At 37.8% G+C, this 72,089-nt stretch overlaps 3 protein-coding genes and 1 long non-coding RNA gene across 4 annotated transcripts; 2 read left to right on the forward strand and 2 right to left on the reverse strand.

Moving 5' to 3' along the window:
* The first annotated feature begins 7,353 nt into the window (after nt 1-7,353).
* On the forward strand, nt 7,354-9,631 carry LOC121253935 (pentatricopeptide repeat-containing protein At3g49240, mitochondrial). Its single transcript, XM_041153863.1, has one exon. It carries the CDS (start codon nt 7,452-7,454, stop codon nt 9,429-9,431), a length of 1,980 nt encoding a protein of 659 aa, XP_041009797.1. The 5' UTR covers nt 7,354-7,451; the 3' UTR covers nt 9,432-9,631.
* A 368-nt stretch (nt 9,632-9,999) lies between these two features.
* Nucleotides 10,000-16,753, reverse strand: LOC121253936 (E3 ubiquitin-protein ligase SINAT5-like). Its single transcript, XM_041153865.1, has 3 exons — nt 16,089-16,753; nt 12,134-12,520; nt 10,000-10,681 (listed from the first exon to the last, which is right to left on the reverse strand). Exons 1-3 carry the CDS (start codon nt 16,353-16,355, stop codon nt 10,319-10,321), a joined length of 1,017 nt encoding a protein of 338 aa, XP_041009799.1. The 5' UTR covers nt 16,356-16,753; the 3' UTR covers nt 10,000-10,318.
* Nucleotides 16,754-17,757: 1,004 nt separating this feature from the next.
* On the reverse strand, nt 17,758-42,094 carry LOC121253937. The gene is given in 14 exon segments (XM_041153866.1): nt 17,758-18,055; nt 22,799-22,869; nt 26,172-26,291; nt 29,193-29,278; nt 29,360-29,432; nt 29,518-30,842; nt 30,845-30,890; nt 32,013-32,339; nt 33,816-34,584; nt 36,983-37,046; nt 37,156-37,294; nt 37,399-37,498; nt 37,741-37,865; nt 39,396-42,094. Coding segments are annotated over 14 exon segments (5,355 nt in total). The 5' UTR covers nt 41,463-42,094; the 3' UTR covers nt 17,758-18,012.
* On the forward strand, nt 27,784-37,608 carry LOC121253938. Its single transcript, XR_005938536.1, has 3 exons — nt 27,784-27,915; nt 35,595-35,597; nt 37,597-37,608. It is a non-coding gene; the product is annotated as an uncharacterized LOC121253938 (long non-coding RNA).
* Nucleotides 42,095-72,089: the final 29,995 nt, after the last annotated feature.

The following is a 72,089-nucleotide window of genomic DNA, read 5'->3' on the forward strand; positions in this document are numbered from 1 at the left end:
TATATATATATATATATATATATAAGTTATGGTGTAACGTGCAAGGCACGTTTTCCTAATTGAGGAAAAAATATTACGAAAATATTATCTTTAAGGGATTAGTAAAGATGCATAATAATTACATTTTATTTGTGAAGTACTAAGCAAAAGACTAATAGTTTAGCAAAAGAAGCAATACATAAGTACTAAGCAACGTATAGTTGGACTATTATAGTTGTTGCGTAGTTTGGAGGATGTATCCATTTAAGAGCTATGCTCTTGTTTCTTCTACGGTATGAATAGAAATGATGTTGAATTTTTTGTGACATTGTTGTTTCGATTGATCCATATTTACAGTAAGTTGAATGACTATATTTGATTCATCTATCTTTTTGAAAAAATAATTTCTTTAAATAGAATCAAGAATTGAAGGACTATATATATAAATTCGATTTTGCATATTTTCTATCTTTTTATCTTATTCACAACCTAACTTTCTAGTTTACAAAATTTTCACAAGTAGATATATTATTTTTTATTAAAATTCTTTGATCTAATCACCTATGTTTTTTAAAAATTAATTTCTTTGAACAGAATAGACCATTGAAGGACCATATATATATATATATATATATATATATATATATATATAAATTCGATCATGCATATTTTCTATGTTTTTATTTTATTAATAATTCACTTCTCTAATTTACAGAATTTTCACAAGTAGATATATTATTTTTTATTAAAATTCTTTGATCTGATTCAGCTATTTTTTTTCAAAAAGTTATTTCTTTAAAGATAATAAACCTATAGTGAATATACGTTAATCACTTAGTAAGGAAAAAACACCATGAAAAATGAAAAACCCAAATATAAGTGAATTTATGTGCTTTTCTTTAAATAAGGTAAAACCTAAACATGTTGATTAAATGGGTTTCATTTTGCAGCCGTTTGGGACATTCAGCTAGCCCTTATATGTGAATCCATGATTCTAATTTTACATAATCTGAAAATAGCATCTATATTTTTAGGCCTCATTTGATTACGCAGTTAAGATAAGATGAGATGAAATATTTTGAATAGTAATAAAATTTTTGAATTAAGATGGTTTGTAATAAAGTGTGTGTTTGAATAATGATATAATATGAGATAATTTTTACTTTTTAGGATTTAATAAAAGCGTGGATCCCACCAATGATTGAAAATTATTTAATAATTATTGGGTAAAAATTATAAATATATTAATAAAAAGTAATATTTATGAGTAATTAACAAATCTACCATAAATAAATTTAAATCCCAAAATATATTTTTTTGTTATTAGCCGAAATTACTTATATTCTCAAAAGTTAAAATTTCTTTGTTAAAAGATATTTTTCTATATACAAGAAATTTTTTATTCTAATTATAAATTAGAATAATTTTGATTAGTGCATTAAAATGGTATTGGGTCTGATTTTGCTACAGTATGCATTTTTGGTAGATTATATATAAAAGAATACAACTCAATTCAATTAATGATATAGCTTTTATTTTGGTAGTTTATAGTATATACAAAGAGGAGTTGGACATTTTGGCATTCATGATATGTTGAATGTACACGCAACTTATTATACAATTTATATGAATATACTATATAAACTCAAAATTGATTTATCCAAGTTTGTAGACGGTCTATTGAATATTTTTTATTAGATAAAGTCTTAAGATATAATATAAATAATTTATTTTACAAGAAATGTTATATACAGCTTATTAGAAATTCGAGATTTGTCAATTTAACTTTTACAAATTCTCATATATTTTATTTTGCATAAATTACATAAATTTGATAGTTTTAACATATATAAATAAGCAACTAATTGATATATATATATATATATATATAAAGCAACTAATTATTAAAAAAAAACTTATGAAAATGTAAAATTTCAATAATGAAATGACTCAAACTGTCTCAATTACACCCCTAATAATCCAAGGAAGAAGACAACCAAAATAAAATAGGTCATGACTAGATAATTAAGGACAATATACCTGAATTCAAGCCAAGACATGAATTGTTTCAATGGCTGCTTCCCTTGTGGAGAGAGGGGGGAGTGAATAGAATAAATAAAAGGATTAAGTACAAAATAATCGTTTTTGCATTTTATATGTTTATTTTTTTTTCTAAACTTTTAGTTTTTGCATTATATATGTCTATTTTTGGAAATTTTATCATTAAAACAAATGGCGTTTATCAACAAGGATCACATTTCTAATAAAATAATAAAAATATGAAACAATTTAAATTTTACCATTTAAAAAATATTTTTTGAAATAGAAAACTAAAATGATACGAGTTTATTAGAATTTCTGTAATATTCTACCACATCCGTATTTCTAAAGGGAGATGTTACTCTGCCCCAAAGTGATCGCTCACTTTGACTGTTGGTGTATTGTTTTTTCTAAATATTAAAATATTAAAAAAATATTTTTATACTAACTATCAAAATGAGCTATCACTTTGGAGGAGGAAAGGTAATATTTCCATTTAAATCTTTCTAAATTCAACAGTATAGATCTTGTATAATCATGATTTGCCACTTTTAGAAAGAGTTAAACTATGTAAACACTAGAGCATTGGCAGTGATCTAACCATTGTTAAATCTAAAGTTTGATTAAAAGTTGAGGCTTTGGCTAAAGTCAAAATCATTAGAGAGGTTAATTCACATTGAACTATCAATCTAAAAGTTAAAATAATAATATAATATTAAATATTTTAATAATAGTTTTTTTAATATTTTACAAATATACTCCATATGTTAATTAATAATTTAATTTTTACTTAAAATTATTATTTCTCAACTATTGTTTTCCTCAACCTAATTATCCAATAGTAGGTATTGAGAATATTTTTAGAGTAAAATATTGTTATATAGATGAATAGTGACTAATCAAATGTGTATGAATGATGAGTAGAAAAATTCAATTAATTTAAAAAGAATGAAAAATAAAAAAAATAAAAAAAAGTGTGGTGTACTGTGTGTGAGGCTAATGAATAGCAAAAGAAAAATATACTCATCATACTCAAACCACACATCACACATAATTTTTTAATTTTTTCTTACCAAATGTATAGTGCATGAATGATGAGTAGAAAAATTCAATTAGTTTAGGAAGAATTCAATGAGTAGAAAAACACAATTATTTAAAAAAAAAAAAAAAAAAATCCATCTACCCGTTTAAAATCGGGGTGAAAAACCCGGCCGTTACCCTTACAGATGGATTGAGTATTCGACACTCCATTGTTCAATCTTGCCACTCTTAACGACGAAGATATCCAAGAATAAAATAAGTGATCGGACAAGGACAAAGTACCTAAATAAATACAAGATAAGAAAGGGCCAATACATCTGTTTTAATGGCAGCTGGATTACTTGGAAAAAAGGGATGCATTTCAAAGAAGTTTTCAAAGGGAAATAGAATAATCAAATTGAGAGTCAAATGAAATTTGGTAATGGTCCGAGTCAAGCATGAGCATTTCTACTCAAATTGAACAATATAAGGAGTCTTCATTTATAAATTCAATGGTTAACATCTTGAAAATAAGCCTTTATCACTTTTAAAACTTGAAAATAAGCCTTTATCACTTTTAAAAATGTGATAAAATATAAAGATACAAAGATGATGAATTTATGATTGGTAGCAATATTTAGTATTGTTGTGAAAATATATCATTATAAATGATCACATTCAATTTGTATCATAATTAAATAAGCATGAAATCTAGGAGATCTTGATTGGCCGGATATACCTTATGTTTTGGGCACTCAACAAAAATAGTTTAGTGTGATCAAGCCACATCTCTTGCCTAGAAGTGCAGTCGAGCATCTCTTCCAACAAAAGCTAAGTTATTGGACTCACTGCGAACCTATAGACAAGACAAGTCACTTGACTGCCCGACCTCTCTTGCACACATAAAGCCGAGTCATTGAATTCGCCGCAAACCAACAGGCGGGAAAATTCACTTGATTGCCCGGCCTCTTTCGCACACATGAAGACAAGTCGCTGGACTCACCGCAAACTAATAGGCAGGGACAAGTGACTTGACTGCCCGACCTCTCTTGTACACATAAAGTTAAGTCTCTAGACTCGCCGCAAACCAACAGGCGGGAAAATTCACTTGATTGCCCGACCTCTCTTGTGCACATAAAAGTTGAGCCATTGGACTCGCACTTGGACATCAACACCAACACAATATCTTCTCCAACAACTGCCGAGTGTTTACACTCACGCCACAACCGCTGTCAACGGGTTATCTTCAGGAATGAGCCTTCGTGCTCCACCAACCGCATGGGTTACCTTCAGAAACGAGTCGACAGACTCGGCAATTACTTGAGATGGACCTTAGGGGTCGATGGGCTTCTTGACCACTTAGACCACTTAATGGGAACACCAACAACAATTCACATCAAGGGGTGGCAATTTACTAATGCCATTGAAAACAAAAACAATCGAAAGAATATACACTCTTTGCTAACAGTAAACTATCTCATGCAACCTATCAGGCAAATGTTCATACAAGCAAACTCAAAGCCGAGTCTCTTGACTCGCGGCGAAAAATGGGGATGATAGTCCCTTGAATGCTTCGGCCCTCGCCTATAGGTTTGGCAAAGCTGAGTCTCTTGATTGGTGGAAAATAACAGCGAAAACAATCCCTTGACTGCTTTGACCCTCGCCCACATGTTCAGCAAAACCGTGTCTCTTGACTTGCGGCAAACAATGGTGATGAAAATCTCTTAACTGCTTCGACCCTCACCCACAGGTTCAGCAAAGCCGAGTCCTTGGACTCACATCAAACTACGGGCCGTGACAGTCCATTGATTGCCTAACCCTTGCGTACAAAGCCGAATCCCTAGACTCACCACAAACATAGGCAGTGCAAGTCCCTTAACTGCCTGACTCTTGCATACAAGCCAGGGCCCTATACTCGCTGCAAGCTATGGGCGATGATAGTCTCTTGACTGCTTGACCCTTGCACTGAAAGCCACGTCCATACAAACAAACTCTAAGCCGAGCTCTGTGCTAGCTAGGAGTGAAAACTGAATCATTTGGTGCGGTTTTTGGACAAAACCGCAACTCAACCAAAATCGTGAAAATGTGTAAATCTCGATCGAAATTGGCCAGTAAAGAGGGAGAAAACCGTCAACATCAGTCTCACCCTAACTCAGGGCGGTCCGTTGACGTCTTCTGTGGCGACCGAGGTGGCCCTGCATGTGATGACACTGCCGTGAGAGACAGAGAACTTTGCATTGCGTGTGATGACGCCGCAATGAGAGAGAGAGAGATGCGAGGTGCGATTTGAGAGAGAGATGGCAACGGAGGTGGCCCTGCATGTGATGATGCCGCCGTGAGAGACAGAGAACTTCGTGTTGCTTGCAATGATGCCGCGATGAGAGAGAGAAAGATGCGAGGTGCGATTTGAGAGAGAGAGATAGAGATATGGCGACGGAGGTGGCCCTGCGTGCGTTGTGAGAGAGAGAGAGGGGGCGGTGTTTCCATCTTGAGGAGAAATGAGAACTTAGAAGCGAAATGAAGAAGAAGGAAGAAAAATACGAGTGTTTAAACCTTAGGGTGAAACTGCGCCGTTTGGCTCGTTATTTCCTTTATATTTTTTTCAAACACTAAGTCCCAAAACAATGTCGTTTCACTTACTTAAGTGAAACAACATCGTTTCATATATGTATAATTTTAAAAAAAAAAAATTAAACTATCGGTCGGTTTAGTAGCACGGTCCAACCTCAAACTGGGATCGAACTGCTGGATGTCGGTTTTGACAAAAAATGGTTTCGGTCGGTTCCGAGCTCTGGCGGCCGGTTTGAGTTGGTCTCGGTCGATTTACCGGTTCTTGTACAGCCCTAGCACTCGCAACTAGCGAGATCTAGCACATCTTCCGCCTAGCTCTCCAAACTAAGTTTTGCATTTGCACCTAGCGCGATCAAGTACATCTCCCTTCCAAGCCAAGCTCCCCGTTCACGCCCAGCATGGTCGAGTACATCTCCCGCCTGAAGCTCCAAGCCGAGCTTCGCGTTTGGAAATCTCTCTTAACAAAGAAATGGAAAACCAGGGACCTGCTTTCAAAATTTATTTTTCTACAGTTTTCCCCAGACTATCTCTATCGCAATCTAACTTAAAGATTTTCAAAATCTTCTTTTTAAGCAAATTGACTTTAAGAATCACAGACAATAGAATAGGGTAAAAATAATAGGCTCATACTAGGCCCAGCCCGTTAAAAGGACATCATTAGAAGGCAAGTGAGAGGAGACAAGAAGGAAACAAAGAAAAATAAATATCAAATGAGAAGAGGAAGAGAAAGAGAAAGAGGAGCAGAAAGGGAGAGAAAAGATAGATACACATGGGAGACAAGAGAAAAGGGGAAAGGCAGGTGTTAGGAAAAAAGGGAGAAATATGAGAAATTAGAGAAAACAAGTTTGACACACAAGGAGCTAGAATAAAAAGGACTTCTAGAAAGCTGAGCGAGGGGGAGGGGGAGAGAGAGAGAACACATGGATCATCTTCAACCTCAGAAGAAGAGCTCCAAAATATCATCTTTTCCATTGTACAGAGAGATAGGAGAGACTATGAGAGATTGTAAAATACTCATATTATAGTGAATTTACCCTCCAAACGACCCGTGGACGTAGACCATGTGTCAAACCACGTAAATCTGTGTGTCTCTATCTCTATTTATAGTTCTTGTATTTATTTTCTATTCACTATTATGGATGTATGTACGGGTATCGTACCGTTGCTCCGGACCGCCATCGTGAGTTTCCAACCACCTCATCTAGTCTTTGGACTACCTCAATGGGCCGAAAATGACTCTTTCTCCAGTTCTGGCATATTTTGCGATTTTTTTGGCATTAACAGTACTTATAATTTCATTCATATTAGTTGAACATAACCATACATGCTGACATGTTAGCGAAAACTCGATTTAAAAAAATCTAATATTGTGAGTGAAGTTGTGCATACGGGTCCGTTTGGATTAAGAGATGAGATGTGATGATTTTAGATGAATTGAATAAAATATTATTAGAATATTATTTTTTAATATTATTATTGTTTTAAGATTTGAAAAACTTAATTATTTATTATATCTTATGTAAAAATTTAAAAAAATTATAATAATAAGATGAGATCACTTCTCAATCCATATAATTTCACTCGAAGTGAAAACATCAACTTGAAAGAAATAACCAATTTGTCTTACTCGTATTTTTGGGAAATTTGAAAATGGGATTCAGAAGTTAGGATGATAAGGCCCAGGCCAAAAAGCCCAGAAAATAAATGAGATAGAAAAATGTTGGAAAGAGGCCCTATCTATCTATATCAACTTCCCTATTCCCTTCCCCTTCTGATACTTTAAACCCTCTCAGAACCCTATCTGTCTCCATTCCTTTCTTCTCTTTCCAAAACCCACAAAAATGGCGCTCTCCAAACCCGTCTTCCTCACCCATCTCAAAACCTTAGCAGCCAAACCCAATCACCCTTCACCCTCCGCCTCCGCCGCCGCCTCCTTCATCTCCTTCCGCCGCTCCCTGTCCTTCTCCTCCCCTGAAGAGGCCGCCGCAGAACGCCGCCGCCGCAAGCGCCGTCTCCGCATCGAACCCCCTCTTTCCTCCCTCAACCGCGCCCAGTCCCAAGCTCAGCAATCCACTAAACCCCAACAATCCCAAATCCCACAAAACCCAAACTCCCCCAAGCTTCCCGAGACCGTGTCTGCGCTCTCCGGCAACCGCCTCAACCTGCACAACCGCATTCTCTCCCTTATCCGGGAGAACGACCTCGACGAGGCCTCTCTCTACACCCGCCACTCCGTCTACTCTAACTGCCGCCCCACCATCTTCACCGTCAATTCCGTGCTAAACGCCCTCTTACGCCAGTCCAAGTATTCCGATCTCCTCTCCCTCCACCGTTTCATCACCCAGGCCGGTATTGCCCCTAACGTCATCACCTACAACCTCATCTTCCAGACCTACCTCGATTGCCGCAAGCCCGACACCGCCTTGGAACACTACCGCCAGTTCATCAACGACGCCCCAATCAATCCCTCTCCCACCACCTACCGCATTCTCATCAAAGGGTTGGTCGATAATGGGAGGCTCCCCAAGGCCATGGAGTTGAAAGAGGAAATTGGGGTCAAAGGGTTCGCGCCCGATCCCATTGTGTACCACTATTTGATGACTGGGTGTGTGAGGAGCGGGGATTCAGATGGCGTCTTTAGGCTTTTTGAGGAACTGAAGGAGAAGGTGGGAGGGTTTGTGGAGGATGGGGTGGTATATGGGGGCTTGATGAAGGGGTATTTCATGAGGGGGATGGAGAAGGAGGCCATGGAGTGTTATGAGGAGGCGCTCGGGGAGGGCTCGAAGGTGAAGATGAGCGCGATTGCGAATAACTCTGTGTTGGATGCGTTGAGCAAGAATGGGAAGTTTGACGAGGCCTTAAAGTTGTTCGATAGGATGATTGGTGAGCACAACCCACCAAGACGTTTGGCAGTGAATTTGGGGAGTTTTAATGTGATGGTGGATGGCTATTGTGCCGAAGGGAGGTTTAAGGACGCCATTGATGTTTTCAGGAAGATGGGGGAGTATAGGTGTAGTCCGGATACTTTGTCATTCAATAATTTGATCGAGCAATTGTGTAATAATGGAATGTTGGGTGAAGCCGAGGAGATATATAGGGAGATGGGTGAGAAGGGGGTGAATCCGGATGAGTTTACATATGTGTTATTGATGGATACTTGTTTCAAGGAAGACAGAGCGGATGATGCAGCTGGATACTTTAGAAAGATGGTTGAGACAGGTTTGAGGCCGAACTTGGCGGTTTATAATAATTTGGTTGATGGATTGGTTAAAGTTGGGAAGATAGACGAGGCAAAGTCATTTTTTGATCTTATGGTGAAGAAACTCAAGATGGATGTGGCAAGCTATGAGTTTATAATGAAGGCATTGAGCGAGGCTGGGAAATTGGATGAAGTGCTTAATGTGGTTGATACAATGTTGGATGACGATGGGGTTGAGTGTAATGAGGAGTTGCAGGAATTCGTGAAAGCAGAGTTGAGGAAGGAAGGGAGGGAGGATGATTTGGGGAAGCTTATTGAGGAAAAGGAAAGGCAGGAGGCTGAGGCTAAGGCCAAGGAGATTGAAGCAGCAGAAGCAGCCAAGAGAAGTGCAAGAGCTGCCGTATCATCTTTACTTCCATCTAAGTTGTTCGGGAATAAGGATAGTGAGACAGAGTCTGCTGAGGCCAATGGAAATGTTGTTGAGGTTGCTTCTGTAAATGAAGCAGCGCAAGGTGGCCAAGAAGAGATTTTTGGTGGAACTCCTTCTGTAGATGCTGATGGAAAATCAGCAGTGGAAGCAGTTACTGAAGGGGTGGGTTCAGCTGGTATAGAAACAAATTAGTGAGTGATGGTGCAAACTGAGCAGGTAACAAATTTACTGTGAAACTTTATTGGCGATGACTTTAAAGGAGAAATGATCGTCTTTTGTGTTCCTTGTCTTCATCAACATACTTATGAAATATGAACCTCATGTCATCTGCTACTATGGTCAAATTCTGTACAATTATAATTATTGGGAAATGATATGGTTTATTTGCTTCATTTGTTTTAAATCCTCTCTTAGTGTCGGTGGATTTTGCTTATTTTTTATGGTCATTAATTTAATGGATGGCACGCTGATGAGTGTCTGGCTACTTTGTGACTTTATCTACACCACCATTGAATCTCTGTGTTTCATAATTCATTCCACGCTGCTTGGCACAATCTCATTCATCAGTCTCAACATTGGTTTCCTTTTGCAGAATCCGTGTTAGGGAGTGCTGCTTTTGTTCATTTAAAGCCGAACACTTGCATTAGTCATGGTCTTTGATTTTTAAAATCCCTTTCTATTTTATCATCCTTTTATTCATCATCCTCCACTTATAGAAAAAAGTCTTCGGGGTGCTAAGTTTCTCGAGGCAAAATGAAAATGACCGAATTTATTCACTCCGGCTTTTATTTTCAAATTACAAAATATAGAAATAGAAGCAGTGAGAGTCAGAATCAATATGCTCACATAGCATCCTTCACGAGCAGGCTTATTAGTAATTAGACACAAATTAGACATCACCCGGAGGCTTGCTAATTGCCAGACACTGCAGTAGACACAAAGCAGGTCCAACATTCAAAACTCGCCTCTCACAGCTCCTTAATACATACTTCCATCCATGCAACATACCAGACAAATGGAATCAGTTACAATAAAATACATAACATAAAAACTTTTAGATGCCTTCAAAACCATCTTTTTCAGCTACAGAGGTTTGGAATGCACACGCCAACGTCTGAATTTTGTTGTTCCTTCCATATCCTTCCAGTAACCCTCAGCTTCAGCTCTTTTCTATCCCCACCAGAGAAAAAGAGAGCCATGTTTCTTTGGATAATGAGACCATCATGGCTGTCCCTGACCTTCCGATGGCTATCTCGGATACTTCTTGGTGTACCCTCCCATATGAGTTTCCTGCCATTTGCACCGACCTCAAGGCTGTAAGTATAGTTCCGAGCGTCATTCTCATCGCCCATGAAACGGAGAAATGCCATGTAAACAGGGGCCATGGAAAGCTGGAAGGCTTCAAAGTGAAGGCAGAAGTATTGACCGAAACAATGAAAGACCTGACAAAATAGAGCAGCCAAGACCGTAAGATTCAGGTAATTGGAGTACATTGGAACTGGTACACAGGCTACAGGTGAAATGTAAACCAGAATCTGCAGGTCAGGGGATTATTTTAAAAATTAATGTCTAGTAAATAAAATTTCATCAATGAATGGACTTCTAGATTTTGGTCGATCCAATATGGTAATAGAAATACATGAAAATGAAAGACTCTAGACAGAAACAATAGAATACATGTTTAGTTATATAAACTGTCAAAAAATATATATAAATTTCTAGAAGATTGGATAAAATAATAAAGGGGAGCTAAAAGATCCTTGATTTAAGATTCACTCTCTGTTTGCTTCTTTGTTCAGTACTTCAACAATTGCTGATGTAATTGACATTCTTTATTGATAAGCGCAAGAGACATAACTCAAGTACATAGGGGAATACAAGAGAGACACCTTGTCTAGAAGGAGAAAAATATACTAAACATTCATGCAAACAGCACATTAAAATCTATAGATACATTCCAGAGGAATAGAGTGTTGATAAAGACGTTCTTGGGTTCCTCCATGGGATACTCGAAGGTTCTATTGTTGCTCTCATTCCAAATACACCAAATGGGACCAACAGATAAAGTCAGAATATACTTATTTTAACTTTAAATGGAAAAAGCATGGTCATTTAATGCAAGAGTGGATGACATGGCTCAACAGGAACTTTGCTTTAAAGATAATATATTATTTAAATGAATAAATGATAAAATTAATCAAGACAACGGCTAATATGGTGCAACAAAAACAAAAAATACAACTTCGAAAATTATAAATGTAAAAGATAGCAACACAAAACATTTTGGTCCCTAGCATATTTCTCTTTACCGTCAATAGTACTAATGTTTTTTTAGTGTTATTTTCCTCCATATTTTTCTGTGTACAAACAAAAGCACTATACTAGTTACTGTTCATATAGTGACACTCGAGTAATATTGACGCGTTTCCAAAACAATTGATATATTCTACAATTCAGGGACAGTTAAAATATTACATAGTACAAGGATTAAAATCCTTATTTGACTTATATCTTGCAGTCAAGTTAGCTGAACTGCGCATTTTCTGAAAAAAATCTAAAGATTGCCACCTAAAGCAAATAATAAAAACAAATCATACAAGGCATTTCAATACGGCCTGAAAATGTCCTTCTAAAGAATGATGATCATAAAAATTAGTCTATATCATTTGTTTTTTATAAATTTTTTTTATTAATCCTCATAACCCACCCAAGTGCACGGGTAGTTAGTCTATATCATCAGTACATCACTTTATTACATTTACTGTAGAATATAAGTCCCCTAGCTATTTCTACAAAAGCTTGATTCGTACAACATCTTTGAAAAACAATTATGGGAACAAGTAAATTATTATGAAAATCCAACCAAAGAATATATATGCAATTATAACACTTACAGTGAGCATCCAAGTGGCATTCTCCACTTCCCGGGGATTGGACTTCACATAGCGATGGTTGAATGTGCATCCTGTATGCATGTCCACCTTGTGATCGTCCCTCAAATGAGCAACAACAAAAGGAATATCCCCAACAACAGAGCACTCTGATCCGGCATACGGACAATTATATGGTCTGAAGTTACACATTCCCTCATGTTTAAGTTTGCTGTAGTAAGGGAATATTTCTGGACATCCCAAGGAGTAAAACTTGCAGGGCAGTTCAAGTGACTCAGCCACCTTCTCCAAGGCTAAACACCTAATATCTCCAAGCTCTTGTCTACAAGTGGGGCACCGGTTGTGCACCCTAGTTTTACATGTAGAACAAAGTGTGTGTCCATTGTGGCACTACAAAAGGCACATTGTTATTTAAAAAGGAGTTCATCCTAAGACATACAAGCAATAAATCTCTCAGAAACATATACTCTAACGTATACTTTAATTTGTGCCAGCATCAGTTAGTACATTCCCAAACAACACTGTGAACATTATATAAAGGCCATCTTGGAAGAAAACACTGATAAGCTTTTCATCATGGAATAACTTATTAAAAAAATCTAGCTACCATTATTTTTCCCTCCATAAAAATTGTGAACTCTATTAACTTCAGCATACTCATGGGATGGTTTCCAATGGCTCCCCATAAATAGTATCTTTTCCAGCAAATTGTTCTATAAAACTCTTCAATGGTAAATTTTTTTTATAGGTAATATAAAATTTTATTAATGGAAGAGGGAAGGCATAATCCAAATAGACAGGAGGTATACAAAGAGAACCCCTCTCTATGATTTAGGAACTAAAAATGGATATAAGAAAATCATGAAAACTAATCCTATTGAAGTCAATAACATTAGCCCAGAAAAATAGTGTTGTAGGAGGATCTTTTGAGCGCGTCCAAAGAACGCTCCCAATCTTCAAAGTACCGCCCATTTCTCTCCATGGTCAACTTATCAAACCTACATGGAAAAGCGCAATTCCAAAAAGACTGCTGATAACTTCATTAAAAAGCACAAAGGGATGCAGCCTATGTACATATATAGGGTGTATGAAAAAGAAAGCATCCATAGTTGGGGAAACAAAGAGACATCAAACCAGGATAGCTAGAAGGGCCAATACTATTTTGAGCCAACACCCAGGCAAAAAGAATTTTTAGCATTATGTATCTAAGATCATCTACTGTCTTCTCACAATCTCAAAATTCCGAGCATTACATTCATTCCAACCACGAGGCGTAATAGAACCATAATCCAAACTTCCATGCTTGCCAATATTACGGCTTCTCCACCATGCCAACAACCACCATGCCAACAACTCTACATCTACATCCCTGTAAGGCATCACCCAATCAACATCAAAACAAGAAGTCGCAAAACTAAGTGTTTATTATTTCCTAGCAACTTCTCAGTGCAGCAACAAATGATCTATTCATTCCCCACTCTTCTTTATGCATGCAGGACCAAGCTATTATTAAACTTTTCTGCATTCTCAACTTGTCCATAGTGGGAGTCTTTGCTGATGTTGCAGTCCACACAAAGAATGCCACCCTTGATATATATTTACAAGAAAAAGGTATGCCTATAAGGTGCAAGGTATGATAAAACGTTCTGACCTCAAACTTTCTTCTTTTGGATGAGGCCCGCCACATCTTATCCTGTCCCCACCTCTTAACCTAGTACCGTACAAATAATTGAAGAATGAAGAAAACAGCTTTAATTCCCTAGTCATGGCCTGACTAAATAAAAGTGATTCCATATTCTAATGTTGTTGAAAAGCTTCCAGGAATATGCCATCAAAGCCTCCTTATTGAGGGAAAGTCTGAACAACTTTGAAAAAACAACCTTCAATGCCTGATCACCACACCAAATATCATGTCAAAAACTTATCATCTCCCTGTCTCCCACATTGAATGAGAAAGTTCGAGAAAATCTCTAACCCTAATGTTTTTCCATATGTTCCATAAGACATGTTCACTTCATCAGGGCTCCAACCTCCCCATGTAATACTTAATTCTACCATTGATCGCCATAATGCCTCCCTTTTTGTTAGCAAAGCACCACAGCCACTATCCCAAAAAAGGCATGGTTAAACACCATAAAATTTTTAATCCCAACCCTCCTGGTGGTACCAGCAGAGAAACCTTGGGCCAACAAATTAGATGAAGCTTGAGCTCATTGCCAATTCCGTTCCATAAAAAATCCTTCTAAGGCCTTTCCGTATAATTGGCCACACTAGCTGGTAAATTGAATAGGGACATATAGTAGGTGGACAAATTGGATATAGGGATTTTGACCGGAGTTAGTCAGCCTCCTTTTGATAAAGAGAGTAGACTCCATCTTGCTAAACTACATTTGGCAGCTCTGAAGACGGGTCATGTTTCAGTGACTTAGAGTGAGGGGAACTGTGAAAGTGGCCTGCAGATCACACAAGCTTAGAATCAGCTTGTTGTGATGCACAATACAAGGAGATGGAAACCTAGCTTGTCGAGATGAAAGCAGCTTTCGCTTTCTCATCTACGAAAATAGACTTGCTTTCTACTGGAGGCAACAAGGTCATAAGAAACAAGCCTAAGATAGGCTCGAATCCTTTAAACTCAGATAAAGGAAAACGGAAAATAGGATTCAGCCCTATCCTTATAACCAGATCCAGGAAAGTGTGGTGGGTCAAAAGGAAAACCGGGTTATTTGAAGGGGGTTCTACGTCGGGTATCGGCGTAGAGACATCCATAATGGAATGCCTTTTGCCACAGGTGACACATGAAAGACCGATAGTCGGTGTTACACCCTTATGGGCTAGGTGTTCTCTCTTGAATACACTTAGTGTACTTGGTTATGCCTATTGATATTAATAAAGTTTTACTTATAAAAAAAAAAAAACATTCCACTTCTCGAGCATGTCATCTCAGATAGCTCTTGCTCTGAATGGCAACCCCAACGAAAGTCCTAAGTACATCGATGAAGTTGTCACCCTGCATCCTGGAATTCTAGCCAACCAATATTCACAACACCCCTAGGCACTAGTTTGATACAGGCAGATTAATCCAACCATTGACTTCAGATCAACTTTATGGCTACCAACTAAAACTATTTTAATAATTAAGACAAATTATTACAAGCAACAGACTTCGAATTTCATTTTCTCAACATGAACAAACAAGGCCCACAAACTTCTAGGAACTAGGAATGCACTTGTTAAGACAATGTGATCAGCTACTCTTGGGAGCCAAGAACTTCTCCAACCATTTAGATATATGTTTCAATCCTCATCATTTTGTGATTTATTTGTCATCCAATGACAAAGAGAATTGAAAGAAAGCCTTAAGGTCTTCTCTGGACCTTGTGTTATTTTCCATATGGTCTCACTATGATGATAATGAAACCTCCTTTCCCAGCACGCTAATAGGGAAACCACAACGGAATAAAAGATGATCCATGGTTTTCCCATTTCTCTTTCATGCAGCACCACTCTATCACCATAACATGTTTCTTCCTTAAATAATCCAAAGTAAGGATAGGGCAACTGTCCAAACAAAGAAAGCCGCCCTGAAGGGAGCTTTTGCTCCTCTAAATCGCCTTAGAAAAAGTTGCATATAGATACGTGCTTCAATGCGTATTGTCTTCACCACTTTATCTCAAGTCTTTCAAAACTCAGGTCCACATAAATCCACTAAAACCCATCCCAAGCTCATCAATGTCCATCACGAATTCCCTGAACAACAAATTACTAAATTATGAAATATCCCAATCACAAACTCAATTCTACAAGCGCAATCGATCCGACCCAAGATCGATCCCCGCCAAATCCTACAATTAAAACGCAGCGAACAATCTGCCAATAACAAAAGCAAAACCCATGTGCAAAGAGCACGAACAAAACCACATTAGACTTGAGAGCCATTAGATAGAGAGAAGACAGAGACCTGGTGGATGGGTGGGTACATAGAATTAGTGCAGACAGGACATTCCAACAACTCGTGGACGCTGGTGGCCGGTGCAATCGCCGTGGGACCCACAATGTTAGCGTTATTGATGTTGATGCCATTTCGTGGCTTGGAGGGTGAAAACTCGGAGTGGCGGTGAGGATGTGGATGAAGACCACGGTGCTGTTGATGTTGTTGTTGGTTGTGGTGGATCTCATCCTCGTCAAAATCCGAGGAAGAAACGCACTCAATGCTGTCCAAGTCCATCTTGACCCAGCAAACCCACAAACCCAAACATACCCACTAATCAGAGAAATCAAAGTCTCATCCCCCAACAAAAGAGGGGAGAGAGATGGAGATATCCAATAGGTTTTTGAGTATTTCCTATTCTCCTTCCGATTTCCTTCTCTTTCTTTTATTTTCCTTTGTTTTGTTGATAAAATTCAAAGGAAGAAGGAAAAGAGGAAGAGAGTGGGATAATTGGGAGGGAGATGGAATGGAATGACAGGTTGGATAGATGAATTGATGAATGGGAGGGAACCGAACGATCTCTCTCCCTCCCTCCCAAAGTAGAAGTTCCTTTCTTTTCTTTTGGGTTTTTGTTTTTTTTGTTTTCCCCAGAGAGAGAGAGAGAGAGAGAGAGAGATTAGGAATATCAATCTATTTTTGTTTTCCTTTCCCTCTTATGGCTTTCATTAAGATTAGGAATAAGGAATTAATTAGGTCAGTAACAGAAAACATCTCCAATAATAAATATGTAGTTACGTATTCTTCCTCTAGAAAGACAACAGTAATAAAATAGATTTTTGGACAGTGCTACCTCTCCGAGAGAAGTCACCGAGAAAGGCTATTTATCCCTTTTTTTCATGCATTTTTTTAATACATTTGTTTTTTTCAAATTTACAATATCATTTTCCTAAAAATGATTTTAGGAAAATAATATATATTATTTTCCTAAAATTTTTAAATATTATATATATATAAAAAAGTTTAATTATAAGCCGGTGTAAACAACACATACTAAAGACTTTCGTATCACAATTTGATTTGAAAAAAAAATAATTTAAAATTTAATTTTTACAAATCAAATTTTATCATTTAAGTAATATGGATGACATGTTTTATATACCGACTTGAAAATAGAACTATATTATATATATTCATGACTTGATTTGAGCTCGGTTCTATAATTTTTTATTTTTTCGACAAAAGAGAGTAATGAGCAAGCTATTGGTAATACAGATGGTACTAATGATTGAGTGGATAATACCTGATTAACACCACCATAGGCATCAACGATGCCATATGATTCTGTTCACTTTATTGCTTTTATTCATAAAAATATTGTTCATATCACATTATATATATACACACACATGTACATATATAATGGTTATGCATGTAACATGTAAGTACATTTGCAAGTGGCGCAAATGATGATGATGATTTTTTATTGTTGGTCCGATTAACATATTTTTAATTAGTACACGTTGCTTGCCATGAAGACAATCTCAATCTTCAGTGATAATGGGAATCAAAGCTAACAAAATAGAGGCATGGCCCTCGTGATTCTCACTAGGAAGAATTCACATCACATGCTGCACTGTCCTTGATGTCATGTCCGTATCAAATTCATCATAGAAATTGACAGCCTTATATGACATACATATACATACAAGTCAGTCATTAAATATCACTGACAAAATGTTTAGAGTACTGCGGAGAAAGTATAGTTTACATGCAAAGTCTTGTATAACACATATTTCCTGTGTACAGTAGAGGGCAAACTCATGCAGGTCTGTAACCTTTTAGACAAAAACAAGTAGTCATTTATGAGTTTGGTTAGGAAAACATCATTGATGACCACTGACGAACGATTCTAAAACAGAATGTCTCAGAGATATGCAACTTCCTTTCTTTAATGTTAAAATGCCTGCTCCTGAGCTTTCTTGTCTCCATTTGAGGAACTGCAAGGTCACCCAGAGCCATTACAAGGCAATAAAAGAGTATAGTATACGTACATCACAACAATCGACGAACATCATTCAAAAGCTATTTTTTTTTTATAGCAAATTTCTATTAAAAAGGGAAAGGATAATACATCAGGAGGCGTGGGATTCCACAATAAACGCCCCAGTACAAAAAATTACAATTTAAAGGAGGTGAAAAAAAAGAAAAAAAGAAAAAAAAAAAAGATTCTAGGACCAATTTCTTAGTCCCTATCCATGCCTTACAAAGAGGACGCCGTCTTAAAAGACAGAAATAAACAGTTAACAAAGTTATGTGAACTATGGAACCACCATTGGTGGTGGTGAAGCCTCCGCTGGAAGTAGTAATGGTGTTGGGTGCACTGCAATTTGTTATCCTGAAATGTTTTTTGGAGAGATCCATAGTCCATTTCCCAAGATCATTGGTTCGAGAAAGCGATAACATAGCAGAAAGTATGACATTGGATGGGTTGATATGTGGCCGGTCGTCTGCCTTCCCGCGCATCTGTGGTGGCGCATGGCAACCACGCGCCGGAGGCCAGATCTGAAAGATTTCGGTGAGAGGAATCTTTTGGTACGACGGGTGTTGCCATCGTGTCAAGACCCCATCCAAAACTACCCTAGGACATGGTCCTAGGCATGCATGGATTAGCCAAGACCACCAAGAGCCAATGCCGTGGGGCCCTACGGGTTCCACACAATTATTATTTGTTTACTGATTTATTTATTTATTTTTTTTATTTTTATTTATCAAGGGACCTATTAGGGTTTCCACTTTGTATTCTTTATAAATAGGACTTTTAGGCATTTAGTTTACATCTTTTGAACCTTTGGCAAATTCCCTAAGTGGGTAGACTTGTTCTTAAGATCATCATTCGGTGCTTAGCACTTGGGCTCTTTGGGGTGCAATACGTGAATCCCCTAAAAGAGGATCACACCTTGCAATTTGTGAATATGTGTGATTCAACTTATCATGTTTTTGCAACTTGGTGCAATTCGTGAATCCAATTTATGTTATCTTTGTTATTTTCATATTATCAATCTATGAGATTTATTTCAACTATTGTGCAATCCGTGAATCAATAGTTGAAGTGTTATCTTGTTCATCAATTGTTCATCTATTATCTTCATTGTTCTTATTTTCCATCTTGTTCATCTACACTTTCTCGCATATCTAAATATTCATATAAACCAAAAATAGTCTTCATATTCTTTTGTTGAGTCCATTCATCTTTGTACATTATTGACTTTGTGGTGAAGTTGTTCATCATTGAATTCTTGAATGTTCATACGTGTTCATCCATATTATTCATCACTCCATTTCTCATTCAATCCATTTCATACCACATACTCGATCACCATATTGTTTGTCATCTTTTCCATAAGTTTGCCAACTTCCCTTATTTTGTTTTGCCCTAGCCGCTACTCACTCTTACCATATTAGTGTTCCTCAACTTTAGGAACCCTAATTCCCTCCATATCAATCCATATAGCCCATATACTCCACTTACATATTCGGCCACACCAAAGTCTTCCTCCATAAAACCCTAGCCATATTTCCCACATACACTACGACCAACCTCAGTGTTGCCCTACTTTCCATAATAGTTCACTTCCCATAATTGCCCTTCATCCCTCAAACACATAGCCCTAGCCGTGAGTCATACTTACCATACTTGGCTTGCCCATAAATCTTCCTAACCATAAAACCCTAGCCGTCCACCTCAAGTCCCTTATAAGGGTAATCCATTCCTTTTAGGAGTCTTGTCTCCATTTACTCCCACAAACCCTAGCCATCCCTCAAGAGTCCAATTTGGCAACAAGGAAAGTTGACTCAATCCAATCACTCATCCAATTCTTTAAATCTCTCAACTCCTTCTATAGACCTAGTCAACCAAAGACTCCATCCTCTTACCATATTCAAATCCAAATTCTATTTTCCGTATCTTATCCTAGCCAATCCCTAAAGTGAATGAGCAACCCTTGACTCATTCAAACTCCATCTCATCTACCATATCCAATCCCTCAAATCTCTCATTCCCTACAATCACTCAAGTCAACCAAAGATCTCAATCCTATCTTGCTATATTCAAATCATATCTTCCATCTCCTAATCCCTAAAGTCAAGGAGCAACCCTAGACTTATTCAAACACTTTGCAAACCCTAGCATCTCATTCAAGACTCCAACCCTAGTTCATTTCTTCCCAATCCACCCTTAGCCACCACACAAAACCCTAGCTACACTTCACCATACCAACCCTAATCATCATCCAAGAGGCTCCAACATCAAGGACAACCCTCAAGCCATCCACATTACATCAAACACTCATAATCCTAAGTCAATCTTCAAAGACCACATCAACCCTAGTTCATTCCCATAGTCCACAGCAACCCTAGTTGCCTCCAACCCGTAATCCTAGCCTCATCTCATCCACTCAACCCTAGCCCCCAATCATCTTGGCGCCTCACTCAAGAACAAGTCTCTAGCCGCCCACGTTGATTTGCCTTTCCTAAACACTTAGCCTACCCAAGTTCATCATCATCTCCATCATTCCATCACCCAAACACTATCCCTTTGTTGAAGGCCAAGCAAGTTGACAAGGTCACTCGGTCATCATTCACACCAAGACGAGCTTGTGAACCTTAGTGTTAGGGACAAGACCGGGATCCCTAACACGTCGAGACGAGGCGGTGCGTGAGGAACACCCTCGGAAACAAGCCGCGCGTGAGGGCCACGCGCCCAGCTTTTTGGTGTGACTTCGTGTCGTCCCAGTAGATCAGCGGCTGGCAGATGTGGTGGTGGGGCGCGTGTCGACTGATGGCGGCCAGAAAGTAGTATATTTGACCAAAACCGAACCGGTGGAGGGAGGAGGAAAAAACACTACCATAAAAGTGTATACACATATCAGAAATAGAAAGGAAAAGGAGTTTCAAAATGTGCATCCTTAAGTGAGCAAGGTAACTTTTGAATGAGATGTCCTAGGACAAATAGGGCCCGACTATTTTTAGAGAGAGAACCTCTCCCTTCTCTCTAGAAAACTCCATCACTTCAAATGCTTTCGAACATCTCGTTCAAAAGCTACCTTGCTCACTTAAGAATGCACATTTTGAAACTCTTTTGTTTCTCTTACTAAAGTCTCTCTTAGAAGATGAGATGATCTGTGAATAGCAATGAAATGATTTGTGAATAGCAGTAAAATGATTTGAATTAATATATTTTATGAGATTTTGAAAAATATGAGAAAAAAAATTGAATAAAAATATTTTAAAATTAAAATATTATTAGAATATAATTTTTTCATATAATTTTTATTTTGGTATTTGAAAAAATTGAATTGTGTTTTTTATATTTTCTTTGAAAGTTCGAAAAAATTGTAATGATTAGGTAATGATTAGATAAATAGTTGAAGATTTAAAATTGAAAGTGTGTTTTTGATGTTTGAATATTGAGATGAGATAAAATAAGATGAATTAAGAGGATTTTGCTATCCAAACCAGGCATTAGAACATTCGGGTGAAGTCTTGTCCTTTAGTTCGAAGCGTGTTCATAAAAGAACTGTTGCAAAAATTCCTTGCTGTCTTGGTTTTCAACTCTTACTGAGAATAACAAATAATAATAATAACAATAATAATAATAATAAAACTCTTATTAAGTAAGAGTAACAGATTAATACACAAGAACTAAGTTTTCTTCTTGAGTCTAAGTATCTTAAATTTCGTGTTTATTTTTTCAAAAGAGGTAGTCAATGATCTTTCTAAGGTAATATTGAAACATCAAAGCAACCTGGAGCACGTGTGCATGTTATTGTGTGACTTAAACTTTGTCCCCTCTGAAATTTCCAGACAAAAGAAGAAAACCTTGCGCATCCACTATCTAGAGTTAATATATCCAGAGAGAAGTCTTTTATATCCATTTTCCAATACAGGTAGAGGAGAGTAGTCACTTGTATTCAGTTGAATCACGGGCTAGACGCAGTTTCAACAGAAGAAATGTACTCTGCCAGTTGATTAGGATTCATTTTTATCAGCCTGTAAGAACCATAATAGCTCGACTTTGGATTATCCTGATACCGTTGTTAACATGACATACTTATTCCACAGTTGTTCTGGATGAATGCGAGGACATGATCAGCCCAAGGAGAAAGTATATGATGTGATGTCATCTTGTGACATCTTAATGTAAAGAAGAAAGTAATTGTTCCTGTAAGCACATCTAGTAGAGTTTTCCTTGGTAGTACTCAATTGAGGTCAGGTCTTGTAGATAATAGTCGATACTACCTTTCTTTTTCCCATAGGGTTGTTCTCTTACATTGGGTGAATGCCAAGGACAAGAATAATATATCAACTTTTCTGTAGAGCCAAACAAATTAAGTTTCTACTTCACGATATTTCTTCTACAATTTCTTGGAGGGATAAAATACGAAGAGTCAGGGATGAATTGCATACTATGCTAGCTTTAGTAAATAAGAACCCTTGAAGTGGCTCATATCAGTCAAATGTTTTACTAGTATATGCCATTTGTAATGCATCAATGGCCAAATCCATATAGTCCAATAAATGCTGTATTTTATAACAGTTAACATGAACATGGTAGTCAACTTGCAATCTAATGTCATGTCTTACAACGCTTACCAAAAAACCAATTTTATTAACAACCAATAGTACATGGCCCTCTAAAGGTAACATGAAAGGCAGAAGGTAATGAGGTTAAGAGTACTTACACAATTTTTGACATCAGACATTTGGCCTCACTTACGGCAACACAAACGGTGTATAGTGCCATCTTCTTCACCTACGAACAAAGAAAATTACTGGAGTGTCATTAAAAGTCTAGACACCAGATGCAGTACTCTTGAGATCCCCCCTATGCTCTGATCATTTCCCTATCCTCTTAGACTGTGCATCCAAGGAGGCAGAAAAGATATTTTAAATTTTGAAAATATGTGGCTTAAACCTGATGGTTTTGTAGACAGGGTCAGGCAATGGTGGTCTTCTTATGATTTCCAAGGCTCTCCGAGCTTCATAATGGCAAGAAAATTAAAAGTGCTGAAACACTATTTGAAGCAATGGAATGAACAAGTGTTTGACAATGTGATTCTACAGCGACGTTCCCTTCTAGAGGAGTTACAGGGTTTGGAGGGTGAGGAGAGGTGAGAACTCTCTCTGAATCTGAAAACACTCGCAAAAGTCAATTAGTCACAGAACTTGAATGTGTAATATTAATGGAAAAGATTTCTTGGAGACAAAAATCAAGGGCACTATGGCTCAAGGAGGGGGACAAGTGCACGAAGTTCTTTCACAAGGTGGCTAATTTGCATTGAAGGAACAATGCTATTGATACATTGATAGTAGATGGGGTATTTTCTTCGGATTAGTCAATTATCAAGGACCACATTGTACAGTATTATGAACATCTCCTAACCAAACAACAACCATGGAGACCAACAGTAGATAGTTTTGACTTTTTCAGCACTAGATCAACAGTGTGCAGGGTGGCTCGAGAGGCCCTTTGAAGAAGAAGTACGCAAAGTCGTTCGAGGTATGGCTAGTGACAAAGCTCCAAGCCCTGATAGTTTTACCATGGGTTTTTTTCCAAACTTGTTGGGAAGTGATAAAGGGAGACCTTATGCAGGTATTTCAAGAGTTCCATAATAATGCCAGCTTTGAAAAAAGTCTCGATGCTACCTTTCTAGCACTCATTCCCAAAATGGTGGGATCAGCGGATGTTCGAGATTATCGTCCCATTAGCCTTGTGAATGGGGTTTACAAGATTCTCTCCAAAGTGCTAGTGACCGATTGAATACGGTGATGGAGAAGTTAATCTTGAAGCCGCAAAACACATTTGTTAAAGGTAGGCAAATACTAGATTCAGTCTTAATTGCAAATGAAGTGCTAGATGGATGACTCAAATCTCGAGAACTTGGGTTACTTTGCAAACTAGATATGGAAAAAGCCTATGATAATGTAAATTGGAAATTCTTGCTTTATTTACTTGCAAGATACAGTTTTGGAGAGAAATGGCTGAATTGGGTGGAGTTTTGCATCTCAACAATCTGTTTTTCTATCTTGGTGAATGGTTCACAAGTGGGTTTCTTTAACTCCTCCCGTGGTCTAAGACAAGGGGATCCTCTCTCTTCCTTACTCTTTCTATTTGTCATGGAAGCTCTTAGTAAGATGAATGTAGGCCTTGTGGAAGGTGGCTTTCTCTATGGTTTTCTGGTGGGGAATGGTAATTATGACTCTTTTGATATTTCTCACTTATTGTTTGCTGATGGTACTCTCATATTTTGGAGCACATCTAAGGCATATCCAATCTTTGAGGGCCCTATTTCTATGTTTCGAAGCTGTTTCAGGTTTGAGAGTTAATCTCTCAAAGTCTGAATTGGTACTGGTGGAGACTATTCCTGAAGCGGCGGCTCTAGCCTCTCTCTTGGGATGTAAGGTATCTTCACTACCGTTGAAGTATCTTGGCTTACCCTCGAGTGTTTTCCTTTAAATCAAAGCAGATCTGGAATGTTGTGATTGAAAAGGTGGAGCGCAGATTAGCATCTTGGAAGAGGTTGTATTTATCTAAAGGTGGTAGACTCACTTTGCTTAGAAGTACTCTCTCTGATCTCCCCACCTATTTTTAGTCCTTGTTCCTGCTCCCAACAAAGATTGCCAACTGTATTGAGAAGCTACAACGTGATTTCTTGTGCAGTGGTTTGGGAGACGAGTTCAAGTTCCATCTGGTCAATTGGTCCATGGTTTGTACTCCATTCTCTAGGGGTGGATTGGGGATTCGTAACTTGATGAAGTTCAACCAAGCCCTACTAGGTAAATGGTTGTGATGGTACCAACACGAAAGGGGGGCCTTGTGGAAGTTTTTATAGATGCACAGGTTGGGGAGGCTAGGTGGTTGGTGCTCGAATGAGGTACATGGCCCATATGGGGTGGGTTTGTGGAAATACATTAGGAAGGGTTGAGTGATCTTTCGAAAACATATACATATTGTAGTAGGTGATGGCTCTCATGTCAAATTTAGGTATGACAAATGGTGTGGTGAATGAAGTCTCCAAGACACTTTCCCCGTCTTATTTGAGCTCACACGAGTAAAGGATGCAGCAATAGTGGATCTCTTGGCTTTTTCCAGTGGGCTCCCTCAATGGAATGTTGATTTCACTAGGGTAGCCCAAGACTAGGAATTGGAGGTTATCTTAGAGTACTATGCGGCATTGTATTTTGTACGTATGACTAAGGGTACCATGGACAGGATGAGTTGGAACCCTTCCAAGAAAGGTAAATTCATGCTCAGATCTTTTCACAAAGTTTTAACGAGCCCAGGTATGCCCACATTCCCATGGAAGGGTATTTGGCAGACAAAAACTCATTCAAAAGCAACTTTTTTTGTTTGGATAGCAGCATTGAGCAAAATTCTCACTACAAATAACCTAAGGAAATGCCGGGTAATAGTGTTGGACTGGTGTTGCATGTGTAAGAAAGATGGAGAATCAGTCGACCATCTGTTCCTACATTGCGATGGCCAGGACCATGGGGGATGATTTTTTTACAGGACTTGGATTATCATGGGCCATGGCCCTTAGACTAGTGGATTTTTTAGCAAGCTAGAGAGGTCTCCAAGGTAACTCACAAGTTGTAGCAATCTAGAAAATGGTCCCTATATGTATGTGTTGGTGTATTTGGAGGGAGTGAAATGATAGAAGCTTCGAAAACCAAGAGAGAAAAATGGAGGAGCTGAAAGTTTTTATTCTTTAAAACATTGTTTTCATGGGTGGGGGCCATTGTTTGTAACGGACTAAATGTCCATGACATTCTATTATTAGTTGTAAACTCTAGTTAGGTAATTTTCATGTAAACTCGTTGTGTACTTGGGCTTTGCCTATTCTTATGAATATAATTTCTTGATTACCGATCAATATATATATATATATATATATATATATATATATATATATATATATGTCGGTGGCATTTCTATACATCACATAGGCAAGACATTAACTGCTACGCACAAAATGTATTGATAGAATCAAATTATGAACAATGCAAAACCAACTGATGAGTTGGCACAAAAATAATTGAAATAACATTTACCTCTAATTTATCTTCCTTAGATCTATGGCTTTTTGGTAGCAGGCGAAACTCCTCTGTCAACTGAATGCATTCTTGGACGTTTTCAGGGGAAACAAAGTCAAGGGCTACTTTGATGCATGACTGGCAACAGAACACAAGAAATGGGCCAACTTAATATAGAAATAAGGGAACAAAAGTAAATAAAAAGCTTTAAATACTGTCTGAAAAAGCTTATAAGACTCCATGATTTCCACGTCATTCGTACAATTTGAAATCATATTCCACACAATTAATCAATCAAGACGGATATCAATTCATCCATCATGTATTCTTCTGAACTAACAAACAAGATTTATAATAAAACAGGAGGGAACATTCATATGAAACAATTTTCTGTCTTTCAGAGTTTATTTTTTTTTTTTCAGTTTTGGCAGCTCAAGAGTTTTCCATGCGTGGGGCCATCATCCGCCACTAATCAAAGTATGAACTATATATGCTTTTGCTTTTGAAGCCAATATAACAATGTAGTAGGACTAAAACGTTTTCTAAATTGATCATTACTTTATGAATTATGTTCTTCATTTTTTAGTTCAAAGGCTGATATACAATTTCATAGAATTCCAATACATGATTTTATTTTAGGATTATTTTCTTTATTATGTTCGACAAGATTATTCAAGAATTTCTAATCGTATTTTTTATACATAAAATTTTATTGAATCTAATGAATAGGTGTAGCCCAAGTACACAAGGTATACAAGAGATAACACCTTGTTAAGAGTTGGGTGCTAGAAATAGATACAAGAAATTCACAGAAGCTAGCAACATTGAAATCAATAGCAGTAGTCCATAGAAATAAGGGCCAGAATACCTAATATGTAACCCTCCTAGAAGGTTGTTTCTAGAAGGCTTAGGTGAGTTGTCCAGTTGTCCTGGTCAAGTGTCCCAAACAGCTGCCATTCTCTATGTTTCTAGAAGGCTTGTGTAACCTTTCTCTTCTACAAGTATGAAATAGAGGGCAGCATATATTCAAGCCCTCTTATTAAAGTCCTCTTATCATACGTCAAGCATTCAATATGAATATCATTGGTATTGTCAAGTCGTCTTATCATACCATAGCATGTATTCCTCTTCTCCAGTCAGTGCTGGCCCATTTTTGTACACCAGTCGGTTTCCGAGGGTTGTGTATTGGTTGCATTTTCTTATTTGAGTATGTCATCGATTTATGAGTTTCTAGGTGTTCATATTCTGTGTGTGTCGGCAAGGTGATCATTGGTGTTTCGGGTGGCAAAGAATACCATCAAAGTTGACGGGGGAAGAACTCTGCTTAGTTACCGGTTAGGTTACTCCTTATCTTGGACAGATTGCTGGTATTTTTGTTTAAGATTTATCCTCAGTATTGGGGCACACTAGGCTGAGATCCAGTTGTTGTTGGGACGAAGTCCAGTTTCTGATTGGGCTGAGATGAGTTCGTAGTTAGGACATGATCTATTTTGCTGTTGGGTCGAGACCCACTTACTTTGCCAGCTCAGATAGGGATCCCAGTCAAATTGACCATCTGACTCGACTTAAACTCAGGTCAGCTCAGGTCACATGTTACAAGATCCACTCACCTGGCCCATTCAAGACCCAAACTACATTTGATTCCTTTGTCTAACCCAATTCTCTGCTGATGATACAATTTGGGGCATCTTAGTATCGACTGGTTCTAACTGATTCATTCAGTCTTTTGACAGATAAATAGCCTATGATTGATATAAAGTGAGTGAAATTTGAAATATGGTACTAATAAATTGGGGATCATACATTGGCCTAGTTTAGGGGGTTATAGAGGTGGTGGGTAAATTTAGAAAATAGCTATACGGTCTCAAGCAGTCACCAAGAACATGGTTAGGAAAGTTCTATGAGGTCGTAATGTATTTTGGTCTCCACCACTGTTAGACAGATCAGTCAGCTTTTTTACCTACACATTGATGTTGGGTAGATAATACTTGCTTTAATGGATGTCATTGTGATCACTGGATGTAATTCAAGAGGTATCACCAAGTTTAAATTATTTTTACAACAATGTTTCATATCAAAGATCTGGGCAAACTTCTGTACTTCTTAGGGATTGAAGTTACGAGATCTCATATAGGTATTTATTTATCCCAAAGGAAGAATTTACCTGACATTTTCAAGGAGACAGGGTTGGTTGGTGCTTGACCCGTTGACACTCCCATGGTCCCAAACCAAAAGGCTAGTGAGGTAAAAGGAGAATTATTTCCAAACCTTAGCACATTTCGGTGACTGGTAGGGAAACTCAACTACTCAAATGAGCAGTTAGTGCGGTAAGCCAATTCAAGAAATGACACCCGATGGTGTTTGACTAGTTGATAAGTCTCATAAATTCCAAAACACAGCCATTATACAGGAGTTGCAGCAACATGTTTGCTTCAATAAACAGTGTTCCTGCCCTTATCTCCATTTGTCTCAAATCCTAGTCCACTCAATCTTTGAGCCCTCTGACCCTTTCTTTTAAAATTCCAAATTCTCCTAACCTTCAACCCATTGCACGTAAACAAATTGAAAAATTCTATTTGCAAACTGGTATGGAGGGTATGAATTGACTTGGCATGATATAATTTGCAAGATAAGTTTAAAAATCAAATCTCTTGCAAATCAAAGCTTACCATGTAAGCAGTGTAGAAGGTGTGTCTTCCACACCAGCTTGCAAATAGAAGAAATCAAACAAATTTCCTAAATCAGTCCTACATCAAACTACAATGTGGAATTGATTAAATTAAATATGCTTCTCTTACTTGTTACTGAATAGTTGAAAGTTTTGCTCATTCTTCTAGTAAAATGTAGGTCCCTTTCAGCCCCACTCTAAACCCCAAGACCCCACCATGCCGGGCTACATGACATTCATTTTTGTGTTTGGGTGGGGGGGATGAGTAGGGAAATCAAATCAGGAGAGGAAGAAAGGAAGAGCAGATTTCCTGGCACTGCTAAAAGCCAAGCTTATAATAAAAAATTAAATTCATTCAAAGAGACCTGCACCTGTCTATTTCTCACTTGATGTGGACATCCAGCAGGAATGAACACAGCCTCACCAAGGTGTTGCTCAAATGTCCATGGTTCAACACCTGAATATAATTCATTATTGCACAATAATAAGCACCTTATTGATATTGTAATTTAAATTAGTTGACAATAAAGTTTCTTACCAAACTCTTCCTTCAGCTGCTTTTTATGCCTCTCACTTAGATAAAGAGTTTGGTCATGAATAGGATGAATAACCTGAAGCAAGTGCCAGCAAAGCTCATCAATTTAAGTTAAACTAGTCAAAATAATACAGTCAATGCTGTTAGGTGATAATACTTACAGAATCCACAGGAAGATTATTGATGTGGCAAAATTCTTTGTGATGCTTCTGTAAGTACTCAATTAATCTCGGTACATCCTGCCTACGAAAAATATCCCACACAGCACCTCCATATAGAGTCTTCGACATATCATTGTTTTGAGGGTAATCTCCAGTCAAATTTGCTTCCAGTTTGGTTAACTCCAAGTTGCCATTAACATTGCCTGAAACTGTTGCACCTGTAGAATCTTTTCCATGGACAGACTTTAATTCTGCTGTTATTTTGGAAGGATGAAAGTATTTTAGATTACATGAATCCTTTTCAACCGTTGCATCTTTAGCATCAGATTCATAAGGAGGCCAAAATTCTTTAGTAGTAGGAAGAGTGAGGCCTGAACCCTGTTCTTTAGAAGAAGGGATATTCAGAACTTCCCTACTTTCTGCAAAAGAGTTGTGATCTACTTTTCTCTGAACTGGATCCAACTTCAGGCCATCTGTGCGGTTTCCCAAAAATGTCACTTCCTCTACATCATTTCCGTCAGCCATCCTACCAGTCACTGTCAAACTAGAAGGCAGGTAATATTCTGGATTGTCAGTTTCAATCATTTCATTACGGGAATATAGTCGATCAGAAGGACCATTGCTACCACACTCCACTTCAGCTAATGATAAGATATTCCTCTTAGTGATGAGTTTGCATCTCGCACAACATACTTCAAGAGTAGCAGGAAGGTTTGTACCAGTTTTTATCTCATTAAGTGAAATGTTCTCTATATCCCTGCATTGGCAAATGCAAAATCCTTTAAATATAGGTAGTTCAGTCACATCTGGTTTTAAGTCCTCACTCATGCAATTAGGCACAATGGAGGAATTCAATTCAATCAAGCTTGTGCATGTGTCAGGCTGATTTTCAACAGAGCAAAACTCGTCAACTTTTACCTTCACACCAGAAGCTCTTTCATTTTCCTTATTGTCTTTTGTGCTTTCTACGAGTTCCATGCTTTCAGGTAAAAAGGTATCTTTAGCAAGGACATCGCATGTTGATGAGCATCTTATCAATTCAACCTCTTTCTTAACCACATTACTTATCCTCTCCCCATTACTTCTCAAGGATTTATTTTGTTTTCCATCCAGTGTTCCTTCCTCTATAATCAGCCTTTCCACTGACAAAGAGCCACTCTCAATAACGTCGGTTTTATCAGAATTTTTATGAGCCAAGCTTTTACCTTTGCAAGATCTCTTTGGTTGCTTTCTTCTAGATTTGCCTGGAAACTTATGGGTCCCACCACAAAGCTTACGCAAATATTCAGCTTCATGTTTTTTCTTTAACTTCTTTATGATTTTTGTTGTCCTGGAGGAATCCTTACCTCGCTTGTGTGTGTCAGAACATTAACCTAAGCAGGAGTAATAAATTAGAAGTTGAAGTAGCAGCTAATGGCTTTAAAAGGTTATCAATGGGAACCATAAAAGAAAATACATCTACGAAAAGTCTCTGTAAGCATGTCAGGAATTCATAAAATCAAAAAGGTTTTTAATAGAACCCATGATACAAGAAGCATTATGGAAAACTTGCATCAGATATTCTAGGAAAAATATGATTCCAATCTCTTGGAGGTTAAGAAACTAGACAAGATAAAGTTTCTTCTTTATGAGTAAAGAAAATATATGTAAATAAGCAGTCACTAGCATTCACATTGTTTACAAATAGGTAGCATGTGGCACATCAATGCAATGCAATCCCAGAGAGAATTAACAAAAAAATAATTTGCACATCAAATGAGGTCAGACAAAAGTAAGTTAAACACCAGGTACCAAAATGCAGACCATATAATTCATTCCAATACCTGAACCGGAAAGAGGAGAGGGAGAGAGAAAAGAAAATGCATACAAGGACCTTGAGTATCATATGCATCAGAAACCAATCTCCTACTACCCTGTAAGACCCTACTCCATAACATCAACCTTTTATCAAGATCGAAAAACACTGTGAAGCTATCCCTAGACCAAAACAGCACAACTAGCTTCTCAAAATGAACTTTTCCTCAACACACTTGTTCTTGACTGGCTGAACAGAGCAAAACACAGAAACAAGTAACAAAGCCAAAAAGAAAAAACCTACCAGTACCTTTGCTTTCTTTCTTTTTTTTGTAAGTGCCAGTACCCTAAGGTGTTGAAAATCCAGGTTTTTTTCAAAAAGAAAAATCCTTACACCACCATCCTAAGTCGTTGAAAATCTAGTTCTCTGCTATGTTTTGTATAAAGACGACCCGTGAAGCATAAGAAAAATATAACCAGAGTATGAAAATCAATATGTTCATATTTGTGCTTCAGGAAAAACAATTTGATTGATGAAACACACTGAACTTAAGTAAATCACAACTCAATTAGATAACTACAGTGAAGGTGAAGCAGGCAGAGAGCAGCATTATAACAAGCTGTCATAAATGCCAGAAAAAGAGAGAGAGAAACAATCTATGAAGATAACATACGCATAAAGTATATAAAGTTATTCATACCGCATCAGAAATGTCACAGTGTAGCTTTGTTACTGAATCACCTCTACCAAGTTCTTCCAAAGATCCATAAGCAATGTATGTTTTGGGTCCCAGGTCTGGCTTCAAAACAGCAGGAAGCTTTGTAGCTAGATTCAGAAGCCCAGATCTAGGATTGGTATAGTCACCGAAGGGAAGCATGGCAACAAATTCGGCACCATGCCTTGGCAGACACTCCTCAAAAGCATTTGATGGAGGCCAATCCTTCAGCTTCAACATTGCTGGCCACCCATTCCTATAATTACGACCCTGTAGGTAGCCCTTGAAGAACTGGAAGATATTAATGTCAACCTGCCATCCCAATCAAGAGCACAGAGTTCACAGATTGAAATTGCAAGGAAATATTGTTTTCTGGAAGAAAAGCATGTAAGCCAACTGCATGCCAAGCTAGCAGGCAATGCATTGGCAGATAAATTCATGTGCAACGTGCACAATAAACTGTCTTACATATTACAAGCCGAATGCTCCTAATCCTCATCTCATCAACAAGAAATAACTGCATGGTCTGTCCATTTCCTTTCCAAAATTCAGGAAGAGCAAAAATTTCATGCAATCGACAATTTGTACATACTGGTAAGCTTTAATTAAGGCACATCAAGACAAAATAGGAAAAATCTAAAATACCCCAAGTTCAACAGATCAAAGGATAGTAAGATATACCACAAAATGGCAATGCTCAGAAAGCGTTACAGAGGACAAAACCTGTCTATTTTACTCACAACAACATAAAAACAGAAATAAGTCTGAGCTTTCAAGGAAAGGTATACAATTCCCGAGTGATTCTTCAATCAATTTTGAAGTGAATTGCAACAATACTTTCAATAAATTTTAAATTAACCCCTCTAGATGCAACTTAAACAATAAGCTTTTGCTGCTGAGTGTTTCAATGTAGTTGAGTGAGTAAATAAAGAGTTAGAACAGGTGCATACAACAATCATATGAAGATTTGATGCTATTTGAGACTTTTGACAACACTACCCCCAACAGAATTAAGTTTAGAAACACATACCATTCAGTTGGAGCTTGGTCTAACTGTTAGAAGTACAAACCAACTATCATGGGAGGTTAAACCAAGAGGGTCCAAATTGCACTCAACCCTTTAAATAACCTAAAATTGTGGACCTAATAAGTGGGGGATCTGTGTTTTGGGGGGGGGGGGGGGGGGGGGGGGGGGGGGACTCCAAACACTGAGGCATTCGAAAAAAGCAGGGTGAACACAAACACAATGGCATAATGATATTCTCAATAGCCTCTCAACTTGAGAGAATGCACATGCAATATAGTATGATAGTGTATCAGTCAAGCATAAGTGTTGCCACTCATTTGGAAAAAGATTCCTGTCCTCAACATTAGTTGTATGGTAGGTCAGGACTGTCAGGCTTGAACCCTCAGCTCTGTGCAATTTCATATAGACAAAAGTGTCACTGAAAACACAGTCCTATTTTAGTTGTAGAAGATATTGAACAAGTGCAATAGAACTTTAAATGGTGAAAAAACAAGTTCCATTTACAAGGTGGCAGTAATTGTGCAGTAGGGTCTGTGGATTGCGAAGCAGAAGCTATCATCCACTAAAAACTGCATTCAATGGAGAATATAAATGTGATTTCAGATGATCACATTACAAAAATAATTGAAAAAATTCCCACTAGCCACTCAAGAGATACACTAAATATTGTCATACATGAGAGGGCCAGGGTAAGGGGGAGAAAATTGAGTAATGAGAAGAAGAGTGAATTGAAATCTCAAAGCGAAAGAGTGAATACATACCTCACACCAATCTAAGCAATCAATAGCTTTAAAGCTGGCTACCTCCTCTTTCAATTTCCTTTTTGCCCCAACAAAAGCCCTCCACATGACCATTGGTTCCCAACTAAGACCGGAAGTCTTTTCAAGCACATTTCTAACTATGACAGGTTCACCTCGTGACCAATGCATTTGAAAATGTTCAAATTCATTTTCCTCCAAGTGAACAGCATTTGGGCAATAGAGAAAGTTATCATTACTGCTCCCCCTATGTGCTGCTTGCCTTACTTCAGAATCTCTTACCCTATCGCCTGCCATGGGATGGCACAAACAACATCCTAGAGAAAAGTCATTATCTGGTGGCTGATAATTGCAAAGGAGGTCTTCTGCACTCTTGATCAAATTGAAGACCCAATTAGCTTCAAATATACGTCTCAGTGCAAGCATCTCATTACCACAACCTCCTCGTATCTTTGGAGGGCAAGGAATCCTACCACCAGCCTCTGCTTTCCAATCAGGAAAATTACATGACATGTATGCTATCCCCTCAGTCACAGGAAGGGCCATATCGCTTTCCGCACCACATCTCTTCCCATTTTCAGTCTGACCATTCAATTCTGTGTTTTGACCACATAGTCCTTCAAAAAACTGTCTGTGGGAAGATTCCGCTTCTTCATCTCCATGCTGAAATCCTTTTCTTAGTTCTTGGCAACACGTGAGACAGAGATCATACGAACAATCAGGATTGGAGCAGCTTCTGTGGAAGTTGACAATGGATGTATTGCAATTGTCACTGTTAAACAAGTTGAGCACAATTACAAGTTTAGGACGTCATGAACAGAAAATCACTAAAGCAGAAGTTCCAGTGCATTTTGAATGCATATTCAGAGCTAGTACTGAGTCACACTGACCATTGTGACTCAGGAATACAGAAGGTGCGCTCGTGCTTTCCCTCAATTGACATTCGCCCCTATTTGTTTTTGAGAAATAACCCCCTGTGCTATGAAAAACTTGAAATTTGCCCCTACCATTAATATTCGCCCCTATTGGTTTTTTAGAAATAACCCCATGTGCTATGACAAACTTGAAATTTGCCCCTACCATTAATAACTCCGTCCACCCTACTTAACCAAAAACATGTGGCAATCTTACAAACTACCACGTGGAAAATTCATTTTTTTTAATTTAAAAATATGCTTAAATTAAAAAATATAAATAAAAAAGAGTTAAAATAAGAGTAATGCTACATTCAGTCGTGGAATGCACAAGCGCCATGTAGTCGATTTGAAAAAGAATGGGGTCCACTATTAAAAAATTAATTTTTTTCATATAGATCTCATATTTATTCACTTTTTTTAAAGTGATTGCACGGTGCTTGCACACTCACGACTGCAACGTTTATTTCTTTTAAAATAATAGTAAAAAATAAAGAACAGGCATGGACAAGAGACCTCCCCTCTCTGCAGGGTCACCATGGGGGCTTGAATTTGACCACCCCATGGTGGCCCAAGTCTAGTGGCCTTTGTGGCATGGCCAGATTCAGCCACTATAGGATGGCCAATCTTGGACCACCCCATAGTCACCAAACCAAATGGATTCAACAGCTACAAGTTGGCCAACCACCCCTTGGGCCGCCTTGGTGGCCGTCTTTTTGCTTTTTTACTTATTTTTATTTCTGTTTTGAGTTTAATTTTTATTTTTTTTTAACTTATGAAGTAAAAAAATGAAATTTTCATGTGGCAGTTTGTAGGTTTTCACTCAAGTAAAGTGGACAGAATTAGTAACATAGGGGAAAATTTCAAGGTTGTCATAGCACATGGAGATTATTTCTCAAAAAAAATTGCCAAGGGAGCAAATCTCAATGGGGCAAAGTACAAGGGGTTACTGACCAAATTTTCCTCAGTAATAAATTTACAACACGAAGAAAAGATTCTCGATAACTGATGGGCTTATTATGATTGGTAAGGCAACGGTGGGCTGGTTGGTGAAAACGGTTGCTGCATATGCCACTTCAGAAGGTAGTGAGTTCTACGAGACTTCGCATGCTGGAAACCGAGCTTTTCTGACACAGGGATGTGCAAACTACTATGGGTGTTATTTGGTGATAGCGGAGTATGGGGATGGTGGTAGGAGAGGTTTCATCATCATCCCAGAGGGCATGGATGGGAAGGGATGGAGCTGTTTCACTGACACTCTCAGGGAACTGAGTTCATCAAAATCCTCTGTTCCTGTTGTAAAAAAGAGGATGGGTTAGCCATGGTGAAGATAGGGAACATTCTTGGGATGAGCTTAGAAGTTTCTTTTTCCATACTTTATTTCTTTGGGCTTCTGCCAGTGTGTTTAATGGAGCCAGCTTTCATGACTTTATGTATCACTTTCTAGCTCCTAACTTGTAAGTGGGTGTTCTCTGATGTATACTTCCTGTTTACTAGGGTTATGCCTATTTGCTTGTTTCAATAAAATTTTATTTTACTCATAAAAAAAAAAAGAAAAAGAAAAAACTGATGGGCCAATTTCAAGTTTGTCCTAGCATGAGGGGTTATTCCTCAAAAACGTTGCATAGGGAGCGGATCACAATTAGGATAAAGTACATGGGGATAATACCCAAATTTTTCATAATAATAAAATCTGGACCACGAAGCAACAATTCTCAATAACTGATGTGGTTTGTTAGCATTAAAAAACTGCTTGTATAATATGTTTTTCTGCAGACTTACATGAATTTGATGAAATAACACTAATCTTATTACATTAAAAAGAATAAATAAAAGTAAGGGGCTGAAACTATGGACAGGGCATGCAAACAAGGGGTGAACTCATGCCCAGACAGCACAGGGATGATGAAAGTAATTATACAAATAACAAAATCCCAAATAACATGAACAAGTAAAATTATAAGTAGTCAGCTTCTCTCTTGATACCAAAATTTACGTATAATTAATTTTATCTAAGGTACGCAAAAAGTGATTCCCTTTATTACCAAGTTTGATTCTAAAATGTTTCCAATCAAACTTCTGAAACAGTCAGACTCAGCCCATGTCCAACCCCATTATCACTTTCACAGGGATTTTGAATTCTTTCTAAACATAAAATAACCAAAGTCAAAATAATATGCAAATAAATATACCAGAAGTTCAATTTATAAATAACAGATTTTTCAGTTTCAACCATCAGAGAGCACAAGATGGTACCAATAGACTCTATCATCATCGTCAAGTACAGCTCTTGAAATGTCCTCTTCCTTAATTTTGATCCCTACAGACAAGAAAGTGAATCACATTATCTGGGAATTCTGAATCATCTCTCAAGTAAAGAAACTAAACTACCAAACTTATAGATTGATTATTGTATCAAAATGCAATACCACATATGCCGGCCTCGGCATCTAATTCAAAGCTTTGTTCCTGTTGAATATGCCTAAGGAGAGGCAGAGTTTTACATAGCAAGTAAAGCAACTTTTGCAATTTCTCACTGATATCCATATCTTCTGGTTCTTGTCCCTCCTGATAAAACTAAATACTTATTTGGCATATAGAAAATATCATGAAGAACCACAGCAAATGTAATGGAAAGAAGAAAGAAAGAATAAATAACAAAAGGTACAAACCATCACATTTAAATCGTCCTTGAGGCATACTCTGCAATTGCAAATACCATGACAAAATGGGCATGCAATTTCTACATCCTCTCTTGTTTTCTCCGGGTACCTGTACAGTTATTTTTCAGTACCATTAGAACAATTGGATGAGAACCATTTCCTATCAGCAAACAAATAGAAGTGAGGTCCATTAAAAAATGTCCCAAGTTAACAGAATCAACCTTTTTATAAAAACAAAATGAACCACAAGCTCTTTTGCTAAACATAAGCTGAAACTTCTTTAGCGGTTTCAATAAAGCTGCTGAACTCAAAAGGCTAGGGTTGCTAAAAGAGCTTGTGAGTAATTATTACCACTTTGCAAGGCACGTGTAGCAATAGCGTTTCTTTTTGCAATTGGAACAAGCAACGTCTCTTCTACCATTTCTCCCACACTGGTGGCACCTTAAGCTCCTTTGACTTTTATTGCTAGTATCATCCTAAAACAAAAACCTAGTTAGAAAAGCATGCTGCAATTGAACACTTGAATGCTAAACTATTTTGAAACCATAACCATAACTTTTCAACAACAATACATAATACAATTAGGATAGTAGACCATATACAGCAGTCTTTTGTGACCTCTGTTAAAGCTACACTATGGCACCATGATGAAGAAAAGGGGTGGGTAGGGGGACGAGTTATATGTAAGAGAGTTGGATCATTGGCACATTAATGATGTAAAAATCTGGATCTCAACTTTCAACACTCATTGTTACCTTTGCAACCAGTTTGATTCATTTTTGTGCTCAGAACAGTAGAACTAGCATAATCAGGGTGCTATGTAACATCAGTACACTTACTCCCAAATAAATTGGTTGTTGGAAGACCATGGAAGCAACTAAACATCTATGATATTAACCATTGCCATGACAGAAATGATCACTAGACATCTTCCATTTCATATATCTATTTATTTGACAGATAAATTCTAACTGACCCTTGCCCTTTGCCGACTTTAATCATTTAATAGAACGTACCTTCCATATCATTGTTTTGAAGCAACTAAACTTTGCATATAAGGGGAACTTCTGGAATTGCTACATTGCAGCCCCATAGAAGAGAAGGGAAATTGGAAGAAAGTGGACTTCCCTTGCCCATAGGAATTTAGGTTATGACTGTATAGTGTAATACCCTAGGTCCCACATTTGGAATAGAAAAATCTCACATAGAGTGGATAAGTTGTAAAGGTAGTCACGGGTGCTAAGTTCCCACATTGGCTAATTGTTAGGCGGTGCCTAAATGTAACAAGTAGCCAATGTGGGAACCGTGACCAGCCAATGCTTTTGATGTATCGTTAACATATGGTAGCTTAGCCACCTAGTAAGGACAATCATGCGCTACCAAAGCATTACAAGACATTTGACTCTGACGAGGACGTCAAGAATTTAAGAGAGGGAGTTTGTAAGACCCTAGTCCCGCATTTGAAATAGAAAAAGCCCATATAGAGTGGTTAGGGTACAAAGGTAGTCATGGCTGCTAAGTTATACATTGGCCGCTTATTAGGTGAAACTATACATATTATGTGATTCTACTAAAGTTTTAAACAGACTAATCCTTTTAAAGTTATAGTGCAGATGTGGCTAGTACTTTTCCTGGGTTGTCATAATTATGCCCTTCAATTTCTAGATTGGGATGCCCTTTGAAAGAAAAGCCACAATTTCCAAGCCGGTTATGTGCATAAATGCCAGTCGGCACCAGCACTGCAGAGTAGGATGGCCAACAACTACACACATTGGAGGTGAGGATATTAACTTATTCAAATCTAGGAAAAAGTCATATGGCTGCCAAGTTATCAGAAAAACCATAGCATGGAAGCTCACATTAGTTTTGCAGTGACATACTAGAATAACAGACCAATATGATGGTAACGGCACTAACTTTCTTTCCTCTAATTTATTACCTATTAACAAGTGAAATCATAATCCAAAATGACCAGCAAGAGTAGAGATAAATGCAAAGGAACTCACTGATAATCCCGAACTTTCCAATCCATTCTCGGCTGATCTTCCCTTCCTAATGCCCCCAGAGTCTCTCTGTCGGTTGTTGAACTTCCTGGGCCTCCCTCTAGGCCTTTTCCGATCTTCTTCATTTGCAACAGTAGGCCTCTCACCCTCAGACCTCAATGAAGTTTCAAGACAGATACCATCATTACTGCCCACGATTGTGCAGGGTATTCCCTGATTTTCCTTACCCGCAAGAATTTTCTGCTTATTCTTCGAGCCCTTAGGTCGACCACGCTTAAACTTTTTCCTGAAAATCTCATTTCCACATTTATTATCATTAGTGGATTCCGAAGGAAATCCCCTATCTTCCTTACCCACAAAAGGTTGCATCTCATTCCCCAATTCTGTTGGCCAAACTGATTTATCACAAATATCATTAACACCCACAATTTTTCCAGCTATTTCTACATTTTCGTGACCTGCCATGCTTTTCTTATTCTTCGAGCCCTTTGGTCGACCACGCTTATCCTTTGGCCTGGGAATCTCCTTCCGGCCTTCACTACCAGGAGTGGCTTCAACAGGAAACTTCCTCTCTTCCTCGAATACAGGAGTCTGCCTCTCATTCACTAAATCAGTAGGCGGAAAAATTCCATCACTGCCATCATTTGTTTCTATTTCACCAGGCATTCTCAGATTTCTTTTCTTATTTTTTGAACCCTTTGGTCGACCACGCTTTTTCTTTGCCCTGACGATCCCATGTCCAGGTTCACTAGGAGCAAAGGCTTCTTCAACAGCCAGACCTATATCTTTTTCATGAATTAGCCTCTCGTTGTCCAGAGCTGTCAGACAGACAATCCCCCGCTCATTGCGATTTCCACCAACAATGTCACCTGGCGTTCCCTCATTTCTGCCTATTTCAAGAATTTTCTTTCTATTCTTTGAACCCTTTGGCCTACCCCGCTTGCTCTCCGACTTAACAACCTCATCTCTAACTCCATTTTCACCGGCAGCTCCACCCAACCTTTCAATGCCCTCTTTATCGTCAGCATAAAAAAATTTCTTCTTGTTCTTTGATCCCTTTGGCCGACCACGCTTTCCTTTTGACCCAGCCACCTCTTGTCTGTCACCATTTCCACCTCCAATTTTACCATACCCACTTTGGATTGTTTCACCTCCAAGGATCCCACCTCCATTCCCACATGCATTATCACCAAATCGACCCTGGAGTCCTTTACCATCAAGATTTGAACAGGCCGCTTCCCCGCACCAAAACTGGATGCCATCACCAAAACTCAAGCCACTGTTTCCATAGCTCGCTTCACCAAAAAGGGCTTGAATTCTTTCATCAACAAGATTTTCCCCGCTGATTTTACTAAAGAAGCCTTGAAATCCTTGACTACTAAAATCCAGACCATTTTTGTCATAAGCATTCTCAATAGAACCACCCAACTGAAGTCCTTGACTGGTAAGAACCCCGCTACAGTCTTCTCCACATGCAGTTCCACAGCTCCAACGCTGAACAGCTTTACCGTTATTAAGGCCACCGTTTCCGCTCATAACGTCTCCATACGCCTCGTGAACTTCTTCGCCACCACCAAGAATAAGGCCATCAGTTTCACATGTAGTTTCACCAAGCCCGTCCAACTGAATTCCTCGGTCACCAGGAATCCCACCGCCATTTGTACAAGCATCTTGACTGCCCCAAAGCTGAATTGCTTCACCATCAAGACCTAGACCATCATTTCCACCGATGACTTCACCATACCCACCTTGAGTTCCTTCGCGTACATCGCCAAGAATTTGACTGCCATTTCCACACGCAGCTTCGCTAATTTCTTGACCATCTCCACCAGCCCAAAGCTGCAAACTTCCATCATCAAGACCCAGACCGCCACTTACATCACTGACCTCACCAAACAGCCGCGCAATTTCTTCCCCGACACTAAGACCTTTGGCATTCCCCCCACCAAACCACCCTTGAACTCCATCACCTTCATTTCCCAGACTGTTTTCAACCCTCTGCCGTTTTCTCTTACTTATCTCGGAAACCACTTCCCCTTCCCCGCCATTTTCACCAGAAACCTTCTCCATCCAATTCCACTAGTTCCTCAGAACAGCATAGAGATGGTGCTTTTTACCACCCAAGGGCTTGCTCACTACACACCTAATTCGGAGTCCCTCTTCTCCTGCACTTCCGGTACTGACGAGAAGGGTCCTCCATTTCTCATTTCGACAATCCCTTCAAAAATGAGAGAGAACCTCTCAAGCTGGAAAAATATCAAGCTCTTAGCCCCCCAAAAAAATCATTAATGCTATAGTCTGGAGGAGGACCCGGGAGGCCGCAAAGGTTCCATTGACATTAACTGTGGATTAAAACACTCAGTAGTCTATACGTTTACTTTTTTTGCACGATTGAGGAGGGGTCAGGGGACCACTCTTTGGGGGGTTTGCGCTTGGCAGTTGGCACCCGGTCCCTCGTCTCTAAATTATCTACCTGGGACGGTCGGACGGACGGATTACTAGGTTACAACTCGGGGACTTGAGTTCAGATTTCCACCGTCTAGATCTGGATGTAAAAGTTGGTAAAACAAGGCGACCAGGGAGTAATATTGTCGAGCACCTCTGGAACTGCGGTCGGGGGGGCATATGTGGTCCAGATTCCAAATCCCTCCTACACAGAAATCCCTCCTACACAGTGTTGGGAGTCGAATCATTCGTTGGTTCTATGTTTCGTCCAAGACGAAAATTAATAACTATTTACAACGTAAGAGCATTAATAAGGAATTGTCAAGTTTAAAGTTTAGTTAGAATTTTAATTTTTAGTTATAATATTAATTTTTGACTAAGTGAGTTTATATTAGACTAGTCATTATAAAGTTAAAATAATAATATAATATAATATTTTTTATTTTTTATTTTTACAAATACAATTTATATATTTTTTAGATCTTTATATTTTGTAAAAATAATGTGTCTACTTTATCAATCAGTAGAAATAATGTGCATGCCATACATGTTTTACCATTCAAAGAGAGAGAGAAGTGATGAAATAATTAAATATTACTTTCTATTGTGAATAATAGCTAGCTATGTTTGGAGAGGACTTAAGATTTACTATTCATCAAGTCTTAAACTTTAGACCATTGACTAGTCCCATATGGAGGTTTTTTCTCATATCTAACTAAAAATTGAATTTACATTGACATTTGACTAGTCTATTACCAATGCTCTAAAATGAGATGATGAGGTACTTAGATTACAATTTATCTCTTTTCATCTTATTTTATTTTATTTTATTTTAATATTCAAATATCATAAATATAAATTTTTAATTTTTAATTTAATTATTACAATTTTCTAAACAAAATTCAAAATAAAATTAACTTTTTCAAATTCAAAAATAAAAATTGTATTAAAAAGTTATATTCTAATAATATTTTAATTTTATAATATTTTTATTTAACTTTTTCTCTTTCTTTTTCTAAAATCCCATAAAACATATTAACTCAAATATTTTGCTACTATTCATAAATTATTTCACTATTATTCACATATCATCTCATTTTACTATCCCAACGAGGCATTTCTCATTAAATATTAAAGAAATATATTTATAAATTGGTGGAGATTATTTCTATTATATTATTTTTTTGAATTAGTTTCTATTATATTATTAAAATTGTTTATATAAACATGAATTTTTAATTATATGTCATCTTATGATAATATGAGAACACTAAAAATCTATTCTCTGAAATTTTTTAATAATTATTCCATGTTGAGTTTTTTTCAAGAAAGGATGAGACTATAATTTTATTAAGCCCTTTTTTATGACGGGGGAAATGGAAACAAGACATATTGAGGTTAGTCGCTTTATTTTGGCCTAATTCCAGAAAATATGTACTAGTTTGGACTCCTACGGAGACAGGTATGTTCTCTACCAAATCTGCATGGCATTGTATTCGTTTTAGATGTTCCTCTCTTGATTGGCATACTTGGATTTGGCATAAAAGTCTTCCGTTAAAAATATATATCCATTTTTGGATGGCTTGGCATACGGCCTTGAGTGTGGATGATAGATTGTGCGGTATTGACATTCTCCTTGTTTCCAAATGTGATTGTTGAATTGTAGGCCATCATGAAGATATTAACCATGTTCTCTTTGAGAGTGAATTTCCTCAAAAAGTATGGTCATTTTTTGGCAACCTTTTTAGTATTCCTCTGGATAGATCTTGGAAATTTAATTCTGTGACTTGGTTCAGGCGTGCTAGCTCTTCCTCCCAGGTGAGTTTTATAATCGGTATCATGCCCATCATTGTTACTTGGCGTCTTTGGAGGAGAAGATGTCTTGCTCGAATGGAAGGCAATTTGGAAACTTATGAAGCTGTTGTTCATTCTATTTGTGTGTGCATAGGCTCCCTTCGTCATGTGGCTAAGAATCCCAATAGGTTGTCTCACTGGGATGGCATGATCCCAAAGGCACTGCGGATTAAAAGCTAACTGTTGTAAAATAGTAAAGTGGCTTAAGCCGTCGCCAGGGTGGTGCAAGTTGAACATAGATGGTAGTAGTCTCGGTAACCCGGGTTCTTGTGGCATTCGTGGTTTATTCATAATGATTTAGGTCGTCTTGTTCAGGCCTTTGCCTATCCTATTGGTTTTGGATCTAAGAATAGAGCGGAACTCCTGGCACTCCTTAATGGTTTGAGGCTTTGCAAATCATTAAATATTTCAAATGTGATAGTAGAGATTGATTCGATGGTGGTTATTTCTTGGTGGAATAGAGGGTGATGTGGTGTTTGGTACCTGGAGGATTTTTGGGAAAAGCTTGTTCGTTTGACTCGTACTCTCATTTCTCATTTCCAGCATATGTTCTGTGAAGGTAATAAGGTGGTGGATTGGTTAGCTAAGGAAGCTGCCTCAGGCGCAGAATTGGTTTACTCTAATAACTGTAACATGCCTTGGATTCTTAGAGGATTGCTTCAGTTGGACTTCTCCAACCTTCCCTCTTTAAGGTGTTAGTAGCCTCTTTTTTTGTGGTTTTGGTTACCATATTTTGATATATAGGCTTATTTAGTTTGATTTCTTGGTTGTGGTCTTGTTGGGTTTTTTCTCATATAGGCCTTAATTGTTTCCACGATATTCTTTGGCCATAAGTAAGGGCTTTATAAATAAATTTGGGAGGGGGTCACTATTGGACATGTGACTTCCGACTATTCATTAACAAAAAAAAAAAAAAAAGACACATTGAGGTTACAAAAGAATCAAAACCAAAGTGTAAAATGAACTAAAACCATAAGTCATAAAAAGCCATTAACCAATAGACTATACATAGTTATAGAAGAATAACGTATTACATTCCACCAGTTGGGAATTAGTAATATTGTGTTAGTGTTGCACCCATATTAGGCCATAAAACCGCCCAAGAGACCCCCCTTTAGAATCACGAACTACCCTTCCACCACCACATTCACCAAGATTCTCCACACTACACCCATCAATATTTAACTTGACAAAACCCAATGGTGGAGTAGACCCTCGTACAATAATAGTTTTTTGTGCTTTCAAACCCAAGACAAGAAGTCCTATTTGATGTAATTTAACCTCATCAATTGTGCTTACCTTCTTTCAAGCACGCACTTTCACCATACTTTGAGAGAGCATGCTTTTAATCCTAAAACAAACCATATTAACAGGTTTTGATTTCCCTTCTATATGAGTTTTGCACCTTCAAAGCCATAGACACCAACTTATAATTGATGGAATTACCTTATGACAATGCTAAGTTGAGAAACAACTTTGGCCTTGTGAAACCAAACTAACACCAACCATTGCCAGCTTCTAATCCTGTCCTGTTTAAGGCCCAACAACCTAGCAAAATACTCCATATATCAGCTGCTAGTTCACTCAACCATAAAACATGATCCAATGTTTCTACATTTGGATTATCACAACAATTCATTTATAGGCCATGACAATATTTAACCTTTGTATATTGGAATCAAAAGGTAAGCTTTTTTGGAAATGCTCTATGCCATACCTAGTTGGCTGAATCCAATTTCACTCCACATGTCCGGATGGTAGAACAAACAGATTTGCTCGAGAAACTACCTGAGACCGAGGCTGTCCATACAGGGTAATCCTTCTTATCCCTCCTCGATCCATAGATGCATGTTGATCCCGAATGCTCGAGCCTCCTTGCTCTCTTGGTTTGCACACTTCCCCTCTTCATTCTACATATCCTGCTAGTGTTCATGCTCATTTATAGTGTAAGGTTTGTATATACCTTCTAAAAATGTGAGTTTTTTTTTTTTTTGAAGCAAGCATCAGATTCATGTATTACTACTAAAATGTTCACAAAGTACCATATTAAACGGTCATATTACAGGAAAACAAATAGGGAGGGTCCTTTCCACTATGAAAATCAAGTAAGTATGGTGGAATATAAATAAGTGGGATGCTTCAAAAAATACTTTTGGAGGCTGCCCATTGCACAATTCCATGTGCGCATCGATTATGATCTCGATGTATTTTGATCAGGTTCCAGCTTTCGAATGACTTCAGAAAATTGTTTGCATCTCTTGCTATTACCAATCTGCACATTCATCTAGATTTTCAACTGCTTGTATGGCCATTATCGAATCTCCTATGATTAAAATTTTCTTTATATCATGTTCAATCCCTGCTTCAATTCCTAGTAGCAATGCATTGACCTCCCCTTGATTCGGATTTTTGCTTTGGATGAATTTTTTCTTGACAAATATTGGTGAACCATCACTTGATCTGCAGATTGTTGTTGTTGTACTACCTGTGTTTCTAACAGCTACATCAAAAGATAATATGTAATGGTCTTCAGTAATTATTCTCCCCTTGTAAGGCTCAGTAAACTGTTTACTGCTCCAAGCATCTCTATGCTCATTAAAAATCTTTAAGGTCCCTCAGACAAAGTTATCAATATTAGGAATTAAGGCTTCATAAACAATCTTATTTGAACTGCTGAAATTTGTGAAGGAAGATGTATTTAGGGGCCATGGGGATTTCCTAGTAAGTGCATTTCAGGAACAAATGTTGTTGTGTTTCTTCCTCAATGTTGCAGATTGGACAGTTTACTTGCTCTTCAAAGAGGGATAGAAAATTTTTTAAAACAGATTTGGTAGGAATGATATTGTTCAGGATTTTCCAACAAAAGAGTTCTAATTTGTCCTGAATTTTCAATTTCCACAATTTTTTCCACACATTTGTTTGAGTGGGCAAAGATTGATTCTCTGGTTCTCTAGTGAGTGCTGCATATGCTAATTTTACAGAACAATTTCCAAAAATATGATGTTGCCAGATGAGCTTATCAACCCTGTTGTGGAACTGAGTCTAAGCCAAAGGATTTTTTGTTATCTCTCGAACCGAATTTTAATGGAAAAAAGCATCAAGAAGAATGGTGTCCCATCTTCTTGACTCTTCCATTATGAGTTCAGCAACTGTGAGGGTCAGGTCAATTTGAGTGGAAGTAGACTTTGGAGTGGGTTGATGGGTGGGCTATGTGGGAGTCCATGGATCAGACCAAACTCTAGTTTTTGTGCCATTGTTGATTTGGAAACATACACTCCTTGAGGAAATCTCTTTGTTTAAAGAGCCCTTTCCAAATCCAAGAATCAGAGACTTTTTGTTTGACATCAGAAAAAGAGGAGTTTGACATGTATTTACATTGCAGCATAGGTTTCCAACTTGCACTACTATCATTCATCATTTGCCAACCTAATTTCAGCAAAAAGAGACTTATTAAAGAGATAAGTCATTCTAAGTCCTAATCCTCCAACAAATTTTGGCAGACATATTGACTTCCACGATTTGGGTGTGAAGTTGTGAGTTTTTTCATGCTCAAAGCCCCACCAAAATTTCATAATGGATCTGTCTATGTTTTTTGAAATAGACTTTGGGATCTAGAGAATGGGCATAATGTAAGAAGGAATGCTGCTGGCTACTGACCTTATAAGGGTAGTTCTACCAGCCCGAGAGAGAAGTTTGGCCTTCCAACCAGCTAACTTCTGGGAAATTTTTTCCTGAATCTACTCGAAGTGGATTTTCTTATAGGCATTAAAGGAAAGAGGAAGTCTGAGATGCTTTATTTTGGATGAGGCTATTTTAAAACCCAAAATATCTTTTACTTTCCACCTTTTTTGAGGTTGAGTATTGCCACTAAACTGAATGGAGGATTTTTCTATGTGAATCTTTTGGCCAGACCAGGCAGTTTATGTTTCCAAACAGTTTAAAAAAACATTGGGCATTTTGACTAGAGGCTTTACCAAAGAGTATCAAATCATCAGCGAAAAGAAGATGGGTGATGGTGAGGCCATTTCTTCTAATGTTAATACCTTTTAAGTTCCCTAAGTTTTCCTCTCTTATAATAAGTCTGGACAACACTTTCATGCCAATGATGAACAAGAAGGGGGAAAGCGGATCTCCTTGCCTTAAGCCTCTAGAGGGTTTAAAGAAGCCATGAGGAGTTCCATTTATGACCACATAGTAAGAGATTATAGAAATACACTCCTTGATCCACATGATCCATTTATTGTGAAAATCGAGACTTTTCAAAATTTTCATAATGAAACTCCATTCCTGAAATCAAAGGCTTTCTCTATATCAATCTTTAATGCCATTAGACCTACCCTTCCTTTTTTTTCTTCTTCTTCATATGATGAAAGACTTATTGGGCAATGATGGTGTTCTCTAGGATAGTTCTATCGGGAACAAATGGAGTTTGATGAGGAGAAATTATCTTGTGAAGAATGTTTTTGAGCCTATTCGCAAGAATTTTTGCAATGATTTTATAACACACATTGGATAAGCTTATTGGTCTGAATTGGTGGACAGTGTTTGGATTTTTATTCTTGGGAATTAAGGAAATAAAGAAATTTTTTATTGTAGCATAAAAGTCTTCCTTGACTATGTCCCAATAATACTTACAAAAAAGGCCAATGAAACCATCAGGCCTCAAGGCTTTGTTGGAAGGAGTTTGTTTAAGAGTCGACACTATTTCATCCTCTGTTGATATTTCACAAAGAAAGTTGTTTTCCATCTCAGAAATCTTGTTTTAGAACAGGCTTTCTAATTCTGAGGACTGGGCTGGGTTCGAAGATTAGTATACTTCTTTAAAGTGATTCAGGAAACAATTTTGAATGACTGAGGGGTCAGCAGTCCGTCTTTAGGCTATCAATCGAGTTGGATCTTCTTCGAATAGTGGTTGACATATGGAAGAATTTTGTGTTGAGGTATGTTGTTGTTAACCACTGTAGCCTTGATTTCTATTTCCAGAGAATTTCTTCTCTTCGAAGTTGCTCATTGAGATTCTCTTTCACCTTTGCCTCCATAATCATGGATTGAGCTGATGGTTCTTTGGTTTGGATTTGTACCAGAGTTTGAGTCAGTTCACGGATTAAGGTTTGCATATGCCCATAGCAGTTCTTGTTCCACAATTTTAATTTTTTTTTAACTTCTTTTAATTTTTGAGAAAAGATGAAGATATGTGTACCTGAAAAAGATTTGTTCCAAGCTTTCTTAATTACCATTTGACTAGTATGGTCCATAGTCCAAAATTCTTCAAATTTGAAAGAATTTTTGTGATTGTTTCCAGGGGTGCTACCCGCCCCCTACGGGGCGGGTAGCCCCCACACCACCCCCTGCCCCCGCATGGGCAGGGGCAATTTTTTAATCCGTCCCCTGCCCCCGAAGTGCTGGGGCGGGGACCCCATCCCGGATAACGAGGTGGGGTGGAGGGGGTCCTCCGTCTGCCTTGCCGCACCCTACTGGGCCAAAGGCCTAGAAGTGGTTTCTGGGCCATTTTTGGCCTAGAAATCGCTGAAATTGGGGCCCATAAAAATAAAAGTTTTTTTTAAAAAAATAAGAGATTAAAAAAGAAAAAAAGTTACATGAATAAAAATAATATATACATACACAATTTTATATAATTAAGACTCTAATAAAGTACTACTATAGACTACAAGTCTACTACCTAATAAACTAATAAATAATAATAATAACTAAGCTATTACAAAAATAAAATGGAAAGTCTAAATAATTACAAAATTACAAAGAAAAAAGTGTTCAAGGGACATTGTATCAACATTACAAAATTACAAATCAAATACATAATACGTACATCTGATTCAAATTTCAATATTCTAGGAAATTAATAATCTAAAAAAGGAGGCGAGCTATTTGGGTCTTTGACTGTGACATTTGGGGCGGCTGGATGGGTAGTCTTTTGAGGCTTGAGCACATATTCATATTGCAGTGGAGGTAGACATCGTCTGAGTCGTCTCGTGTATTGCTACAACAATCAATACTAAAATTAATACTGATGAAATTGAAATGAATATAAATAAATCAAAATAATGAAATAAAAACAACAATTACCAGATGGTGCAGATCCAGACTGATCACCAGCCTCTTCGTCGGTCTCTTTAAAATCTAAAACATCCGGAACATAAATATCATTTCCATCGTCCAACTCTGTGTGCATATCAATGCCTCCACAGTTGTAGGAGACAATGAACTTTGGAAAGGATCCAATATGCACCCTCCGGTACTAAAGGCAGACTCCGAGGTAACGGTGCTAATAGGGATGGCCAACATACAACGGGCAATCTCAGAAAGGATGAGATATTTATTTGATCCATCCTAATATGTCAAAATCATCATCATCTTGAATAAGATCCGCTGACAAATAATTGTCTAATTCTGAAACCACCTCTGTAGATTGATGGACTAGTGTGAGATTATGTGCGAGGGTCTTTGTCCATGCCAATCTACTCTTCTTTGTTGCCCCGGTGTCTGGAGGAGGTGTTGGGGTAGGTGTAGGTGTAGTAGAAGTCGTACCACCCTTAATTGCATTAAACTCATTATAAAATTTATAAAGTGTATCTCAGGCCATCTCACCAATAAGATCAGTCAATGTCTGATCATGCGCAACTCCCAAACCATATAACATGCCTGAAATTTTTAGACGGGAATCAAGAATAACAGCCACATATAACAAAATTTTTAGTCTAGTCAAATCTCCCTAATACTTGTCATATTTGACCCTCATGGTCAGTGCCATCCCCCTCATCCTTAGATTGGAACCCCTACACATGTCGTCTAATTCTTCTTTCACCCTACATATTTGTTGACAAAATTCATGGGATGTAGGGTGCAAAGAAGCAGATAACTTCAACGTGACATAGTAAAAAAGCCCGAGAAAATCAACAAAAGTAGCAACTACCTCCCAATCATCATCATTAGGCATTCCTAAACCCCCGTGCTCATCAAAGTATTTGACATATTGAATATCTTCATCACCCAATAATTGAAAGGCAACTTTATATTCTTGGGTAGCCTCCAACATCAAGAAGGTTGAGTTTCATCTGGTAGGAACATCAGTACAAAGACCCTTTTTTGATGTTATGCCCACAGTCTTCGCAACAATCTTGAATTTCTCCAATCTAGAAGGAGAATACCTCACAAATTTCACAGCCAGTCTAACTCGTGCAACCGAGTTATCGACATCTTTCAACCCCTCAGTCACAATTAGATTCAAGATATGTGCAGAACATCTAACATGCAAATATTCACCACCTAAGAATGTCTTATTTGCCTCTCTAAGATAAGTCTTTAGAAATCCCAATGCGACATCATTAGACGAGGCATTGTCAACCGAAACTGTCAAAACCCGTGTCAACCCCCACTCCTTTATTGCGGCCTGTAAGGCCTTTCCAATCGTCTCACCCTTGTGATAAGTTATTTGACAAAACTTAATAATCTTTTTATGAAAAATCCAATCAGAATCAATGAAATGAACAGTCAAAGACATATAATTAAAATTTTGGACAGAAGTCTAAGTATCGGTAGTGAGGCAAACTACCAAACCCGCCAATTAGCCTCTCAAAACATCTTTATCTTTCCAGTACATCTTTTTAATATCCTTTGCCACAGTGTGGCGAGAAGGAAGCGTAAATCTAGGTTCCAAGAATTTTAAACTCCAACTTTTATGCTAAAAAAGAATCAGGAAATCTACAAAAATCATATCCTATGCTTTAATATCATACTAGGACATTAACAAAACATAAATCATAAAAACCATAATTCCTTCATGCCAAAATATAAAGTATTTTGACCATAAAGAACAACTCTTGATATTATTGGTCTATCATTCTCCAAATAAACTCCAAGAACTCCAAAAGTTTAAAAAACATATTCTTAACATAATCATAAATCAATACTAAGAAATAGCATGCTTGAACAAACAAGTCAAAAATCACAAAAACACCAAAATGTCAACAAATGAAATCGGCGTGCACATTTTCTCCAAAACCGTGTACCACATGTTTTGGTCTTTGATCAAACCAATAGATCTAACTTTTTCGTTAAGTAAACCATCAATAAAAAATATCATATACTTCATATTCAAGTTATAAGATTTATCTAAGTATCAAACTCGATCACATGGCAAAAATTGCATAGAAACACAACCTCAACATGCATAAAAATTCATTCCCTCAAGATCACAACCATAAGTTTTCAAAATAACTTCCTAACACATATCAAACTCCTAAGAATAACATATATGAATATTAAGACCATAGGAGCATGCTTTCATAACAAAAGATCCAAACTTACTCAAAACATAAACTGTTTTTACACCTAAAGTTTTCAATTCTCATATCATGTAAAACTCTTAGTAAAAACTCTTAATATACAACGAATTTAAATCCAACTTTCATGCTAATATGTTAAATATAAATCAGAAAAATATCAAACCAAGATCTTGTCAAGAACATCATAAAAAAATAAAAAATACACTGTCCAAATTATCGCCCAGTATGACCTTTGCATGGTTAAATATATTTGTTACTAATTAAAATTTTATTAAAAATCACACAAAATATACCAACAGAAACTAAACTAAAATAGGAACAACTCAGGTGAAGAGTGTTTCATGTAATCTACTTACAAATTCTTTGAAAAATTCGAGCAAGAAAGACCATAAAAGTTGTCTGAAGCTTCTCCTTGAGTTCTCTCCAGGAAAGTGTTTCAAAAGTGACAAAAGACTAAGGAAATGACCATGAATGATACTTATACTACTGGAGGAGTTGAGAGGTGATGTGAGGATGACCTTTCGGTGATGGGTTGTCAGCCAAAACTATGCCTAAAACGAGGGCCATAGCACACAATTTTGTGCCTTGCTGCTGCAGTGTGATAAGGAGGTGGTGAGGTGGCTATTTGCCTTCTCATATGTCACTATTTGGGACTTACATGGGCAGTGGAAGTATGTCATGGCTGTAGGTGGAGCAATACGGTGGGCCTTAATGGGCCTAAACTGATTGGGCATCATTTGGGGTTTTCATAGGGTTTGGTTTAGGGCTTCAATTTCTATCAAACCCATATAGTGACACTTTAGGGTTTGGAAAACCATTTAGGGTTTCAGTTTCCACAATATATGTAGGGTTTCAATTGGATTTCAAGTATTTGGAGTTTCACTAAAGTTGAAACCCTTTTTGGTTTGACACAAATGGATGGTTGAATGGAATAGTATTTGTTTTAGGTGACATGATCACAAAACTTGATTTTTCCATCCATTCCTTCACATTTCATCTCATGGTTCCTCTTGGTGCCAAGTGCCCTATACTACTCACCAAAAGTGGCTAATTTCTAGCCAAGTGTCTAAATGAAACTTATCTAGATTGGTTTCGACATTCAACACTGTGAAATGAAAATGACTGGACTGTGTGCCACATGACGCTTACACAAGTCACTGTTGTAAATAGTCCTAAATAATCCTACCAAACTAGGAGTGTACTTCGTTTTGCAAAAATCAACTCCTAAGTGCCTTGAACAAATCAAAACGCATTTTCCAGCAGGTGTTGTCCGAAAAATGAAAATTATTTTATGGCACCGTAAAATCATAAATATTCATTTAAGACGAATGGTGTAGACCTTTTCTCATTCTCACATTCCGAAGTACCTTAAATAAATAAAATTGAATTTTTGATGTCTAAGTGGGCTAGAACTGATTATGCTGACAAATTCAATCTTACGCGATAGCTCGATTCTCGAGACATTTCTGGGGTTTTCACAATGATCTTAAAGCCTAAAGAAATTGATCCACTGAATTTCTAGCGTGCTATTACAGCTTTAAAAAAAATCATTGCATGCTAGCTTTCCATGATGACCTGCTAGAAATTAGTTATGGATGGAATTCAATGAAATCTTTATGAGCACTACGTAGGAAATAATCTTTAGAGTGGTTGAAATGTACAAAATCAAAGACTGATCAAGAAAAGAAACACTTATTATTCAAGAAGAGGAGCTTGTAATTCTCTAGTATTTTTGTGCAAATTTTTTGATAAGTTCTTTCTTGTAAAAAGAAAAGGTTCTACAATTTGAAATATGAAGCTGCATTGTAGGAGTAAAACATGGGTAGCCTAAAACATACTTCTTGTCCCCAAAGAGAAGAAGATAAATGAGGAAGATTTTGATAAAATAATTGAGGAATGTTATAAGGATGGTTTTGATTTATTTACATTTCTTGGGAATGATTATGAGAACAAAAGATCAATTCAAAGAAATTCTTTCATAGTCTCTACTAATAAAATTAGTTGAAGGCATGGGAAATTTTTCTAATTGATCTTTTGTTCAGATATTCATCACCAAGGAATTTAAATAAATTAGAACCATCCTTATATGTTCTTTCATTATATTATCAAAATCTCCCTCATTCATCTTCCCCTTTTTGGAGGCGAGGAATATTTAGGGCTTTTTTTTATTTTACTATCACATTATATTACGCATTTTTGTGGATAATGTACAAGTATTTCAAATCATAGAACCGTTTTTTTTTTTTGGAGAAAGAATTTAGTTGAACATTGAAATGAAATTGTAGATAGTGTCATGCAGTTGCTTTAAAGAAAATCATTGCATGCTAGGTTTCCATGATGACCTGCTAGAAATTAATTTTGGATAGAATTCGATAAAATCTTTCTGAGGACTGCGTAGGAAATGATGTACGTTGTAAAAGAATAAGTGTTTCAACTGGCTAGTTTATAAAATCAAGCAAGTTTCTTGATGGTTTTGCTTCTGTTTTGTACCATGACGAGGCTAAACAAGCCAATCGTGTCCTCCCATATGTTACATGGGCAAAAAAATCTAGGATGTGCACACATGGTGTGGGATTTTCCAGTTGATGATATATAGTATGGTATTAGATTTTTTGAATTCAATTTCAAAGATTTATGAAAATACTAATCACAAAATCTTCCCTCTACAAACTTTGATTACTCAACGAGAAAGAAAAATCCAAATATAGAGACAAGGAGGCACATAAGAATGCCAAAAAATAGTACAAAACCTCAAAATTTATCCACACATAGACACAGACACCAAATAAAATTGACTTTCTATTTGTGTTGTGCATTGGTTATTTCTATGAAATATTGGACCAAATATATATATATATATATATATATATATAAAGGATTTTAGAAGGGATATACCATTCTTTGGTGAACTTCTTGAGAAGTTTGTTTAGTGTTAATGTTCATGTAAAAACTTATTATACAGTTTTTATCTACTCTATATAACATTAATACATAACATTCCTACAATTATTCCACTTCGATGTGATATAGAATTGCATCTCATTGAGTTACTTGTTAGTTTACAATTAGTGAGAAAAGTCAAAGAGTATGCAGGAATACAAAACCTAATACAAGTAGACAACTATCCAAATTCCCTGAAGTCAAGACCAATGTATGGATGGATAAAATGCATGATTAAATAGTAATGATATGGCAAAGATGCACAAAAATTAACATTCTATTTGTAGAGTACCAAGTCAAGAATAAACAGTTTGTTTTGGAGATTTTGTTAAATTATAGATTTCATAAACATACATTGTTATAGTCAGACAATGCTCACTGCTTATTTGAATTCTTCTTCTAAAAGAAAACCATAAGATGCTTGGCAACCTAATACCAAAATGCAGACTTCATTCAAAGATATTTCTATAAGTCAGAATAAATGGTATTCTCCATAAAACAAGAGGGTAGTTCTAAAGCTTTCACATGATCACACTAAAAGGACATAAGCATTTATTAAATAAGTTGATTACCTCACTAGTATGATTCACGAAATTGGTTGTTGTGGAGCCTAATGTTTCATTTGCAATTGGGCCAAACAAAATTGCAGCTAGTTGTCTCGTATCATCATCCCCTCAACATATGCTCGACAGCTATAAGTGATGAAGATATATTTTTGTGTTAGAATGGATAGAAACCACATGTTAAATTTTTTATGTGAGTGATCATGATTAAAAATTTGAACATAACATACATACCGTGATTGTGAAATGCTTGTGTGCTTACAATGGTAACAAATGAATGTTTCGTTGTGTTTATAACCCATCCCTTTATTGCACCTGATGCATTACATGTCAAAAATTATTTGGTGCAAGTCAACCACAATTATCTTTGCTTTTATCTAGAATTTTGGTTTCTACATCATATTGGTGACAAATATTCAAATAAAGTGGTTGTAAATATTTGACAGTTTTGGGAAGAATTGCAATTTAGTTATAACAGGAGTGGATGTAGTATGTTTCTATGGTTAAATGTAAAAAGTGGGAATTTATTGCCAAGAGTGGGATTTACTGTCAGCATTTATATAGCCTTGAGTAGTTCAGCAACATCACAAGTATTGGTTGGACACCAACAATGTGGATGCGTTTTTTCAATTATATCTTCGAGTGATGCATCATTAAGTGTTGCTCTTAAAATTTAAAAAAAAAAAAACATACAAAGAAAGGAGAAAAATTATGCAGATGTAAATGCCGAAGCTTGTTTAAAAAATAAGGATTAATGAAGATTGATATTAGTTTTTAGATCTTGAGATATATGGATAGAGCATAGAGTGTACAAATCATGTTATATAATATGGATGAATTGAAAAGCAATGAGCTAAATATGGGTTACCACTTTTTCAATGATACTGTACCAGGAATGAGAGGATTGATCGTAAATACACTTGTGGGTCATGATGAAAGAGAAAGTCCTATATTGGAAAGATGAATTAACAATAATACAAGCACATAATATAAAACAAAGTAAAACTTTTTTATTTGTTAAAAATACCATTGTAAGAACCAAATTTTAGGCGGGTTCCAAGGATGACTGGTTTAGCTTCAATAATTTCAGAAATTTTTTCACAATTAGTATGAACAAACCAACCCCACATAGTTAAACATATGGGATCAAGCTACAAGGTTCAAGTAAGAGCACCCAATGGTTTAATGTTGGTAAACAATGAGTAATGAGCTAAGATTGAAAGTTAATTATAGTAAATACATAATTTAAAATATATTTTTACCTCTGGTCAAAGACGTATATTTCTTGGATGATTGTTGGGATTAAGTTTATCTCTTTAGGTAGCTTGACATGTATTGCAACCGCCAAAAGATCTAATGAATTAAATTTAAGGTTTTTAATTTCTTAAGAATTAAAAGTTTGAAAAAATTTGAAAATGTTGGAGAAATAATTACCTATCTCTGCGATAGTGTCTCTATAGGCTTTGAGTTCGCTAAAGGGGATAATGTTGTACTTTGGTGGCTGTAATGATTCTTCATTATCTAAAGTTTCCTCAATGATTGTTATTGAATTTAAGATCTATTGGTATTGACGTGTTTTGATTCTATACTTAGGATTTAATGGCCTGACATATGCGCTGCTGTGATAATATGATCAAAAGATGTGTAAAGTGTCATCACATAAATCAATATCATTGTCAAATATGGTAGCTTGTAGTCGATTACCTTGTAGAACATAAAAATAATCTGATTAGTGTAATAACCTAATTTTGATCTAAAGTTAAGTTTTGGTTATAAAAATGTAATATTTTGAAAACATAGTTAGGAGGAATCAGATGGTATTTTTAAAGGCTAATATATGACTATTGTTAACATATTGTTTTATACTAAGAAACAAAGAGTTGAAATTTGTTTTTGCAAATACCAAACATAACAAGTGTTGTACCTCAGGGTTGATCAATGTTAGACTTTGGTATTTTACTTGTGAGTGTTGTGTTGTTCGCTAGGATGATTTGTCCGTTACAATTATCTTCATTTTCCAATTCCTTGTACTTGGAGTGATATCTTTGATTGATATGTAAATGGTTTGCATCTTGGAGGCTAGTCATGCACAAAGATAGAAAACATATTAGTATATGCAGTTTAATTTTTATGGAAGAAGTGTAATAAATAAAAGAATAGAATAATAAATATAAAGAAAAGAAAATGAAGTTATACATCCATTTTTTTTATGCGTAAAGAAATTGTTTAGAATTAGAAGTTGTACAATTGAATCAAGTTACCTGTATAATATTATCACGAAGAGACCAATCTTAATAATTCTATATAGACAATATTTTCTGTAATTTTGTTCAGATCCATCACTTGATATTGGCCTTATTAAAATCTTTATCGAAGAAGCAGTCTTGACTCTTGATAATGCCACATATAATTGCCCGTGACAAAATATAGGTTGAGACAGATACATACCAACAAAATCTAATGTTTGCCTTTGTGACTTATTTATTGTCATTGTGAAACTTAAATTGATAGAGAATTGTGTTCATTTGAATGTGAAATCACTATTCTTATCAACATTTGGTAAGAATGGAATCCTTGGTATAAAAACTTTTTTATCATTATGGTGAACAACTACAATTTCTGCATCAATAATGTTTTGATAAAAATTGTGACAAATCAAATGTGTTCCGTTGCACAGGCCTTCTAAAGGATTAATGTTTCTAAGGATGATGATGGGGCAATTTTTATTATGTAACAACTCATGGGGTGGAAGCCCATTTGGTGAAAAGTATTTAAAAAATCATTCATAATATCTTGTTCAGATACATCTATTGTTTCATCAATACTATAATATTGTCCAAGTTTACTAGGAAATCTTTGAATGAGTATGTGTGACGCCCTCAGCCTTTACTTGGGATTGGAAGGTGACTGAAGTGTCAGGACATGTAACTTAAGGCTACATATCACTGTGCATGACAGTTAAGATGCAATAGACCTAGCATAATTCTAGGAGTATGCAATAAATCACAGCAAAAATTCATATAGATCTAAGTAAGATTAAGAGCAATTTTCCAAAACTATCATGGTACCATTAAAACTAAAATTTTCAAGATAATTTCATTGTTCAAACTCCCAAAATACGAGAGGGTACAAAATCAATAACCCTTTCCCTCTTTTAACATTTTTACGTTTGTTCTAAAAAAACCCTACAAGGCCTTCTCTATTTTGCCCTGTCCTTGTTGATAATTTTCTGCAAGTCCTTGAACAACTTAAGCACTTCACAGATGCACTGGTCGTAGAAAAATATTTCTTCTAAAATCCGCATCAATCACATGGGTGCGATGATGCTTGAATTTCTTCATTTGCTGCCCGTGGGCTGTCATCATTCGATTTCTTTTTTTGCTCCAGTTTCTACGACTATGCTCTCTCATTTCTCTAATTCTGGCCGCTAACAATGTGGACACACGTGCGGATTTTCTAGTTCCTGCCATGCCCTGTTATCAATGGTATGGTAAACACATATATTGTTACTATCAATTATAAAAGAACTGAAATCCAGAAAAAGTCTTTTATTCAAACATGCTAGAGTACAACCAGTCAGATACAAAATTCCTAGCAAATAATTGAATCTAAAATACAAACAAGTGAGGGTATTTACTCCTCATTGAATCCTCCCTTTACCAGGTTGCGTCTTGGAAGTTCGGATTATTCCAAAGTACTTTGGCTAGAAGTATTTTTCGATTCCTTAGTTCTTGGTCCTTATGGTCCACAATTTGCATAGGCCATTCCTCACATGATAGGTTGGGTTGAAGCTGCTAGCCTCTATCACGAATGGTCGTTTTTCTCCAAAACTCTTCTTCAGAGAAGATATGTGAAACATGTCATGTATTCCCTGCTACAGATCCAATTCATTCCACGATTTTATAAGGTTCTACATACTGGGGACTCAACTTCCCTTTTTTATCAAATCGAACCACTCCCTTCATCGGTGATACCTTGACATATACCCAGTTTCCTACCACAAATTGCACATTTCTTTGTCGATTGTCGATGTAATTTTTCTATCTTTTTTGAGCCGCCAGCATCCTTTCTCTGATCAATGCTACTTACTGTCAAACTTCTTGTAGGTATTCGAGCCCTAGTATCTTCTTTCTCCGACTTTATCTCAATACAATGGGGACCCACATTTTCTTCACGGTGCCTTGTAAGTAGAGGTGGGCAGTGGGGCCCCGCTACCCCACCCCCGTTCGCCTTGCCTTGCATCTGGCCACCCTAGCGGGGGCTGGGGGTGGGGAGGGCCCAACACCACCTCACATTTCTCCTGCCCCGCACTTATATATTTTATTATATAAATATATATTTATACTATACATATTTATAAATATTTATTATTTGTACTATATATAAATATAGTAATATGTATTAAGTAGAACTTTTACTTAATATTTTGTGTAAGTTGTGATGTAGTAGGCTGACCATATTATAGATTGTCAAGGCAATACAAAAGTCTCACATTGCTTAAATGTGAGACTTGTATTGTGAAGGCAATCTATAAAAGGGCCACTCTACTACACTACAATTTACACAAAATATGCACTAGCAAATTTAAAAACTACATTATAGCAAAATTATAATTAAATTTACAATTTAGGTCCAAAAATGTATTTTTAATCACTTTTAGACCAAGGAATAACTTTTGGGCCGAGTGAACTGTAATCTATTATTAAAGTAGGCGGGGGCGGGGCGGATTGTGAGTCCTCCCCGCCTCTCGGCATGTGGGGTGTGGTACCCTAGCCCTTGGATGGGGGGTGGGGGTGGGAGTGAAAACCCCACTCCCGGCCCATGAGGGGCAGGGGGCGAGAAGGGGGTTACCCCTCACCGTATGGTGTCGGTAGCACCTTTACCTGTAAGACGCCATTTGAATTGTGGCCTGAAAACTGTTATTGTAAGCATAACTCTATCAAAGGCAGGTGTCCTTCCCAATCACCTCTTAGTTCCAACACACAAGCCCGAAGCATATCCTCCAACGTCTGTATCATACATTCCGTCTGTCTGTTAGTCTGCTGATGATATGCACTGCTAAATCTTGTCCATGGACTTTGTGTTGGCTATAGGTAGAAAGTGTGCACTCTTTGTCAGTCTGTCAACTACAACCCATATGGAGTCCTTTCCTATCGACGTTCTTGGCAAACCTACAATAAAATCCATAGATATATGTTCTCACTTCCACTTTGGGATAGGTAATGACTATAGCTCTCTTGCTGGCCTTTAGTGTTCAGCTTTCACTGGTTGGCAAAGTTGGCATTTTGCCACAAATTCCATTGTATCCTTTTTCATCCTATCCCACCAGAAATGTCCTTTCAGATTCTGATACATCTCTGTACTACCATGACGAGCAGTATAAGGGATACAATGTGCTTTTCTCAATATTTTCTCCTTTATCTCCAGAACTGCGGGAATTACCTTCCTTTCTTTATAACATGGCATCCCATCTTCACGAATACTGAAGTGTTGTGGTCCTTCTAACTCTAGAATCTTCTGTCAGAATCTATTGAGCTTCTCATCCTTTTGTTGTCAGTCTAGGACCTCCACATCGCTAAGTGGTAAAATCTCTTGTATTGTTGCCAACACAGAATCCCTTGGCGAACTCTTGATCAATAGACTCCTTATGCTTGCCAATGGAGATGCTGGGTCTGTTTGAGCTTTACCGCTAAGGGCATCTACTACTACATTAACCTTTTTAGGATGATACTTTATTTCACACTAATAGTCGTTGATTGTCTCAACCCATCTTCTCTACCTCATATTCAAGTTCTTCTGACTAAACTGATACTTAAGACTCTTATGATCTGTGAATACTTCACACTTTTCTCCGTACAAGTAATGTCTCCAAATCTTCAATGCGAAAACTACTGCAGCTAATTCCAAGTCATGGGTATGATAATTTTGTTCGTGATCCTTGAGCTATCGCGATGCGTAAGTGACGACTCATCCTTCCTGCATCAGTACACATCCTAATCCCATCTTGGAGGCATCACTATAGACCACATAAGGTTTATGAGGTTCGGGTAATGCTAACACTAGGGCTATGTTCAATCTTTTCTTTAACTCTTGAAAACTTCTTTCACATTCCTCACTCTAGATGTATTTAGCGTTTTTCTTGGTCAGTGTTGTATAGGGTCCAGAAAGTTTGGAAAATCCTTCCACAAATATCCGATAATATCCTGCCAAACCAACAAAACTACATACACCATGCGCGTTAGTCGACTTTTGCCATTCAGTTATGGCTTCTATCTTGGCAGAGTCTATGGTTATCCCTTACTAGATATTACATGTCCTAGAAACTTCACCTCTCGGAGCCAAAACTCACATTGAGTTTGGAGTAAAGTTGGTGCTTCTATAATATCTCCAATACTAACCTCAAATGTTCCTTATGTTCTTATCAGTTCGAGAATAGATCAAAATATCATCTATAAAGACCACCACGAAGCTATCCAAGTACTGCCTGAAAATCTGATTCATCAAATCCATAAATGTTGTTGGTGTGTTAGTCAATCCAAAAGGCATCATAAGGAACTCGAAGTGCCAGTAACGAGTTCAAAAAGCAGTTTTAGGAACATCTTGCTCCTTAATCTTTAGTTGGTGATATCCCGACTATAAATCTACCTTAGAGAATATCGAAGCTCCTTACAACTGGTCCAATAGATCATTGATCTGCGGTAAGGGGTACTTGTTCTTGGCAGTTACTTTGTTTTACTCCCGGTAATCAATGCACATCCTCACAGATCCATATTTCTTCTTCACAAATAGGAGTGGTGCACCCCAAGGAGATGAGCTAGGTCGAATAAATCCCTTATCCAGGAGTTCCTCAATTTGAACCTTTAGTTCCTATAATTATGTTGAGGCCATCCTATAAGGTGCCTTGTACACAGGGGCTGTTACTAGCTCCAGTTTTATAACTCACTCTATTTCCCTATCTGGTGGTAACCCGGGCAACTCGCAGTAAATACCTCAGGGAATCTTCTATTACAGGTATTCCTTGTACTCCCCTGGCTCCGCTATTATATTCATTGCAACCAAAAGATATGTGGTAGCTCTTCCAGCATGCTCTTTTTAATTTGGCAGGCTGTGGCTACCAACGGAGCTAACTTGATTGCCTCCCCCATGTAATAGATCCTATCTTTGCCAGGTAGGTCAAATACCACCTCCCTCATTCGACAAATGGAAGATGATTAGATCGGCCTTCCCCATGTAACAGATCCTATCTCTAGCATAATGCCTAAACAACTAATCCATTCCTAAGATTAAGTCGAATTCCATCAAATGGAAGATGATTAGATCGGCTTTCAATATTAGGCCTGCGACCTCCAAAGGACTATCCTTAACTACATGTGTGCAACCAACTATCTTTCCATCCAAAATAGCTACCAGAACCTTCTGAGGCAAAGGCTCCACATTTAATCCACTTCATCGTACACAATTAGACGACACGAAAGACTGTGATGCTCCAGAATCAAACAAAGCAAAAGTTGTATATTGCAATAATTTAACCTTACCTATAAAGATAACTAAGGTTATCTTAGGCTTTCAAACAACACTAACTACTTATTCAAGGTAGAGTTCGAGATGTTACCAGTAATCACTCTTGCATCAATGACTTTGTTAGCCTCTTGATCCACCTCTCGTGGAGTGATGACATATACTTTAGCCTTTGTTGGGATCCTTGGGTTTCTATCAGGTCTTGCTCCTCCAGGCGTGGTATGCTGACAATCTCAGATTAAGTGGCCAGTCTAACAACATCTAAAACATGCTCCAGTGACTAAGCGACATTCCCCGCTATGCCTTCGTCCACATTGTCGACATGTTGGTGGCGTAATGGGTGCCAGATTCTCGACCATTATTCCCTTTCCTTTATCTATCACGGTGAGAACTCTCTTCTTCTCTGTACTCCCTCCTGTCGAGTAAGGCATTCTCCTTTTCTGCTTGATATTGACTTGAGTAATCAAACTTCATTGTTCTACCTTAACTATTGAAGCAACATTGACCAACTCTTGAAAGTTCTTAATCCTCAGGCACGCAACCTAATTTTGAATTCATGGTTGCAGCCTTCCTTGAAACTTCTGGGATTGTATCTTCTCGGTGCCAATTAAGTGTAGAGCAAACCTTCCTAGCTCCATAAATCTAGCCATATACTATTCCACCATTTGATTGCCTTACGTCAGATTGGCAAACTCTAACGCTTTCTACTGCTTAGTCGATTTCGGAAAGAATCGATTATCAAATTCTCTTTTAAGTCTTTTCCAAGTAAGAGAAGCTATATCTCCCAATTCTCGGACTAATAACTATCGCTTGGTGTCTCACCATATGCAGGCCTCCCTTGAAGCAGGTGTTCGGTATATTGTACCTTTTGTTCTTCGGTACACCCACTAATATCAAAGGTACTTTCCAAGTCGATAAGCCCTTATTAGTTCTTAGCGTTCTCTCCGTGCCCATGAAGTTTGGAGGTTTGGATAGGGAGATGAGAATTTTTGGTTTTAGTGAAAGTTTAGAATATTATTTTTAAATATTATTATTGTTTTAGAATTTGAAAATTTTGAATTGTTTATTATATTTTGTGTGAAAATTTGAAAAAGTTGTAATGATGATATGAGATGAAATGAGAATTTTACGTCTCATCTCACTTGCCAAACCACATCACGATTCTCTCCTCTAGGTGGTTCTTGCCTAGCATTTTTCCCATGCACTCTGGTGCTGCACAACCTCTGTCATCTGGTGGATTGCTTCCACAAATGCTTGCCCTCCTTCCAAGAAGGGTTCCTTCACTCTTGGTCCCTTGATCTTGTAGAGACTTCCTCACGTCTTCCATGTGCCATGAGCTCCTTTCCTCCTAAAATGCACAAAGTTAATGCTTATCAATCATATTCCCATGATAGGGCAAACCTTAACTTTGCTTCTTGGCCCATAGCATGCCTCATTCCACACTATGTATTATGAAGTTCAAACCTATAGGTAGATGATTTAAGCCTAGCATTTGGTACCATGCTTCCAAGGACATCTTGTAGGTTTACTCAGAGCCGTAATTGCTTTGATACCACCGTCTATGACTCCCTCAGCCCTCGCTTAGGATTGGATATTGACTGAAGCATTGGGACATGTAACTCAAGGCTACATACCTCCATGTATGACAGTTAAGATGCAATGCACCTAACATATTTCTAGCAGTTTGCAATAAATCGTAATGGAGATTCAGATAAATCTAAGTAAGATTAAGAGCAATTTTCAAAAGTATCATGGTATCATTAAAACTAAAATTCCCAAGATAATTTCATTGTTCAAACTCCCAAAATACGAGAGGGTACAAAATCAATAACCCTTTCCCTCTTTTAACATTTTATATTTCTTCTACAAAAACCATACAAGGCCTTCTCTATTTTCCCTTGTCCTTTTTGATAATTTTCTGTAGGTCCTTGAACAACTTAAGCACTTTAGACATGAACTGGTCGGCTGCTTCTAGCCTATCCTCCAAAGATAGCTCCTCTGAGTGCTCAGGGCTCTTCGAGGCCTCTTTGACTACCGGGGAGCCGACCTCTTTCATTTCTCCATAAGTAGTCTATTGTTCTGTAACAAATTCTACCATTCTAGTGGGGAAAGGTAGTAGAAACTACCACGGTGAGATTTCGAGAAATCTCAGTAAGTTAACATATAACATACAAGTAGATAAAGTAAGTATATAAAGACAAACCATGAGAAAGTATGCATTGACATGTACTTAGCCTGAGACCTTGACTTATGCACATATGTTATAGAAAATCAATGACAGAAAATCATGTTTGACTCTTCCTTTTCAGAAACACTTGTCATCTTTTTCTTAACACATATTACACATAGAATATAATTCTTATAACATGTAGGTGGACACCTTATAGCTCCCATACGCACTGTGGGCTCCCTGCTAGTTACTACATCACTTCCTGGGCTACTTGACTGGTGGTGACTACGTCAGAGTTCTTTTCATTATGTAGTAGTTTGTATTTTGCCTTCATCGCATCCATCTTACGGCACCCACTAGCGTTACGTACTACCTTGTTTTGGAGTCATTTGAAAAGAACCCTTTATAGGTCCATCGACTGTTCTTCGTCGACCCAGGGGTTACCACTTCCAATTTTATGCATTCTAGAGTGGATAGAGAAGTTTCACTAGGATATTCCCCATCCTAGCATTTGGGGTCATGACAAAACATATAATAGAGTTTTCTTTTGAAACCAATGCACAACCCGAAATACATGTGACATGTATTTAGGACTCTTTTCTTTCATATGCAACTTGAACATGTAGATGTTGTGTACTATGTAATCATAACATGTTATCAAACAACACACCAAAGCATTTCCCATTACGACTTGAAAATATTAGAACATATGATTCACTTACCACTAAACATAGGCAATGACAATCGATGCTCAACATGGCAAAAGAAGGTTTCTTCATCATACAAGTACACATGGCTAAAACATTACAAGCATGTAAGCATGGCAAACATCACCTAAAACTGAATACAAAACATGCCTTATTATAGATTCTATTTATTTAGTCGATATAACAAACATTTCAAGGATCACATGATATCAACAATAATGCAAGGTTCATACCTCATATACAAACATTATCCGAAGGTAGTTTAAGAGTCAACTTACAAATATCCGAACCAAAATATAAGTATCACGATCAAACAAGCTGAAAATGTAATTTAAATTATTGGACTTTGTGGCAACAGAAAACCCCAATCTGAGTGGGTGTGCGTGTGGCGTATTGAGGGTTTACTTCCTCACGATTGTAAAGCTTCTTCCAGGGCTAGAATGGCATTCCATGTACTAAGTCTGGATGAAGTTGCCCTAGGCCGAATGATGTTCATGCCTCCTTAAAAGGTTTGGTCATGACGTTTCATCAATTATGCATTATGCGTGGGTGTATGTGTGTGTGGTGTCATGGTGTAACACCCCGTATTTTAGTGTATTTTTATTAAAGTAATATTTTTATTTTATTCAAAAATTATTCTCTTGTTTTAAAATTATTGGATTTTAATTGGATTATTTTTAGGATTTTTTAATTGGTGAAAATTAATTTTTTATGTGCTTTCTTAATATTTATTTATTGTTGTGCATTTAAATTGTTTTTCATATTTAATTAATTACTGTGGGATTTAATTATTTCAATTTGAATTTACCATTACGTTTAAATTATTTTATTTAACTTGTGGTTTTAAAATCATCTCCGTTGAATCATTTTTGTGACCCAAGTTATGAGGATTGAACCTCATTTCTTTTCCCTCCATTTTTCTTCCTCTCCTTTTCTTTTCTTTTCTTTCTTTTCTTTTTTTCTTCTTCCTTATTTCTCCCCTCCCCGTGCGCGCGGACCTAGCCCTCTCTCTCTTCCTCTCTCCCCGCGTCCGTTCCTTCTTCACCACCCAGCGCCGCCGTGTGTCGGCGGTGGTCGACACCGCCCAGCCCGCTAGCTTCCCCAGCCGCCGGCGACCTCACCCCACCAACCTCACCTCCATTCACGCCGCCGTTAACCACCACCAGCCCTTCAAGCCGCGGCGTCACTTTCGTTCCAGCGCCGCCGTCGCGCCACCTCCGGCCACCATCTTCCTACCACATCATCCTCGACCTCTTAGCAACCCATTGGACCCAACCCCAGCTCCGATCTGCCACCGGTGAAGCTCCACCATCTACATTTCCGATTTGGGCATTTTGGTCTTCTACCGCACATTTCGCCGCCACCCACGACAAACCACCACCACCACTAGCTTCACCGACCTCCCTAGGCCCTACCCTATCAATCTTGGGTCTTCGTTTGCCTCTGTTTGAAAGTTGGTATTTGTGACCCACGGCCACAATGTATTTTACACTGTGGTGTTACTCAAACGTCGCATTTTTCAACTTCGTGATCCTCGGAAAATTATTATATAGCATTGTAAGTATTTCTCCAAAGAACTTTCGTAATTTAAATGTATTTTTGCACTAACCCATTTCACTGTATTTTTTTGGCATGCCGGACTGAGTCCGAGGAGTTCGGGATTCGGATGGATTTGTGATTGGAGTTGTTTGGTTGGATTTGATTGGATTGGTAATTGTTGGTTTGGATATTGTGTTGGTACATGTGCATTTCATTATTTCATGCATGATCATGTTTGTAAAAGAAAACTGGGTTTTCGTGTATTGCATTCATGTTCATGTGTTTATGAAAACTGGGTTTTCATGTGAGAATGGATTTTTGGTGCGTGTGTATCACGACCCCAAGCCGAGATGTGGCTTTAACTCGGTGGAGCTCCTCTGGTTACTCGGGAGCGGAATATACTGAGTAACGTCCCCTGGATTGTCGCCGGGCGACAATGAGATCAGACGAGATGGTCTCGTGCTGACTCCGTGGTCCTTCTGCTGGCGGGTACTAGAGGATGTCTGGCCACGTACGCGCTGGGCGCGGAACTGGGCATCGCTCGTTGCGTAGTGTGGGTGCTTGGCCATGTACGCGCTGGGCGCGGAACTGAGCACCGCTACTAAGCCAGGACGTGCAGATGGTCCATAGGGGAGGTCATGGTGCATATGGAAATAATGCATGGTGCATTTGGAATTAATGCACTATTTTCTGAGAAAATAGTGCGAGTTGGTTTTTGGGTAAATCATTTTTTGGGAAAATGTTTTACGGATATTTTGGGCCAAAATGAGATTTTGGCGTGTGTTGGAAAATTATCATTTTCGGAGAAAATGATGTTTTGTGGAAAAATGCATATTTTTCATGTGCATGCATGTTAGTTGCATTTAATGCATTTTTTATTACGTTGTTGTTTTGGGTTATACTTACCTGCGATACCATTTTGTGGTAACGCAGATTTTGATGCAGATGAGGAGGAGGAGGGCGAGCCTGAGGAGATGGCTCCGCCTGAGGAGTGATCTGGGATCACTCGTTTGTTTATCTGAAACTATTGTAATATATTTTATGGATGACTGTATAACTGCTATTTAAATCTTTACTGATGTTTGATTGTAAATAAATTCTGGTACTTAGTTGACTATCCGCTGCGTTATTTTATTTGTACACTGTTGCATGTACACACACTGGCACTTGGTTGGGATGTGTGACCGTGTTGTCACCATCCTGGTGTCTCAATCCCTGTGTATTTATATAAGGGGGATTGGGGGAGCCACATGTGGTATCAGAGCAGTTCGGCTCTGGGTAAAACCACATATCCCTTAGGATAGTACCAGAAAAATATTTTTATTATTATTTTAAAATAATAAAATTTTTTTGTTTAAGTGATGTAAGTTAAGTTATTTATTTTATATTATGAGTTTATTGCTATGTCATTTTATGTTAATTGATGTTATTTGAATTATTTTATTTATCGCTTTAATTATTGTTTATTTTTGGTTGAGTATAATTTATCTGTATTTAAGCGGGGTTGGAGAATGTTCTATGACAGGATTATGGTGAGACCAAGAAGACAAGCTGAGGTGCTTGAAGATGAGTTACCTAGTGGTGATGGAAATTATGCTATGGCAAGAGCATTAAATAGAATGACAGAATTTCTTCAACAGAATTTCCGACCGCCGCAGGGAGATTCAAGTAGAGGAGCCCAAGTGGGGTGCCCCTATGAGCGCTTCCTAACGCATAAGACTCCTGCCTTCACTGGGGGGAGGACCCAATGCGAGCTAGGAGGTGGATTCAAGATTTGGAAAGAACATTTGAAGTTTGTGGATGCACGGAGGCTCAGATGGTATTATATGGAAGTTATATGTTGCAAGGTGAAGCGGCAAATTGGTGGGAGAGCAAGCGGACATTATTAGAAATGGAGTTGGGTTCCTTGGCTGCTGTGTCTTGGTAGCATTTCAAGAAAGAGTTTGATGACCGGTTCTTTCCTGCTTCAGTGAGAAGGCAAAAGGCTCGGGAGTTCAATAATTTGGTCCAAGGTGGCATGACTGTTGAGCAATATGCAAGAAAATTTATGGAGCTTGGACGGTTCGCTCCTCACCTCATTACTACGGAGGAGTTGTGGGTCGAGCGCTTCCAGGAGGGTTTGCGCCATGAGGTACGTGAACAAGTGGCCTGCCTTCGGATTAAGGACTTTCAAGAGTTAGTGGATTTAGCCAGCATTGCAGAACGGGAAAATAGTTTTGGAGTAGGCTCCCCTTCGGGTCAGAAGAGGCGGAGTTACGTTGGTGAATGGAGTAGTTCTGGGTCGCCTCATAAGTTCGTGCAAAGGACTAGTGCCCGTCTGCAGACGACCACCAGTGTTCGTGCTGGAGGTCGAGCTCCAGTTTGTAACAGGTGCAATAGAGCCCATGAGGGTGACTGCGGCCAGAGAGGAATTCAGTGTTTTAGATGTGGCCAGCCAGGTCACTTTGCTCGGGAGTGTCCTGGTCAAGTTCAAGGAGGGCAAGGAGCGCGAGGAGGTCGACGAGGTGGAAGGGGCAACCAGAGACAGTTGATACAAGCTCGGGTTTATGCAGTGACCCCTGGTGATGTGGATTTTGGAGCTCCAGAGACCCACGATGCTGGGGTTATTACTGGTATGCATTTAATTATTTTAATTTGATTTAATGTTTGATATGGTTGGATTATTTGGAATTTTCTGGTGGATGTGTTTGCTTCGAGTAGAGTTCGCCTATATGATTTCTATGCATGTACTTTGTTTGATTCTGGGGCGTCTCGATCTTTTGTGTCTGCCACTTTTGCACGGATGTGTAATCTGGTCACGGAGCCTTTATCGCAATCTCTAGTAGTGGCACTTCCAAATGGTGAGATGGTGTGGTGCTCTAAAGTTGCTTTAGGCTGTCCTTTGGATTTTGGAGGGAGGACACTGGATGCAGATTTGATTGTATTCAAGTTGCTGGGATTTGATATAATTTTGGGAATGGATTGGCTATATCGATATTCAGCAAATATTGCTTGTAGAAGTCGGGTAATTGGTTTTCAACTCTCGGATGATGATTATTTGGAATTCGCGGGAAGTAAGTTGAAGGCAAAACCAACAATTATATCAGCAATTCAAGCTATGAGAGATATAGCTTGTGGAGCAGATGCTTTTTTGGTCCAAGTCGTGTCTACACCATCTGAGAAGAAGTCGTTAGTAGATATTCCAGTTGTGGGCGAGTTCCCTGATGTGTTTGTAGATGATTTGCCCGGATTGCCTCCCGTTTGCGATATGGAATTTGTTATTGATTTGGAACCAGGTGCGGCTCATGTGCATAAAGCACCTTATCGCATGGCACCGGCTGAATTAAAAGAGTTGAAGACTCAATTGCAAGAACTGGTCGACAAGGGATTTATTCAGCCTAGTACTTCACCGTGGGGAGCGCCCGTGTTGTTTGTCAAGAAGAAAGATGGTACTCTCAGAATGTGTATAGATTATCGAGAGCTTAACAAATTGACTATTAAGAACAAGTATCCTCTACCGAGAATTGATGATTTGTTTGACCAACTTCAGGGAGCGGCTATCTTTTCGAAGATTGACTTGAGGTCAGGGTACTATCAGTTGAGAATAAGAGATAAGGACGTGCCCAAGACTGCTTTCAGGACGAGGTATGGGCATTATGAATTTAAGGTGATGTCTTTTGGGTTAGCTAATCTGCTGCTTTTATGGATTTGATGAATACGGTGTTTCGGCCTTTCTTGGATTCTTTTGTGGTGGTGTTTCTCGACGACATTTTGATTTATTCTCGAGATTTGGAAGAGCATGCTTGTCACCTTCGTCTGGCACTTGGGAAATTAAGAGAGCATCAATTGTACGCTAAGTTGAGCAAGTGTGAATTCTGGTTAGAAGAAGTTAAGTTTCTTGGACATGTGATTTCTCAAGAAGGGGTGGCTGTAGATCCTAGTAAAGTAAAAGCTGTTTTGTCGTGGCCTCGCCCTTCGACAGTTCGTGAGATACGAAGTTTCTTGGGACTTGCCGGTTACTATCGAAGATTTGTGGAAGGTTTTTCTCGACTATCAAGACCTCTCACTGCCTTGACTAGGAAGAATACTGAGTTTGTATGGTCTGACAAATGTGAGAGAAGTTTTCAAGAGTTGAAGAGAAGATTGACAACGGCACCTATTTTGGCACTTCCGGAGCCACACAAGCCATTTGTGATTTTTATTGATGCATCCAAATTCGGGTTGGGATGCGTTCTTATGCAAGAGGGACGGGTTGTTGCTTATGCATCTCGTTAGCTGAAGATTCATGAAAGGAATTATCCCACGCATGATTTGGAGTTGGGGCAATAGTTTTTGCGCTTAAGATTTGGCGGCATTATCTGTATGGCGAAGCCTGTGAAGTTTATACTGATCACAAGAGCTTGAAGTATCTGTTTACTCAGAAGAATCTAAACATGAGGCAGAGACGGTGGTTAGAGCTAATTAGCGACTATCAGTGTGAAATCAAGTATCATCCAGGAAAGGCAAATTTAGTCGCTGATGCATTGAGTAGGAAGTCACAACAAGTAGATGAAGCGGAATCATCAGATGTGGACTCTCTCCTTTGTGGAATGAGGAGACTTCTTATCGAGAGTTCACAGCAAGAAGAATTATTATCTTCAGTCTTGGATGTCAGAGTAGTGGATTTTGAAGAATTAAAT

This window comes from Juglans microcarpa x Juglans regia, chromosome 3D, assembly GCF_004785595.1.
Source record: "Juglans microcarpa x Juglans regia isolate MS1-56 chromosome 3D, Jm3101_v1.0, whole genome shotgun sequence".
Lineage (NCBI taxonomy): Eukaryota > Viridiplantae > Streptophyta > Magnoliopsida > Fagales > Juglandaceae > Juglans > Juglans microcarpa x Juglans regia.

Bases quoted from the DNA above. Each gene is read 5' to 3' on its own strand.
- LOC121253936 (XM_041153865.1), bottom strand. From the start codon at position 16,355: ATGGACTTGGACAGCATTGAGTGCGTTTCTTCCTCGGATTTTGACGAG. The intron at 12,521-16,088 runs GTCTCTGTCTTC...TGCCTTTTGTAG, and splicing joins TGTACCCACCCATCCACCAG to TGCCACAATGGACACACACT. The intron at 10,682-12,133 runs GTAAGTGTTATA...CTATTTTGTCAG, and splicing joins ATGCCACTTGGATGCTCACT to GTCTTTCATTGTTTCGGTCA.
- LOC121253935 (XM_041153863.1), top strand. From the start codon at position 7,452: ATGGCGCTCTCCAAACCCGTCTTCCTCACCCATCTCAAAACCTTAGCA.